The 72089-nt window shown below is 39.2% G+C and overlaps 4 protein-coding genes across 8 annotated transcripts; 2 read left to right on the top strand and 2 right to left on the bottom strand.

Moving 5' to 3' along the window:
* Positions 1–5248: 5248 nt before the first annotated feature.
* On the bottom strand, positions 5249–8820 carry LOC104414222 (root phototropism protein 2). 2 transcript variants are annotated; one of them, XM_039300925.1, is made up of 6 exons: positions 8616–8820; positions 7534–7655; positions 7363–7432; positions 6896–7273; positions 6081–6806; positions 5249–5914 (listed from the first exon to the last, which is right to left on the bottom strand). In XM_039300925.1, exons 2-6 carry the CDS (start codon positions 7593–7595, stop codon positions 5438–5440), a joined length of 1713 nt encoding a protein of 570 aa, XP_039156859.1. In that variant the 5' UTR covers positions 7596–7655; positions 8616–8820; the 3' UTR covers positions 5249–5437. The 2 variants fall into 2 exon arrangements, with proteins under 2 accessions (XP_039156859.1, XP_010023564.2); XM_010025262.3 differs by having other exon boundaries at positions 7534–7715.
* A 4280-nt stretch (positions 8821–13100) lies between these two features.
* LOC104414223 (2-methylene-furan-3-one reductase) lies at positions 13101–17072 on the bottom strand. The gene is made up of 4 exons (XM_010025263.3): positions 16635–17072; positions 14839–15162; positions 13971–14130; positions 13101–13528 (listed from the first exon to the last, which is right to left on the bottom strand). The coding sequence occupies exons 1-4, from the start codon at positions 17070–17072 to the stop codon at positions 13263–13265; spliced, it is 1188 nt and encodes a 395-aa protein (XP_010023565.2). The 3' UTR covers positions 13101–13262.
* Positions 17073–20449: 3377 nt separating this feature from the next.
* Positions 20450–26057, top strand: LOC104414224 (uncharacterized protein At4g28440). 4 transcript variants are annotated; one of them, XM_039300939.1, is made up of 3 exons: positions 20450–20668; positions 21098–21316; positions 25633–26057. In XM_039300939.1, exons 2-3 carry the CDS (start codon positions 21112–21114, stop codon positions 25818–25820), a joined length of 393 nt encoding a protein of 130 aa, XP_039156873.1. In that variant the 5' UTR covers positions 20450–20668; positions 21098–21111; the 3' UTR covers positions 25821–26057. The 4 variants fall into 4 exon arrangements, with proteins under 4 accessions (XP_039156873.1, XP_010023569.1, XP_010023568.1 ...); XM_010025267.3 differs by having other exon boundaries at positions 21101–21316; XM_010025266.3 differs by having other exon boundaries at positions 20450–20663; positions 21101–21316.
* Positions 26058–52871: 26814 nt separating this feature from the next.
* Positions 52872–56873, top strand: LOC104414226 (polygalacturonase 1 beta-like protein 3). Its single transcript, XM_039300384.1, has 3 exons — positions 52872–53932; positions 54227–54271; positions 54357–56873. Exons 1-3 carry the CDS (start codon positions 53924–53926, stop codon positions 56175–56177), a joined length of 1875 nt encoding a protein of 624 aa, XP_039156318.1. The 5' UTR covers positions 52872–53923; the 3' UTR covers positions 56178–56873.
* The last annotated feature ends 15216 nt before the right edge of the window (positions 56874–72089 follow it).

Here is a 72089-nt window from a genome sequence, read left to right on the forward strand (position 1 = left end):
CAAGCAATCACCCTTAGAAAAATATATTTTGAATCATTCATTTTTTTATGAAAGAAATGGAGATTATTTAACTGTTTTGAAGATTGTCCTTGTAAATTATGCAACACTTCTCCCATGTTATAAATGGCAAGGTGTGTGTGTTCATATTAATGTTTGCTTTCATCGAAACGAGGTGATAAGGAAAAAGGGTACATTGCAATTTGTCTATAATTTAATTGAGGATTAAATTACACGCCGCGTCGTACAAATTCTAGATTATGCAAATGATTAATAGTAGTTTCTGGCCGGAAGGGGGAGTTTTGTCGCAATGTATGTATTCGTCAAACTCTAAATTTCCTTGCCATTTCCTTGAAAACTCTAGGCGATTAGCTTGTTCCCACGTATTATCAACGGGTGAAGATCCCTAATCTCATACGGTGCTTCCTTCCGTGCCTCGATGGACGTCAGCTATTAGTAATGCCACAATAACATCATCGGTAGATCGATGGTCGACATTATTGAAGCGCCAAGAGAACTACCATGACGAGTAAAATATTTTTATCCTACATTAACACTATATGTCCCCAGGTAACTTGTGCAAGTCAAATCTATTTGAGGCGTTCCGAATTGATGGCGCTAAATACGATCAAGAGAACATCGAAAATGCTAAATTTTCTTTTGCTTTTTTATAACACTTGACATTGGAATATTGCAGCTCGACTAATCATGCGAATGCCTACAAATCGCATGGTCCACGTACATAGGATTGGATCCCACCTGTAAAGTGGCGAGAGTGATTCTTAAGGTTAATATAAATGGCGATGCTGTGATTTAAGCAAAAGATATATCGAGTTCAATTTAAACACTCACCCACTAAGTCAATTGCTTGGGGATTAAAAAATCAAGAAAGTCATCATTAAGATGGTATCATGCCACTTAAATCAAGGAAAATTTCACTTTACCCCCTAAACTGACAAGTTCTTTTACACATCAACTCAAAACTTCAAATCCCCTCACTTTTAAATTATCTTCCGAGAGATTGGGTGACTAACCCCCCGACAGCTTTATTTGACTTGTTATGCGCCGATGTTCTTGATGTATTTTCTCGAACTCTACTAAGTAAATAAATCTCGTATCTTTTGCTCTAAACCTCGTACTCTAAATCCTTCACTTTACCCTCTCGAATCTGCAAGTTATTTCATTTTCTTAATTCATCAATTTTCCGTTGTTTTCCTCCTTGAAACGTACCATATACGTGACTAAATTGAAAATGTTAGCAGATGCAAATAATCTGACTCATCTTTACATTTGAATGCCCTAAAGTTGACGTAGTTGATTTAGGCATCCATATTTCTAATTTGGGATGTAGAGGTCGTCCACTCATATCACACCAATCACACGTAAATTGATATGGACCAAGACCTCCTGCAATCTATTTATGAGACTTATAGAATGTTTTATGAGCATAAGATAACAGATTTAAAGGTTATATCCTCGTGTTATAAGATAAATTTTACAAATTGGAGTTTGTAAAAGAAAATGGCATATTGGAGGGAATTTCGGATTTTCAGAAAACTTAGTTTAGAAAATACATACCACGTACTTCTTAGAGGAAATTCATTTACAGATTACAACAAAATCTAGGTCGAATTCTGATGAAAAAAAGAAGAAGAAGGAAGTTTAGGTGGGAGTTGGTACCAACGTAAACGGCAAGTGACAACTTTCATTGACATCAAGACGAGATTCGAATCCATTACCCCAATTTCACTCCTCTACCTTTTTGAACTTTCCAGTACCAATAATTGCAATTTGAAGTTCAGCATTCGACAAAAAAATTCAGCAAAAAATAAAAAAAAAATAAAAATCATTTTCCAGGGGTGCACATGCTGTAAATAATTTTGTGGGACAAATGAAATTGGCGCCGTGAAGGTGGGGTTCACTTCAATAATTAAAATCTAGAGCCAGACCTTGTCGAGAAAGTCGGAAAAATTCGAGCGGACTTCAAATGTATTTGAAAAGACTTCAATTTAAAATTTATTGTTTTTAGCATCAGTTAAATTTTTATTTAGCGCGTGCTTGAAATATAATCAAAATATTAAAATATTAACATGTAAAATCATATAATTATTTTATAATTTTTTGGAAGTTGAATAGTTCCTTTCATTTTTAAATATGAAAAAAGAAAGTCATAGATTGAATTAGTAGTAAGGGAGTATTTAATAATGCTTTTGGGAACATGTATTTTTGTTATTTTGTTTTTCGAAACAGAAATAGAATAAAATAATGTTTGGTAATTTTTGTTCCTAGGAACAACTCAAGAAACAATAAACAAGTTTTTTTTTTTTTTTTATTTCTTTCTTTTCTTTCTTTCTCTTACTCTCTTCTTCCCCTAATCAGTCATCGGCCTCGCGTTGGCCAACAACTAACTAAACAAGGTTTGGCGACCTCGCCGATCGCCGCCGAGGCTCGGGAGCCTCGCTCGACCACGGTGTCCTCACGATGGCCGGGCGGCGAGGCTCGCCCAAGGCGGGCGACCTCGTTGGCCCTCATTTGGCCGATTGGTGGCCATGGCTAAGGTTCGGCGGCAAAGAAGGAAGAAAAAAGAAAAGAAAAGAAAAAATGCAATAAAATTATTAATAAATCAAAAGAAATTCTAAGTCACAAAGATATTTGAAATCGTGTCAAACATAATTCTGCTTTGGAAACAAAAAATTCATATAATTACCAAATACCCTAAAATACTTAGAAATTGTTTTCATGAATAGAAATAGAAAAAAGTATTTCTAAAAGGAAATTGTTCACGGAAATAGAAATATTACTAAGGGTGCGCATGGATTTATTTCGTGCTTTTTGTTCCCGGGAAAAACAAAAAAAGTATTTGTTAGGGAACAATTTTTGAACAAAAGAACGCGTTTGGTAACGTTTGGTCCGGAATAAAAAATGAACGAAACACGTTTGGTTAAATTTTATTATTTTTTTGTTTCTTTTAATTTTTTAAACATTTTTTATTATTTTTTATTTTTTCCTTTCTTTTTATTTTTTCTTTTTTCGGCCGGCCATAGGCCTCCGGCGACTCGGCCGACGGGGGGCGCGGCCTCGCCCGGCCACGGCGAGGCCGAGCCTGGCCGTGGTTGGGCGAGGCTCGGGCTCGCGGGACTGGCGAGCCCGAGCTCGCCTGACCAAGGCGAGGCTCGCCTCGGCGCGGCAACGCCGAGCCTCGCCTTGGTCGGGCGAGCTCGGGCTCGCCAGATCCGGCGAGCCCGAGCCTCGCCATGGTCGGGCGAGCTCGAGCTCGCCAGATCCGGCGAGCCCGAGCCTCGCCGGGGGCGGCGACGCCGAGCCTCGCCGGATCCGGGCGAGGCCGAGCCTCGACGGGCCTGGTCGCCGGCCATGGCGAGGCGGCGACCGGCCAAAGAAAAATAAGAAAAAAAAAAAAAAAGAAGAAGAGAAGAAGAAGAGAGAGAAGAGTCGTTTTTGTTCTTTTGTTCTTCCGAGAAGTGTTTTTTTCGGAGAAACAACTTTTTTTTGTTTCTTCGTTCCTATTTCGTTCAGAAACGAAAAAAAAAAAAGGAACAAAAACGCAACCAAACGCGTTTACGTTCGCTTTTTGTTCCCTGAAAGCACACTTTCCGTACAAAGTGTGCCGGAAACGTTTCTTAGAAACGTTTCCATGCACGCCCTAAATGTATCCTTAGACACATGGTTTATTCATCTAAAAGACCTCAATGGGGAAGCCAATCCAGAACAATACCGACCGTCCCGACGATTTCAAAGCAACAAAGCGGTCCTTGCATTGACGATAAAGAGATGACTCCAATTACCAAGGCTTGTAGATTAGTCCCAAACTGGATTGACATTGAGTTGAAAATACGAAATATTATAGTGTTAAAAAACAATGCACATGTAAAAATCCAAAATTTGGCTTAAATATTTCCCGCTGCTCGGTGAACCAGCTCGGCACTCCATTCGTTGTCGCATCCAGTGGGCGAGCCCAAAAAGATGTCGACGAAAAAGCATAGCTGTTGTCTCGGCCGGGCAGTCAGAACTTCAGACGGCAGGAGACGTGACCGAGACTGTCCTGTTGTTTCGAACTCGGGCACAAAGTGCACGGATCGAGTTATGAAACTACTTGAATGTCAGTGAGGGAAAAGTAAAGTGCATGAAAGTAAATTGGGCGGGCGATAGATTCGTGCAATGAACATATCTTTTGTTTAAAACAAGTGGGCTTCTACATGCAATGAAAATATAACTGGATTTCTTTTATCTTAGATCTTTACGTTGTCACGCTCCTAGCAGTTTAAACTTTTAGATCGATTGGTTGTGATCTAGCAAAAATTTACATACTCGGAACATATTTGCTGTACGTTCGTTCTCCACTCGGTAGCCTGTTCGAAAGTGTTATCCTGTGGCGTTTGAACAAGGCCTTGGATGCTAAGCCTGTTGTAGTGCTCACGGAGTTGTAGGCATGCAGATTTGAGCATATATTTGGAGAAGCGAATGGTACCGCAGATGCATCAGCGCGACTCGGTGAGGAGGAAGACGCTCGGTCTGCGATATATCCCTCTATTCCAGATGTTACTGAGCGTATTTTTGTACAATCTATCCGTCGAGAGCGCTTCTGTTTCAGACTATGTAATTTCGAACTTCTTGTTTAATGAATCTCTGCTGATTGCCAGGAAGGAAAAACCTTGTTCATCAAACATTTGACCGGAAGACAGAATAGTATGTCGATACGTTATGTGGGTACAATGATAGAGATCCTCTCCGATTCTGAGGGGCAAAATTTACCGTCCTGAAGAAGTGAAAACCAAACCTGTTCTTGTCAGGGCTGTCCTGGAAGCCCCAACCCCCCATGTTCTGCAATTAAGAGCGCGACGCAGGACCGCTCCCTAGTCTTTCGACCACGTTTTTTCGCTTCCTTAGTTCAAATTCGCAAAGTATAGGTCGTTCTCGGGGCCATCCGGCCCTCCTGGTCCTGCAGCATGTCTGACCATATCTGTCGAAATTTCGAGAGGTCGAGATTGGTCGGACTTTTCTTCGCATTAAGTCCCGTCCACATTATTGAGGTTGTCTCCGCCATGTGATTGTCGAACAAAAGGAGCGCTGTAACAGATGAGCCTGCCGATTTTTACTGCTAAAACAGCTCGTGTTTTCTGGCTGCTTTGTTTGACATTTCTGTGTGAAGTGAGGCGAGAAATATCACCCGACGGCTAGTTGCTACAATTTAATGAAGCTACGTTGAACAGAACGAGATAATGACAAGCCAAGATGCGAACTTCTCTCGAACGTAGTTCTTCGACGACTTAGTAGATCTGATCAAATGGTTCCAACATATTAACAAATCAACATTGTTCGACACAAATAAACAATGCCGTCGCAACCCGCAAAACAAAAGACTGAACACAACCTAAACAGATGAGTTTTGGCTTCAAACAGACTCAGCATTTAATCGAGAGTTTCAAGAGATAGAGAACCTCCTCTTCCTAGGCTTGGTGATATCAACAGCATCCTCTATGTTGGACGTGTCCTTGGACCCGTGCCTGAAGGGGTTCAACTTCCCCAGAGTCTTCGACATCGAAGAGAAGAAGGTGTGGCGCTTTGGGCCACCTTTTGCTGACGTTGTTCCATGATTGGTCTTCTGCAAGTCCGAAATGTACATCTTCATCTTCATCAGCTCGGACCGCAGATCCTCATTCTCCTTTATCAGGGATGAATCGGCTTGCAGCTGATGCCTTGTTGTTACGGCATCCGGCCCTTTATGGTCCTCCGTGCCACTCCTCAACTTCAGCTGATCGTAGTAGAGTGCGTGCAGGACGATCTGCACAGGCAGCCGCTTGTTCTGCGAAGCATGGAGCCGGGCTTCGGGAGATAGCTTCAGCGGGTCCAACGCGCTGCATGCCTTCTCTCGCTCAATCTCATCGAGGTTCGGGTGAGACTGCAAAGTTCTCTTGATTGTCATCTCTAACACTATACACAAAACATGTTCTATGACAATGACTAGGAAAGGATGTATGAATGTGATGAATAATGATGATCATTGTGAAGAGAAGATGCGGGTATTACAGTGAAGATCTCAGCTATACAAAGCTTATGATTCTCACCTTCAAGTAGATATCAATCGCACGATAAAGATCATCGTCAACCTTTCGGGCTCCTTTAGGCACGATAGTAGCAATCCCATTGAACTTTGCAATGCTGACCTCACTGTAGGTGGCGATCTCGCCGAGATAAGCATCCACTGTCTTAGCGACCCTCAGCATAGCAGTGGAACAGGTCTCCCTGAAGTCCCCACCATTGAAGATCGCCGTGCTCTTCTCCTTCTCCACAAACCCCGACATGATCCTCCTCACGCTGTCCAGATCGAAGAGCCTCTCGCCATCATAGGTGAATGAAAGCACTAGAAGGTCATCGACCGTCACGTGCTCAAGGATGACCGATATTCGCTTTTCAAGCTCGTTCTTGCAGCTGGTGGAGGCTTTGAGATAAATGGCCGAACGGAGGAGGCAACACAGGAAGTTGATCGGAAAAGCAGCTTTCTCTGAGGGCAAGAGGGAAACTATTGATTCAAGAATTTCTCTCTGTTGGGTCCTAACATCAGGGTCATCAAAATCCGTCGACTTAGTTCCATTGCCTGTGTGGTCTCGTACAAGATCCCGCAGTGCTCTTTCTGTGTATGTTATGATAGCACTAGCTAAAGTCAGAGATTTTGCGCCTCGTTGCTTCATCGCCATGATGATCTTTCCAAAGAAAGTAACGCTTAGTATTGATAACTCCTCGGTCCACCAGTTGGTCGGGGAGCGGCTTGGGAAATTGGCCTCATTACATGCCTGCACAAGCATATCCTTCCTCAGTTAATTCCATCCAACGAATGCATCTCAAAATGGGGGACAAATCAAGAGAAGGGAGTTAGGTTTACATTAAAACTGACTAAATCGACGCATCTCTGGACAATTTTAAGGTCTTCGGCCATTGGAAGAAGATCTTCACATGACTTGAGCACCACGATGGCACCAGACAGGCTCGACAAGGCCACTTGCGTGAGGAAATCATCGGTGCGCCCAGCGAGGTTGTTGTCGCAGTATTGATCCGTCATCTGGAGGTACTCCGCCGCACAGCGTAGAGCCGCCACGTTGTGGACAGTGATCTCGAAGTTGACGCCATAGCAAAACTTTGCTGCTTTCTCAAAGATCTCAGGGCCTCCGGGGATGTTGGACAAATCTATCCTCGCGAGGTCTGCTTCTTTAGTTTCTATTATCAGTTTCCTTATGTAGTTGCTCTTTGCCAATAGCATGAACTGCCATGAAAATTGAATGTTCAGCTTACGTATGTGATCAATTAGCTTGATCAGGCATGAACAAAATTGCAAAAAATGGTTCTTATTACCTTGTGAAGGGAGAAATTTGCTTCTCCTACTCGAACGACCACATCGGTTGGAATCTCCTGAGAGAAGACCCTGCCTCCAAATTTCATCACAATCAGTAAATAGAGACTGGTCATACATGAAACAAGAACAAGCCTGATAAGAATGACATATCCGATTAAACGGTACAGTACCACTGGCCGGTTCTCTCCATTGCAATAGAGAGCCTCTCATTGGCCCGGACAGGTGTTGCCATGGCTATGTCAATTCAGGATGAAGAGCAAGAATTGAGATTCTTGCGGCTCTTGGGCTTCAACTGGAGATCGGACAACCACAAGTCCGTTGGTGAGGTGGGTTTGAAGATTTTAGGTGGTTTCTGAGGTCAAGCACTCAAAAATGAAATTTAGAAAAGAAGACTCACTTTGATAGGAACATCTATAAAGCAATCTACACCATGGAAAGCAGGAGAGAAGCCCTTAAAGAAAATCAGTGATAACTTTTTACTTTGTCACAAGTACAGTCATAGTTTCCAACATCTCACGAGACATTAAGGTAAATGTCATAAGCAGCACGGATTAATGAGATCTACCATTGTACCAGTAATAGGACATCCTAACAGACTGTAGGACTACACAAACCAAACCCACAAGCGTAAGAAACTAGCGAATCGTTCCTACTACTTTCAACCCATACCGAATCTAATCAAAATGAAACAAAATTTCGTTCAAAAGATGAGTAAGCATCAGCTCTACCAAAATGTTATAGAAGATATGATCAAATTAATGGTCAGTTGTGCCACAGAAGCTTCTGTACATAGCCAGTACACTTATAGCCGAATTGAGCACAATTTCTTTACACAAGTACTACAATGAAGTCAAGCATTGGACGCGACAGATCACAACAGGTTCTTACAGCATCCGAATATTGTATTTTCAAAACTGCTAGATCACATCTGGGTTATCAAATGATCATTCCGTGAGACTAGGGAAAATGAGCACTCTTTCTCTCTCTCTCTCTCTCTCTCTCTTCAACCAGTAAAAGAGCTACGAATTCTTTTCCCCGCCTTTCTTTCTCGGTTTCTTTTGCTACCCACCGAAAAGATTGCATCACGTCCATATTTTCCCATGATCAAGAACCTTAAAACCCCAGAAATCCTCCACAAAACAGCACGAGAACTAGACTAAAGTCAAGCCAAGATCTCAGTCCGCAAGCAACGGCGGCTGAAAAGTCATTGCCGTCAAGAACACGTTAGCATGCAGATCCAGTAGAAGCTTACCGGCGCGAAGCTAGTGAGAGAAAGCTGAGTGAGCAGACGGACAGATGGATGGATAGATACACCTTTCTCCTTCGTATCTGCAGATCTCCGGAGCAGATAATTGGATTACAAAAAGTGCTGCTAGGTCCTGTCTTATAGCAACGGGATCATGAAAGAGAAATAGCGGAGAACAATTATTCTCATCAACGTCGAAAGGGGAGCTGGGACGGAGAAGTTGTGGACACGGCTCGTCCAGCTACCGAGGCCTGAAATTCTTGGATGGCGTAGTGCCATGTCATCTCCATGCGCGGTGGTGGGGGCCGCCGCACGACCCTGCCAGCCAATGGGCGGCTCCCACGGGGAGCCCGGGTCGAGACGCCTATACCTACCCGAATAAATGATGAAGTCGACGTTCATTCTATTATTTTTCTCAATTGGAAAAAGTTCCTTGGATTTGTGGACGGAAGAGAGCCGATCCGGAATAGGAAAAAGCAATTGGGGGAGCAGTTCCCCAAATTCCAATTTGCCCTCGTCTCCATCATTGATGTGATTTTGGGGGTTTTGATATTTTGAAGTAAATATGAATTATCATGCTGTAATATAAGCCAAAATTCAAAATATCATTTCGAAGTTAAAATTTATCAACAAATTGTATAATTTCACAATTTATTACTAGTAATTTTGGAAATTTTCATATTTTTCTATTTGAAAAGTCAGACTACAAGAGCGGCAAGAGAGAAGGGGTTAGAAGTAAATAATCATGAGCTATGAAGTAATGAATAATCGTGAGATATATTATATAAATTGGATTAGGGTCACTGCATAGGATAAAATCAATGCATGGAATTTATTGGATGCTTTAGGAATTTCCAAATGATAGGGGTATTTGCGCTTGTGTCCCTATATTATAAAAACAAATGATACGATAATTCTTAGATCGACCAAGGTCATCCAACATTTCAGGCGATGGTGCATGGACGAACGGCAGGTGAACATCGTGGCCTAGATTGTCAAAAAGGCTTTCCAAACTTGCATGGGTTGCACGGGTAAAGTTGGCGATTCACGTGTCTCTCCTGTTGCTATCAGTCAAAAAGCAAAATCCTAAACGAGATGCGGTTCATCTCCCTTTCCCTTTCCTTCTCAGAGCGGATTCCATTTATTTCACGAAAAAATGTGATATTTTATAAAAAATATTTCTTAAAAAAATGATAATATTTTACGATATTTAACTAAAATCTAAAAATGGATAAAAATATATTTTTCATCATTTAATAAGAAAATAGATCTACATAAATTAAGCGTTAGTAACTTGTGTATGGATAACTAATAAATTGGATACGATCACTAAAATTTAGGATCTTGCCTCAATGAAACCCTAATTAGGCCTCGGGGGCTTGGGCATGGGTACCTAGATCCCAAGTACGAGCAAGGGCATCCATCTTGAGTCCACAAAATCTAGGCCCAAGAACACGGTCCCCGTTCACGACTTCCTAGTGCCCGGCCTAGTCTACAAAGGCTAAGCCTAAGGCCCTAGTGCTTGAGCTTGTATCCCCAGCATACAAGCCCGAGTCCATCGAGGCTAGGCTTGGGTTCACAAAGGGCGAGTGTAGGACCTCAATGCCCAAGTTTGAGAACCCGACGCCCATGCACATTTCCTAGCCCTTGAGCTTGAGTCCCCAACACTTAGATCCTTGTTCCATTGACACTAGGCTAAAGACCCCAATGCTTGTGCCTAGGTCCCTAGTGAGCAGGTCTGGGTCCTCGGCAATTAGACTAGAGTTCATAGATGCCAGGTTCCCAGCACCTAGGCTCGAGACCCTAGTGCTCATGCTAGGATCTCTTGCGCTCGACCTTGGGTTTATCGAGGCCAAGGATTGGGACTTGGGGCCCCTACTTGGGTCCATTGAGGTTGGGCTGGAGACCTCAGTGCTTAGGCATGGGGCCTTGATGGATGCCGATACCAAGGACTTGAGTGTGAACACCAAGGTCCTAGGCTCGATCTAAATGGACCCAAGCATGGGTGCCAAGGGCTTGGGCCTGACCTCGTAAGGTGCCAAGGACTGGGGCATGTGCTTCAAGGTCCTAGGCCCAACCTCGATGGACCCAGGCATAGGCACCGGGTCTAAGCCCAACCTCAATGGATCTAAGCCTCGGCATCGATGTATGTAGGTGTGAGTGTCAGGGTTCTGAATTGAGCCTTAATGGATTTGGGCCTAGGCACCGAGGTCCTAGGCCCAACCTTAATGGACATAGGCATTGGCACCAAGGTTCGAGCGTAGCCTCTAAACACTCGGTCTTGACAGTGGGGACATTAACACAAGTGTTGGGCCTGAGCGCTAGGTTGTCTAGCCTGGCCTTGATGGACATGGGCATGGTCTCGATGGACATGGTCCTAATCATAGGGTCTTCGGCTTGGGTGCTGGGGATTTGGGCACAAGCATTGGGGTTTTGGGCACAAATGGCCTCTGTGGACTTGGGAAGGGCACTGGCCAAGCACACTAGAGTCCTAGGCCCAGCTTATTTGGACTTGAGCTCGGCCTTGATGAAACCTGGCGACCCTGGCCTTTAGACTCGAGTGCATTGCCAAGGGCCTGGGAACAAGTGTCAAGGTTTCGTGCCCAAACATAGAGTTTCTAATTCAAGCGTCAATATCTAATCATATTTTTGGAAAATGATTTCCAATTTTTAAAGAGTAATTCATTTTCTTGAGTTTAATCATAGATTTTTCATTAATTAGGAAAATATTTTTAGTTGACTCATTTTTCTAAGTGATCCAAACGTCGGAAAACAAGGACATGCGTGATAAAGGAGGCTTAAGGGGAGAAGGGACTCACAAGATACACACCACATGGACCGGGTCTATGATCGAAGGTCAATACAGACCTTTGGAAAAATGTGTAATCCACGTGAATCCTAAGATCGTCGAGCAATTGCTCGTGATCAGTCATTAAGTTTCTATAGTTTCACCGATGAATTCGGCGCCAAGAAGGCGCAAAAATCCTTATCAGAGCTCAAATTTACGACGCTCAATTGGACCGAGTCGAGATGTCGACAGCCGAAGGGTCGTTTTCAGATCAGAGTTCACATGAAGGAAGGAAGCCGATGAGCACGGATGACTCGTCGCTTCGGTGTGGGTCAGGCTCTAATGTGCAAGTACTTCAGGTATGTGGGCCGAGGCACGCAAGTCTGGTCCCGAGCTCTAGGCTGCCCCCACACACACCAAATATGTGGAAGCAAATCGTTCGGTCTTCAATGCAGAGTACCTTTCAATGATCGGTAGCTGGTGTGAGCTTGTCCTTGGCATGCACACTCTGCATTACCTTCAAGAACTTCCCATGTACATCGAGCCTGATTGGTGCAGCTACGACCGAATCGTCACTGTATCGTCCGGTGTGGCGATAGCTTGAGGCTGTGTGAGCAGCCGTGCCTTTGAAGGTGCCGTAGCTGTTGAGGAAACTGCTGCAGGAATGTTGTAACAAACAATTCTCGTGGTGGCGATCCATCTAGACCGGCCTAACGTTACCAGTAAAGTGCATTATCTGTGCGGAAAATAGTGCCATTTCCAAGGCAAAATGCAATTGAGCTTTGCTAGCTTTAGAAGTTTGTCCTTAATCTCGAAGGCAAGAATCTTAAACTGTACGGCTCGATTCATGTTTTCTCCATCGGAGTCGCCTACGAAGCACGTATCGCCAAACAGATTTGTTCTATTATTGAAGGGCCAAAGTTCTCAGTAGCGCTTACCACACTAGAGAGCGAGAGAGAGAGAGAGAGAGAGAGAGAGAGTGTAGGTAGCCAATGTGGAACACAAGTCTTTCAAAAGACTTGCAATTATTTCTCTCAAGTCTAGGTCGCCAATGTGGAACACAAGTCTTTCAAAAGACTTGCAATTATTTCTCTCAAGTTGTTTTGGTTAGAAACCGACTAGGACAAGCAGTCGTGAAACTATATTTAGAGCTACAAGAGATATTCGGACTGCCAAGAACAAGTTGCTGCTAAAGCATGAGGACATTTAGTCCAGTAGGTAGATGAGAAGTTAATACAATATCTAGATATTCTTTCTCGAGCTTTTAAAGCTCAGGAGGGTTTCCTCTTCCTCCAACTTGTACAGCAGAAAATCTCAGCAGCGGCGCGAAGTGAACTGGACGTTAAATTCAGTGGGGCTATAGAATATCATTTAATTGGGTGTCCTTCTCGGAGCCATGTCCGTGATCTTTCGTGGTGCAGTACCGAAATCCTGATCACTTCAGATATTCGGCATGCCAATATGATGTTCTGTTAGTGCTCCTATCTATCCAGAGGGTTTGATGTCTCTAACAACCGCTGAGTCTTGAGTTCCTACTTTTTCTACATGGTGTAATCTCATCAGAAGTGCTCTAAAAGGAGGAAGGAAACAAAAAGACTAGATTGATAAATTCTTTCCCCAATCCTTCTCGATCTTCTGGACTGTGCATCGACTTAAGATGATCTGCGACGGGCGTTTCGCTAGTAAAGTGATAGGTTTTGGTGTTGTGAAAGAAGCAGCTTCAAAGGGAAGTTCCCTGTATTCATATACAAAAGGACTTCACCCTATGGATGTTATATCTGTAGAGTGCATTGTCACAAATGACGTAGTCATTCAGTGGGATGATTAAGATACAAAATTTATCCCTTAGCTACATGTGCCCCTTCTCATGGAATGGGGTGTATCACTACCTTTCCGCTCGCTCGGTTCGTCTCGATGTAGGAGAAGGCCTCGGCAACCTGAGAAAAAGGGAAGGGTCCCTTGGGGTCGACTATTGGCTTCACCTTCCCGCTTTCGATGTATGGGTTCAGCTTCTTTAGGACCTCTCCTTTGGAAGTGACTACAAATCTGAAACCAGGTGGTACCACAGCGCCAGTTAGGGCTACCACGATCCCTCCCTCTTTTATGGCTTTGACTGCTCTGTCACATTGACCTGTCGAAAGGAAGGGCATTCATTAGGCCAATGTTAGCATAGGGATGGCGAAGGAATGCATGATTAAAATCGACTTAACAGTTGTAAGCAGGAGCTAGTTAATGTCTAACACTCTTGACTTCATCAAAGATGTAACCTATGAAAGCTTCTATTGTAATTTGGTATGCATCACTATATTTATTTCATTTATTGATGCTATTTTCTTTTAAAAGGACAATGAGGACACCTTATGTCCTTAATTAAGCACTTCTAAACATCAACTACTAACTAGGATAATGGCAACGTGAAAGAACCCCAATGTCAAGTAACATCTAGTTGAGACAGATTGAACCATCATGAGATAATCACCTCGATGCGCAGTAACAAAAGAATTTTGCTGAAGTGTGACATCCTGAATTTTTTGCTTCTAAGAACTAAAAGGGTATTGGATCATGTACATTACCAACAGCGTCATAGACTACATCAAACTTTTCTGGGAGGTCTTCGAAGTTTTCTTTTGTGTAATCAATAGCCAAATCAGCACCCAAGCTTTTCAAGAATTCCAACTTCCCAGTGCTTGAAGTGGCTGCTACTCTTGAAGCACCGAAAACATGCTTTGCTAGCTGCTCAAATCAATGTATAACGTTAGAGTTGCACATTTTTTCTGCAAACAGGAACTTTTGTGCATTTACTCATGGTGGGGTTTCAGGGTGGAGAGAGAGAGAGAGAGAGAGAGAGATCATGGATTGGTTCAGTTGATGCAGGCCAACTTGCAGAAAAATTAGACTTGTATTCATGTATCATATACCCCAACTACCACATCATCTAAATGAACAATTCAATGAGCACAATTTGAAATTAAGTCGATATACGATGGAAAGAAGGGCCTTGCTTGGTTCTTCCATTATTCATGTCCTGAACGACCGCAAGGAATAAAATGTAACAAATCAGAACTATCTGATGCTAGACAAGGATGAGGTGCAGAGTTCACAACCATGCCACTCTAACATCTGCATTAAAATGGTTGTTCAAAACTTGGGAATGGGATATCAAATCAGAACTATTTAATCCTTGTAGCTAGACGTAGGCCAAGTTACTAAATGCAAACATAAAGGTTGTTACCTCAACAAAGTGTGGCCATTTTGCCCCAGTATTTGCATGAATTTACCCAATCAATGGCGCTAAAGCAAGTGCGCAGATTCTAGTGTTCTCATCTTTTAGAGATAGATCTCTGTGCTATCTTCTACTTGAAACAAGTATCGGGTGTTTCTTATAAGAAACAAGTCAATCGCATGACTTAAAGGTGGAAATGATCATCTCCAAGAAAATACCTGAATGACGAGACTTCCAACTCCACCAGAACCACCTAAAACAAGAATTGATTTACCAGCGGAGAACCCAGTCCTCTCAAGGCCCTCATAGGCTGTACTGATGGCAAGAGGAAGCCCAGCAGCCTGAACAAAATTGATGTTCTTCGGTTTGAGAGCCAGTAATTTCTCCTCCACCGCGGTATACTCTGCTAATGAACCGAACTGCTTAGGCCCTTCCAAGGCCTTCTCATTTATGTCCCCATATACCTCGTCGCCTTCCTTCAGTTCCTTTACCTGGCTCCCAACTTTTACCACCACGCCAGCAACGTCATAGCCTGGAACAGTCTGCCAAAGGGAAAGAGAAAAGCACAGCGGAACAGAAAATGTCAAAACCATTTCGTATCATATGACTAAACCAGTTGATTGAAGGGGATAAAAATATCCTCATTCGTATAAAGTAAGAGAATATTAATGGAAGTCCCCGGGTGAAAGGTACAACAGAAGTTTTACCAAAACAATCTCCCACAGTAAGCTGGTGCTCTGTGTGGCAATTTATCCTACATTCCACATTATTAGATAAGCATAAGAACCGCATTCCCTGTCAAATTTACACATTTTCCTGTACTATTTAACATTTCCTATAGGTTTCTTTTAGGTAGTGGATGCTTGACTTCTGCTTTGTACCCATTGATAAGGACACACTGGAAACAAAAATACTTTCCATATAATCAGATTTTACCAGTTTGAAGAGAATGCTGATGGGAAATACAAATACATTCATAGAATTGCAATGTTCACAGTCCGGCATTTGAGACCATTCTGATTTCCTTAGTATTGAGGATGCAGAACATCAACAGAGTCTGTTACTATGACTAGCTGACTGGAATCTAGCCGAGGATGTGTTGGGGATGTACATAGTAAATGGCCTTCAAAGCAAGGTTCACATTGGTTCTCGTAGGAAATGACAGTCATATTGTAATGTGCTACTGTTACATTTTTCTACCATGTCAATATACTACCCTGCAAAACCTTTTCGTCACAAGAAATATACAGCGGCTCATGTATTACCTGGACTCTAATCCGCATAGACCTCATCAGAAATCACAAGCTAATAGTTCAAAGTGCAAGAAAGTTCTTTTAATTACAATGAGTACAAGAGAAACTATTTTTCTTCTTCCCTCTAGGAAGAGAAGACTAGCCATGATATATACGAGACAATGCCTAACCACCTTATTTAACATCTATCGACAACCACCGACAGACAACCAATTAGCTCATGCAACTGCAATATCCAGAATCATTCCTCTACATTGTCCACGAAAAGGAACACTAGAAGAGTTCACATTTCGACGGTTGAGTCTCAACTAAAGTATTGCTACTCGAATTCTCTCTCAGTTCCATTGATGACACTTAAACTCCCACACGCACATATCAACATTCCCCTATGCACGGCCTTCGCGGCAATAAGTGCTGCGACAGAGCCACATAAACAGGCCAGGTATGCGGGCGCTGGTCCTCCCAGCTCCGGGTGTGAAGCCTAAATTGTTCCAGCACCAGTTAAGCTCTCTTTTCGCCCACAAACTCGAACCAGTTTCTACAGTCTGTACATTCTGTTAGTAGTATACATCCACATAGTGTCACTATGTTGACTGGCTGTTCAATTCTCTTCTCAATCCCCATAACTGAAGAAGTTTCACCTCACACAGCTTCTCCACAACCCACCAAGTTTCTCTCCCCTCACCGGCTTTTCCCTCCAACCCACAAAACCCAAGCAGTCGAAAAAGGATTAGAAAAACCGAGGAAGAACAATTCATTACCGGGAGAGGAGAATCGGTGGCCTTGAACTTCCCCTGCCTCCTCTTGGCGTCGACCGGGTTGAGCGCGGCGGCAGCCACCTTGATCAGCACCTGGTCCTCCTTCACCTCCGGCACCGACACCTTCGGGTCGAACTTGAGCACGTCGACCCCTCCATACTCGCCGTACACCCACGCCTTCATCTCGCCGGGCACTCCGGCGGCCTTGGCGGCCTCGGCGGAGGCAGGGGCGGCTTGGGAGTTGGCCCGGACTCGGAGCGGGACGGCCGGGTTCGCGGGTCGCCGCCGGACGGGGGAGGCGGCGACCGCCTTCTTCCTGGTGTCCCGGAGAGTGGGAGCGATGGAGGAAGAGAATTTGAGAGGGAGCGAGGAAGAGGAGGAGGAGGAGGGAGAGCGGAAGGTGGTCAGTTGGCAAGTTGTGGATGTGAGGATGGTCTCCATTTCGCCAACTGTTTCTCAGTGGCCTATCTTCAAGGCCCTTTTATACTTACCGTTGCTCCCCTTTTATCTTTTTTTTTTTTTTTTTTTCAAATTCTTCTGACAAAATTTTCATTTTTTTTATTTGGGAAAATAAGATATAACATTTTGATAGTAGTATAATTTATCTAAGTTAGTCGCTAATCCAATCTAAATTGCAAAAATATTTGAACTTTGATTAATTTTTTTTCTTTCAATTAGAGGTCAAACATTCGAAGTTACTCTACATTATAATTGACATTTGCAATTTTTTGTTTTTAGTTTTTATGTCCAAATGATAAGAATTTCCCACCACGCACGTATTTTGACGTAGTTCAAGCTTTTTCACTCACGTAGTTATTATTGTTGAAATTAATGTGCTCAATGTCATATGAAAGCTTGCAAGATGGTCATCTAATTGATCTCGATGGTCATCTAAATGATAGTGACCATGTCTAGTTTGAAAATAGATACAAAATTATTTTATTTTTGGGAAAAGACCACCCAAAACCCCAAACTTTGCCAAAAATAACAAATTTACCCCAAACTTTTTTTTATGACATGAAAAATCCTAAACTTTGCAAACTATGACACAATTACCCCATCAAGGACATTTTCGTCTTTATTTTTTAAAATGTTTTTCCTCTCTTTTTTTTTTCTTCTTCTTCTTCTTTCTTCCCTTCGTCAGCCATGGTAGAGTCGGCGGAGGGAAGTCGACATCCGGCGAGGGTCATCCTCACTGGCCGGCGAGGACCGTCCTCGCTCAACATAGGCAAGGGCGACCCTCGTCGGCATTAGGTGAGGACCTCCCTCACCAGATCTGGCGAAGGCACTCCTCGCCCAACGCCGATGAGGGCGGCCCTAGCTAGCCTAGGCAAGGGCAGCCCTCACCAAACGCCGGCTTCCCTCCGTTGGCTCCGTCAAGGCCGGTGGAGGAAAGAGAGAATAAGAATAAAAAAAAGAAAAAAAAAAGAAAAAAGTAAAAAAACCAAAATGCCATATAGTTTAGAATAAATGAGTCACATTGATAGAAGTTTAGGGTTTTTTGTGTAACGAAAAAAAGTTTTGAGTAAATGTGTCGCGGTTAGCAAATTTCGGGATTTTTCATGTCACAAAAAAAATTGGGTATATTTGTCACTTTGAGCAAAATTTGGGGGTTCTTGGTGGTTTTTTCCCTTTATTTTTTGCCTTGCGAACTCTCAGTTGGTGTAGGACTTTCCGAATTATTGTAATATTATCTTGCATCTACCTATCTCTCATAAAGGCGCTCTATTTCACAACTTTCAGTCGAGGAATCCCGGGTTTCAACCTATTGGCCAAGATATCATTTTGCATGTAATTACACATGCTAATAGATTTGAACCTATAGGGTCCCTCGGGGTTTTGAACTTTTGGAACTAAAGAGATGTATGTTTTAGTGAAGTCTGGATTCAAGATTCCATGAAAGCCATCTGGACCAAGTGCCTTGACTGCTCCAAGCCAAAAGACTGTTGTTTTAGTGATCTCCTCTTCGAAATTATGAATTTGTTGATACGCATTCGAAAATTTTCTTTCTACTCCATTTCATTAATTTCACTACCACATATCTCAATTTTCTTGCCATCCTCACTTTCTAGATTTGGTGAGTGCCACGCTTTTCTGACAACTCTCATCTTCCTGCTAGAAAGCTTCGTATTCAAACTCAATTTTTTTCCCCACTTTCCTTACATTAGAACCGATTTATTGCTATATTGCCACGTTCTAATTTTTTAAAGAGATTTTAAGTTCATCATAATTTTTTCACTTTGGAATATCCGTAGATTTAGGATGCATTTGTTTGTACTTTATATCGTTATTTAGGATAAAGTATCCGATATATACATTCTATCACATTCTATCTAAATAGTCTAAACGCATAAATCTCAAATATATGCATTGGGAAAGTTACCCAATTAGTTGTAAATTATTATATGGATGCCAATTTGGTTCTAAACTTTTAAATTTAGTCAAATTAATTCTAAATCTTTATATGAAATATTAATGTAGTCATTTCAGTTAATTTCGCCGCAAATCACTAACATAGCTGTCCAGTCATCTATTCTATGTGGCATACCATCACGTTAGCAATTTTCAGGTGATTGTAAAGAAATATTATATTGGAATTTTTGCACAAAACTTTGGAATTAAATTGGCAAAATTAGAAAGTTCATGACTGAATTGGCATATATACAATGGGTTCAGAATTGATTTGACAATTTCCGCATATCCCAAATGTTAAAACTATCAAATCCATTATCTTTCTATCCCTAGTTAGAAGTTTCGGAAAATAGAGGATTTTCTATAGCTTTTCATATTTCACTTTTCATAACTTATATTTAAACTTCAATTTAAAGGAGATACAATTTTATGTTGACTATAATTAGTTTTCATGCTCGCGTAGGGCACATGCACTATTTATTTTTCTTTTGCAACCTGATAATGAATTACAGATATAATTGAATGGAGAAATATAATATTAGACATTATTTTTTAGAAATATACAATTTTTTTAATAATAATATTTGATATATATATTTTTACTAATAGGCAATTTCTTTTATAGAAAGCAAACATTGAATGAACATATTGTTATCATTTCAATAACTAATTATAACAAATTATTGAAAATTTTGAAAGAAAATGAGAGAAGGACGAGGTGGGTTGTTACTCTATAAGAACAATTAAGGAATTTCATCGACCGCAAGTTTAAGTGGAAAGTGGATATTGCATTATAATATAAATATGTAGATGATGGGTAAATGACAAGTTTAAAGAGAGACTAACTACATTTTTACTTTGATAATACATATATAGATAGACAATAGATAAGTAGGTAAAATTGCAATTTTTTCATATAATTTTGGAGGAATTTATTTTTCGTCATTTTACTTCATTGCTTAATTGCTTATATTTTCTGATGATGAATTTAATTTAATCCATCAAATTTCTGTTCAAGATATGCCGAAATTTGCGCAGTGAGCACCATCTACTGAACACGAGTTTTATGTGTACAGATCTCTTAGTAAAACTTACATTCTTTGTCCCTGGAGTTTTTACAATGTTCAAATTCTATCTACGTATTCTGTCTCTATAAACACAGAAGATTTCCCACAGAATTTATCAATAAAATTTTTCTTAAAAGCAATTTTTTCACATCCCATTTCAAATAGGATTGTCATGGAAAAATATAATTATGGAGCATTTTCTCTATTTATTATTTATTCAGCGTTCTACCCCTCTCATCGAGCTCCCAAAACGCACCGAGGCCGCAGGGGACACGCGCTGATCACGTGATCGGCGTAAGAACCTGTATAAAAGCTCGCTCCATCTCCCTCTTCCTTCTCTCTCTGCTCGATCTTGCGCATGCACGCGATTCCCCGTCTCTCTCTCGAATCGATCGGTGCTAGCAAGGAGGAACTCCAATCGAATCGATCGATCGATCGAGACAGGCGTCCGTCCATTCCTTCGTCGATCGCTTCGCAAGATCGCTCGTGTCGTTTTCTTCATCTGGATCGACGACTTCCGTCTCGCCCGAGCGCCGTCGATTCGCGACACCTGGTAAGGTCTCTCTGCCGACCGATCCTCCTTCCTCTCTTGATCTCGTCTCGGCTCGTTTCGCCGTGCGCGAGCGGCGTTGCGTGCGTGCGTTCTGAATTCGCTGAATGCGCTGATGTTTCGTATAGCTCGGCAGATGGATGCCGAAGGAAAATGACCGTGTGTCGAATGGATCGGATGGTTTGAGGTACCGGTGACGCGGGGGACCTGAAAAAGTTCGAATCTTGTTTCTGCGAAGAAAAACCCTTTTTCCGATTTTTTCGAAAAAGATCGACTTTATTTTGTGAATCGGGATCCTTATGCATGTAGATAAAAAGATTGGTACAATGGGAGAGCAAGAATTTCCAGAAACATCGGCACCCTGTTGTTTCTGTGATAAAGCATTCGGAAAATAGCACGAGCGTTGGCCATAAAGCTTGCATTGTTTGTTTTTCCAGTAGATCTGCTGAAAATGGCTGAAGCGTCCAAACCGGAGATGAAGAAGGCTGTGTTCAAGAAGGTTTGTGAGCTCCGTCCACTTGATACTGGGTTAAACCTCACGGTGAAGGTCGTTAATACGAAGGTGGTCGCACCGAGAGGTCGACAGATGCGAGCTGCTGAAGCCTTGGTGGGCGACGATACGGCCATGATAATTTTCGTCGCAAGAAATGATCAAGGTACATTAATTGTAACGAGAACTTTTGGTTCGCTGATGATGCTGTGTTATTCTGTATTCTTTTTCTGTTGCTAATCATGAAAAGCCCGTGACCCTATCTTGTGGTTGTGAATAGATAGATAATTCTTTCTCTAGTAAGTTCTTTGATCGATGATGCATGAATAGAATGTGTTTCTCATTTCTATGCTTATGATTGGATGAAGCAAATTTGTAACTAAACCCATTATATTATTTTGAGAGAAGCGACCATCATCGCTCATGAGATTTTAGTGGAAAGAAAGGACTATAATCTAAGCTGATTAATATATTCTGATAAATGTTCACATTGAAGGCAATGGAAAAGGAGCATGCTTGACATTGACATGGTCAATGCTGCTTCATGTTGTTAATTGGCAGCCTGTCAGCTTCATTATGTGGATTATTTTATGAAATGCTTTTATTGTTAACCAATTATGCTTGCGTGAAAGAACTCATTGTGTCCCATTTGTTGAAAATTTAGATACAATTTTTGTTTTCCATACATTCATATTTTTCCTACCTTCTTCTTCTCACATAAATAACAAGAGGACTAGAAAAATAGTTCTGTTTCACTTATCCTTGTTTGGTTCTTGTTCCATACTTAGGAATTGAACTGTATGCTTGCGCACTTGTTGCTTGTAGGATTTGGCTCTCACTTCTGAGTTGACCGTCTGCTTGTTGGCCCTTTTCAAGTTCTTCTGCAATGTGGACTGGACATTTAGATCGTTGATTGAGTCAATCTCTACCTTATCTTTCAATTTGTATTATGTTGCCTTTAGTGTTGTTTGAAAAGCATATATACTTGGTTTTTTCTTTTTCTTTTGGTGGAGGAAGGTGAATCATGCTTATTCTATAAGTCTTGATTAAAGGTTCACCTCAGGAATTGAATCCCTGATTGAAACAGGATAATTAGAAATTTTGGTTACTTCTCATTAGTGTAATTGCTAATGGCCGAAATACAAGCAAATAGATACTACTAAATTGCATAATGACATTTTATAGATATATATAAGCAAAGCTTAGATTAAGAAGCATGGGATGCCTCTGTCTTGTAGTGACTGTGTTCCATGTCAGGCCGCTGTGTGCGGTGCTGCTTGTAGAGGCGTGTAGAGATCAGGGAATTTGAAACCCTAGGGCTTAGGAGGAGGATCACATGTGGGAAAAAAGTAATCACGTGCACGCTTAAGCAATCAGGATTGCTTTCAAAAGTTTAACTAATTGGCTGGGTTGTAAATCTAAGACTTATAAATGGATTATCCATTTAAAAACTCTTGGCATAAAGAAGGCAAGTCAGGCACCAAAATAGAAAAAATATGGGCTACCTTTTCTGGAGACACAATTGACTAGGCCCAAATGGCTTAAATTTTTGCATCTTTTGAAAGCAATTAATAGAAAATATAGGCTCTTTGAGCACTCAATATGTATGTATCATAAGCTAGACGAAGTCTCCACATACTGTTGTCTATGATATGGATACTTATTAGATAGATACCCGTGTCCTAGGATTTTTCAGAAAGCCAAATCAGACACACAGATCTGCACCCACGCCCGATCCTTGCACCCAAGGCCAGGTAGCTTGGATATGGAGTAATGTATTCAAGTAATCGTACAGAGTGTTGCAAATGATTGCACTGTTGTTAGATTGTCAATATGTTGCCTTCATCCACAACACGATCTTTTCTCTCTCCAAGACTGGCATTGGAAATAATGTCTGATACATTTAAAGAAAAGCTATGAGGTTAAACCTGATTATATATGTTGGATCCTACAGGATATTCTAGGTTTGGATAGGCTAAGTGCTGGATTGAATAGTTTGATACCTTCAACTCGAATTGTTCTTGGTCCTTTTGGTCTTGTCTGGCAAAACAGAAAACTGGGCGTGCTGTTTTGAATAGGGTTTTACGTAGCCTGTCAATAATATTAGGCTTGTCAAGTGTTTGTCAATGGTAGACCATATCTATTCTATTTCAGTCCCTGATTTGAATTGTTTGGGCTCAAAGTCTTTAAGGTAGATGATCCAATTATAAGTACTAGATTAAAGCCCAGCCTAATCACTTAGAATCTTAAAACCAAGCCTCATATCTTAAGTGTGCATGTGATTACTTTTTCCCCCGCTTGATCTTCTTCCTGAGTCCTAGGTGTTTTGAACTCTCTGCTCTCTCCGCCTTTCACTGTCTGCTTATTTGAAGAACTATCACACTTGCAGTGGGAAAAATATAGCCAGGAAGGCCCCCCTTAGTCTAGGAGCTGTCCCATGTTTTTCCAGAATTGCATAGGGGGTTTCCAAGAAACATGCTGATAAACCTACGTTTGGGACTAAATAGGAAATAGTACTAAAATTTAGCCTTTTGCCTTTTCCACATGGGGTATGTGATTGTAGGAACTTTTTATAACCAACATTTCTGGGTTGGTGGTTGCATATTATAATTCACCCATAGAAGACTAATCTCTCTCTCTCTCTCTCTCTCTCTTTTCCTTCCCCACCCCCTCCCCCCCAAAAAAAAAAAAAAAAAATTGACCACCTCGTACACCATGGCCACCATCAACTCCTCTGAGCACCATTTCTTTGTGAACAAGTCATAAGCTGCTGGTGGAAGGCCCATGGATGACTGACACATATATATTGATTAGAGTGCTGCATAACCCGTTCCATATTTATGCATAGGCTCTGTGTAATATCCCCAATTTGGTGCTGGGAGGGGCCATTTCTGTGTAAACTTATTCGTTGCTGTCAGTTTGTTATTTCTCTTATGACACTGGAATGGTAGCGTAAATGAAATGTGATGTTAACTTATTGTTGTACTAGCATATGTTATCAAGTAAGGAGCATGTTATTTAGTGGTTCTTGAAGACTGGAATTTTAGTTTGGAAAAGTGTGAGGACTTAAAATTTCAAGTTCTTAGCGGTTCAAAGGCATACTTCCTGAACTTGCATTAGTATCCCTAGGTTCTCAGACAACTTTGGAAAAGAGAACTGGAATATTTTCTCTCACAATGCATTTATGCACTGTTTTGAATTGTTTAACACAAGCATAATTGGAGTCTTTTCTACTCAAATAGCTGCTTCTTGAATCCATATCTGCACTGTCCACTTTTCTAAAGGAACCTTATATTGGGGTGACATTGTCTTTTTTTTTTTTTTTTTGTTATGCCATTATCTATCATTGAGGAGGCTTGGACAATTTGATGTGGATTGTTTCTACTGTGGACTTGGAAATTTAGTGCTCAACTAGTGTTTAACTCATTGGCTACTAATTTTATTGTCAATGAGGGAGTGAGAATATAGTTCTGTTGAGACATTGGTTTAGAATGCTGAGTGAGTCTAAAACCTAGGGGGTACACAGTTTTCAGGTTAACATAGGGAAATTTAGTGTAAAAGTCAAATGAAATTCAAAAGTGCTTTTCCTTTTCCTTTTTCTGTTTACTTCAATTCAAATACCATTGCAAGACCATGACTATTTAGATTGTCGCAAAATAAGAAGTTCGTGATAATTATTAAACAGGATGTTCTCCAATACTTACTTTCTATTTAGGTTTTTAATAACTCATTATAAATTCTTACTGAACTTATTAGAATAAGACAAATGGGTGCCGTGGAAACACATTATAACTGTAACATGCCTGATTGCAAACTCTTAAATAGATATGAAACAAAATAAATTACTTGTGTTGTACACTGGAGCATGAGGTATTATTCGGTGCAAAAGAGCTCACTCTGCATGGTAAAGTATATTTTCCAAGTAAGATGAAAGATGAGCTTGTAGAAGTCAAATAAAAGTTTTCTGAGACACTAAACATGATCGAGTAAGCTGCAGAAATTACTTTCTTGTTGTTAGGGTTAATGTTGGGTCCAAAATGCCTGTTTTAATATGAAAAAGTGTCCTAATATATTTTGGTTATATAAATTCCATGTTTTACTTTTGAATCTTCTTTTGCTACAAAATCTTCTCTCAGGAAACAGGATGGTTTCTTCAGGGAAAATAGACATATATTGTTGCAAATATTTTTATGGAAATGCCGCATTTATTTTGGGACAATATTGTTTCTTTTGTTCTGATTGTCCTTTCTAACATACAAGAATTCCTTTCATGGTTTCATCACTTTTAACTCTAGAGGTCGAAACACAAATATTAGGTTCTTGAACTGAGATGAATTAATTTGCACTTGCAATCGTATGTTTTGATTTTGACTTATATGACTGGCCAATGACTAAGCATTATGCTGTCGTTCTCTAGCTGTGAAGCATGTTGTCCGTCTTGCTTTTATTAATCTTTTTTTCTCTCTGTTGTTTGATGTCCAGTTGACTTGATGGTAGAAGGCAGCACCTTGACCTTGCGAAATGCAAAGATCGAAATGTTCAAAGGGTCGATGAGGCTTGCAGTAGACAGATGGGGCCGAATTGAAGTTGATGAACCTGCCAGTTTTACTGTGAAGACCGACAACAATATCTCGCTGGTTGAATTTGAAATGGTGAATGTTGTTGAATAGGGAGTTTTTTACTTGTTTATCTTGATAGGTACTTCTCCCTTCAACATATCCAATACATTCAGAACTGATGGAATTTTCACCCAAGTGGATCTAGTGGCTATTTGCATCTGAATTTGATGTGACGTGCCTGTTTTGGGCCGACCTTTTGCTAACTTCTTAGCCTAGATGTGAGGCTTTTTGAATTCATTATACATTAATATCTCATTAAATTACGAGGTCCTTGAAAATCTTAATATGTTCCAAATAGCCCATATTGCTGCTGTGGATGTTTGTTTATGATTTTTAATAGGTTGCTGGCCTGTCTTTGTGTTCCAAATAGCCCTCGAGGGATGTATTTTGAATGGCGAACTGATCGATGTTGTAGTATATCCACAAAGGTACATTATGGTCAGTAGTGTGGAGTTCATTGGCTTATTAGGAGTTTGTCTAACAGAAAGTGTACTTACTTCGGTTTGAGTAGTTTGTAAGGGCCAGAACTGAATGCTTAAGCCATGTACTTACCATTATGTGATTAGGCTGCTTTGTTGATAGATATTGTGCTTGAAGCTCGAACCCAGATTGGTTATCTAGTCTCGCTCGATATGGTCAAAGCTAGTTAGGTCGCGATTGGCAACTTGCCAAATAGTAACGAATTTTCTTCTTAGAAATAGAAATCCAGTTGGTAAATTTTTATTCTTGAATATATATATTGAAAATAAGATACGAAACATAATCAAGGTGTAAAAAAAAAATTTACTTTTTTGTTCCTAAAAATAATTCCAAAATCAAGTAAACTTAAATTTCTTGTTTGTCTTTTCTCTTCTTGTTCTTCTTCCTTCTCTCTTCTTCTTCCACCACCATCGTTGCTGTCCACCATCGACCGCTACCAATCATCAACGTCTGGTTGAGCGAGGTCTAACGAGCTCATCGGGAGCTTGTTAGGTCAGAGTGAGGGCTGGCGAGCTCACTGGAGGGTTGCTCAACCACTGGTGAGTCTTGTTCAAGCCTCCCTCCGCCATTGACGAGGCTTGCTTGGCTCGCCCAACCATCGATGAGCCTTGGCCGGGCGAGTTGAGTGAGGTTGAGCCTCACTTGGACTAAAGGCTCGACCAAGCCTTGCCTAGTCGTTTGGCCACTAGCGAGGCTCGGTTTATGAGATGCGGTAGGTTGCTGGCTCTCATCTAGTCGGTTACTGATCATCCCGAGGTTGGCAATTGGCCAAAGCTTGAAGAAAGAGAGAAGAAAAAAAGAAGTAAAAAAGTAATAAAATTATTTAAAAATTAAAAAAGATGATTTGAATTAAGAATTTCGAAGACGTTAGCAAACGCAAATTCTATTTCAGAAGTAGATATTTTGGACAATTATTTAATGTATTTAAATGCTCAGAAATTATTTTTGGGAATAAAATAATTATCAAACGTCCCCTTAACTTCTAGTAAGTGCCAATAGGGCCCTTAAGTTTAGATATCCAAAGTTGTAGGTTCTATTTCTCTCACGGTTTAGTCTCATTTGGGTTTTCCAATGTTCTTGGTAAATCCTTGTTGAAATGGAATGTGCAAATGCCTTAGCCTTGAACAAAGCAGGTGATGCTGTGGCAAGGCCACTTTGTTCCTATGGAGGGAAAGGACAAGAAGACGGCAGACCCATCGAAGTCTATGCTGATGCTGAAAAGGAGTCACCTTTTTCAAGAACCATTTACAATAACATGTCATTCACTTCCTGACATGTGAGGACAAGATTTGTCTCACTTTTGGGTATTTGGTGAAAAAGATTCCTTGGATGTCTTAGCTTTATTTATACAGACAAATTAGTTCAAGTACACAACTGACGGATGGCATGTTAGAAGTATTTACTTTGAAACACCCATCCCTGGTACTGTAGATTCTCCAGATCTATCGTCCGGTGCCACAACATTATCTTTGTTTCGGATTTATTGCAAAACCTTATCAAATATATAAATTATTAGTTAATTTATTATTTGGCCTTTTGGGGGTGGGAAGAGTTTGGATACCGAAAATTTAAAAGGGATAAAAAAAAAAAGAAAAAATAGAAACGACGGTGTTGTTCTGGCCATGTTTGCGCCCTAAAGTTCAATAAAGAATCACAACCATAACTACGCTTTCCTAGTTAACCATTGTACAATAGTAACAATTCTCATGGAATCACCCTACGCCTCAGAGACACACACTCTCTTGTTCTTGATCGAACTTATGGTGAATCTTGCTCTACAATCCTTCATAATGGTCGTTGGCGACCCATGAGGTGGTTGCAACTCCCAGGTGATGGTGAAGAGACATCCCGGTCACAATGGCAGTTCTAACACAAGAGTGCTTCAGATTTGATCTGTTGTAAATATAATACGTGGAAATGATAGAATCTTATAATTTACGTCAATGCGAAAATTTCAAAGAAATAAACGATAAATAATAAAGGCATCAGAGATTTACGTAATTCGGTAAGAGTATTGGTAGTTACGTCTACAAAGAAAGCTAACGGCAAATAATCTTTTATAATCGGAGAATCAAAGTTTACAATTGCTCCTATGCTCGAATGTTTCCTGCACTTAAATTAAACCCAAACCCAAAGTGTTTATAAATCAATAACTCATTTGGACGTAAACTCACGTTACAAAACCACTGTGTGTTCAAGCTCAAAATAAAATGCTCTATCTACACCGAAAACAAGAACTTTAGCGTCTGTATTTTTTTTTCTCCACGTAGATATTGCTTCGCGTTCTCCTTTTCTTGATTGTGTGGCTTGTGCAGTGGCTCCTCTCTCAAGCAGCCTTTCTGGACGTGCTGCTCCTTCTACTTCATAGGGTTTCATGTCTTTTTTTTTTTCTTTTTCTAGCTAAAAGTACATACCTTTTGTATATTGTGTGTCCAAAGTCAAAACTCTGACTTTGGCCCCCATCGTGGATAACCTTTAAGGATTCGGCTCCTATAGATAAAAGAAGAAACCTTTTGCTCCTTTATTTTATTTTATTTTATTACCTCCTTTGTGCAGCTATAAGGAGTCCAACAAAAGAAGAACCTCATCCGATTTGTAATCTACTTGGGAAATCTTTATTAACAAGTTCGGCTAACAAATCGTTATTCGAATTCAAACTCGAGACATTAATTTAACAATTCTCTACCTTGGCTCGATGTTTGAAGTCAAGTTATAGTGCTTATCGTCTATGCTGCTCTCCTAATGCCCTAATGGACACTCACTCTCCATAGACGTCAATAGAGCTCAAAGCAGAGCTTGAGCTTTGCCAAAGGAACAGACTTAGTTATCATGTCTCTTGGGTTATTTGTTATAATGATATTTTTGACAATAACATTACCCTTAACTAAGACATCTCGAATGAAGTGGTACCTAATATTGATATGCTTTGTTCGCTCATGATATTTGTATTTTATACTAAATATATCGCATATTGGTAATCACAATGTATGTCAACACTTTTCTGTTCTAATCCAAAGTTCGAGAGCAAATTTCGTAACCATATCGCCTCTTTCGCTACAATTAGTGCGATGTACTTTGTCTTAGATGAAAATAAGACAACGTAATCCTATAAGGACGCTTTCCAACTATTGCACAATCTGCTAGTATAAATACGTACCTTGCTAAAGACTTATAATCATCCAAGTCACCAGCGTGATTCGAATCCACAATATCAGTGGTCTCACTACCATTACTATCCCTCTGGTACACTATACCTACATATGTTGTCTCCTTCAAATATCTGAGAATTCACTTTACAACTTTCGAATAAGTTTTACTAGGACGCTTCATATAACAACTAATTACGCCTATAACTTGTGAAATAAGGAACACGAGACATATGCTTCTCCTTCTTCTCAGTTTGCGGTGATAATTTATTTAAAAATTTAAAGTGTTTTGCTAAAGGTATACTTACTAATTTTGCTAACTGCATATTAAAATATGTTACAATCTTCTTAATATATTTCTTCTGAGATAGACGTAAAACTCCTACAGCCCCGTCATGCAAAATTCCATACCCAATATTTTCTTTATAGCACATAAATCTTTAATCTCAAATTCATCATTTAACTGCTTCACCAGCACATTAATATCGGACATATTTTTAGTTACTATTGGCATATTATCAACATAGAGTAATAGATAAATCAAAGAACTATAAACTAATCTCCTAAAGTAAGCATAGCTATCCGTTTGACTTTTCGTCTTGACTAGTCATGAAAACATCAAAACGCTTATATCACTGTCTAAGAGATTGTTTCAACCCATAATCAAATTTCTTTAATAAACAAACGTGATCTTCCTTACTCAAAATGACAAATCCCTTAGGTTGCCTCATGTAAATTCGCTTCTCCAACTCACCATGAAGAAACATTGTTTTCACATCTAGTTACTCTAACTCGAGATCTTACGAAGCAACTAAGGCAAGTAAAACACGAATATAAGTATGTCTTACCACATGAGAGAACACCTCATTGTAGTCAATGCCTTCATGCTATATATATCCCTTCACCACAAATCTCGCCTTATACCTTGTTGCCTCGACATCAAGAATGCCCTCTTTCCATTTAAAGACCCATTGACTTCCGACAATCTTCTGGCTCTTGGGTACTTTGACTAGCTCCCATATCTAATTTCGATGGAGTAATTCCATCTCTTCACTCATAGCCCCTAGCCACTATGACGACTCTGAACTAGCCATTACTTCAGAATAAGACGAAGGCTCATCTGTCTCAATCTCATCATTTATAATCAATGCATAAGTAATATCTGTATAACTGTAACGTATTGGTGATCTAATTTGCCTCCTTTATTTGTCTACAACTATAGTATGCTGCGACTTTGTTGGTTGTTCACTATTAATGACTTTAGAAATTGCGGCCTCATCTATAATTTTAACTTCTATTACTTTCAAGGTTTCTAGAGACTCCATCTGAAACTCCACCTCACTAATGACACCATGATCTGTCTGCTCAATGATGGTTATGTTACGGAGCTCCTCTGTTGAAGTATTGCAGTCTCGTCAAAGATCACATTTCCGCTGATTAGAAAACCAAGTGATCTAGGATCAGTGCACCACAGCCTGTAGCCTTTCACCCCATATGCATAACCTAGAAATATGCACTTTTCCGCTTTCAGCTCAAGCTTACCATCACTCACATGAGCATACAATATACACAATCGAGAGTAATCAATAGGTTTCCCCAACCATACTTCCTCAGGAGTCTTTTACTCGATACTAGATGATGGAGATCAATTAACCAAGTAACATGCCATGTTAACTGCTTTAGCCCAAAATTCCTTGCCAAGTCCTGCACACGAAAGTATGTATTGAGCTCGCTCAAGCAAAGTTCTGTTCTTCCATTCTACAATGCCATTCTGCTGTGATGTCTAAAGTATTACGTGGTGTCTCACAATCTATTCTTTTTCGTAAAACTCATTAAAATCTTTACCATATAACTCCATGCCATTATTGGCCCTCGGGCACTTAATTTGTTTATCTAACTACTTTTTAATCAATGCCTTAAATTTCTTGAATGACCGAACATATCATATTTGTGCTTCAGAAAGTATATTCATACATTCCTTAAATAATCATCGATAAATGTCGACATATATCATGCACCTCATTGCGAAGGAACTGAAGACGACCCCCAGATGTCTGAATAAATGTATTCAACTGGTTGCCTAATCGAATGGACAATTGTAGTAAACTTAACTCGGTGTTACTTCTCAAAGATGTAGTACTCACATAAGTTTAGTTTCCCTGTCTTTTGACCCTTCAACAATCCCGTTCACTCAACATCGTCATACTTGCTTCACTCATATGCCATAAACGCATACACCATAACTAAGTCAAATTAGAGTTTGACTCACCTGATAAAACTGCAGTGGTTCCAATCACAGTTTCTCCTAGTAGATGATAAATGGTATTCACTTTCTTCCCCTTTATCACTGTCATGGCACCTCGAGATATCTTCAATACTCCACCTTCAGCGGTGTACTTATACCCGATGTCGTCGAGTATCCCGAGAGAAATAAGATTCTTCTTGAGCTCCGGTACATGCCTCACATCTATCAATGTGCGCATCACCTCATCGTGCATCCGAATTCGAATTGTCCTTATCTCCACAGCCTTGTAGATTGCATTATTCCCCAAAAGAACTCTACCTCCATCTGTAGCCTGGTAAGTAGTAAGTCAGTTCTTATGAGGTGTCATATGATAAGAATACCCCGAATCTAACACCCATTCGTCTCCTGACGAACTAGTAGTTACACATAAAATAGCTTTTGCATCACTAGTGCTCCCCTCGATAATATTCGCCACATTAATTGTGGCATTTTGCTTATCACTTTTATTCCTCCGCTTCAAACAATTTCTCTTGATGTGTCCCTTCTCATGACACTCAAAGCACTTCACACGTCTTTTGGACTTTCTATTGCGTGATTTCAATCTGTTTTTATCTCTGCTATTAATAGGCCCTCGATGTTGTTCTGTACCCCGAATCGTCAATGCTTCCACTACTCCTTGTGCTAGACCATCATCTCGCAACTTTCCCTACTACTCTTTAAAGAACAAGATGGACTTTACCTCTTCCAAGGTAATTGTAGGATGCCATTGCAACAGTGAATCAGTAAAGTATTCCCATGACTCTGGCAAAGAAGCTACCAATATCATGCCTTGTTCTTCATTATCAAGTATCTTATCGATATTCTTCAGATCCATGATGAGTTTATTAAATTCATCTAGTTGAGTTCTAATAGACGTACCTTAAGTATATCTAAATTGAAATCTTCAATATGTATAGACGATTGTTCAAACCTTTCTTTATATAGAGTGAAGCTTTGCCCATAATGTTGTGGCATCCTTCTCCTCGGCCACCTCTATTAAAACCTCATCCGATAAATTCAACATGATTGTGCTCTTCACTCTTTTCATTAGCTCTTTCCATTAGCTCCATAACCTTATCCTCTCAAAGGCTTTCATTATAATCGGCAATTCATCTTCACCATCCAGTGCCTTTGGCCAAACCTTGGGTTGCCAATAACGCCCACATCTTGATGCTCCATAACCTAAAGTTGTTCTCTCATTAAACTTTTCAATTTCAGATTTCCTCTTAAACATAATTGCAATAATATAATTTCTAAATAATAATTAGACAAGCAAAAGCTTCAAATCACAATAAAAAAAAAAACTAATCCCAAGCTCTAATACCAATTGTTGTAAATATAATACCCGGAAATGACAAGATTTTATAATTTACGTTAATGCGAAAACTCTAGAGAAATAAACGAGAAATAATAAAGACACTAGAAATTTACGTGGTTTGGTCCAGTACTAGAGAAATAAACGAGAAATAATAAAGATACTAGAGATTTACGTGGTTCGGTCCGAGTACTAAAGAAATAAACGAGAAATAATAAAGATACTAGAGATTTACGTGGTTCGGTCCGAGTATTGATACTTACATTCATGGGAGAGCCAGCAGTAAATAATTTTACTATAATCTTAGAATCAAACCCAAAGTTTATAATCCTTCATACACTTGAGTGTTTCTCACACTTAGAATAAACCAAAACCCAAATTGTTTATAAATAAAAAATTCACTTGGACGTAAACTCACGTCACAAAATTACCACGGGTTGAAGCTCAAAACAAAACGCTCTATGTACGCCGAAAACAAGAACTTCAGCGTCTATATATTTTTTCTCCACACACGTACTGCTTCGCGTTCTCCTTTTCTTGATCACGTGGCTTGTGTAGTGGCTCCTCTCTCAAGTGACTCTCTTTGGACGTGCGGCTCCTTCTACATCGTCGGGCTTCACATCTTTTTTTCGGCTAAAAGTACACGCTTTTTATATATCGTGTGCCCAAAGTCAAAACTTTGACTTTGGGCCCCACCGTGGATAACTTTTAGGATTTGGTTCCTGCATATAAAAAAAGAAACCTTTGCTCCTTATTTTAATTTATTTTATTTTATCTCCTCATTTGTGTAGTTATAAAGAGTCCAACAAAAGAAGAACCTCATCTGATTTATAATCTATTTAGAAAATCTTTATCAACAAATTTGACTAATAAATCGTTATTTAAATTTAAATTCGAAACATTAATTTAACATGATCTCTACATGTAGATTGCATCAGACCTATCCCGGTGGAAATTGCCACGATAGAGGAAACCACCACCGTTTATTAGCATAAAATCATGTACGTGGCTGTCATTGGTAGACCTGATCTTAGGCCTGATGGCTAGTGTGTTTGCCTAGGTTCAGCTTGCGCCACAAGGTTTTTTGGGTGGGCTTGGGCAAGGCATTTAGTGAGAAACCTGCCTCGCCATAAAGGAGCCCAAGCCAAGCTCAGCTATGTCTGCAGATTGTTATACAAATTTTATTATGGACCATCTCGAGAAAAATTTTAGGCTTGACCTTAATTGGTAGCTCCCCAAATAGATGACTAAACACCAAGAAATTTGGATGATTTCTTATCACATTTTATCGGACCTGTAGTGAAGTAATGCGTAAGCAAACATATCTTAATATTAGAGTCAAACAAGAAAAGAAGAAACTGCCAGTAAAACTCAACAAGAAACAATAAAGAATACAATAAATAAAAATAATTCGATCCGACTATCGGTACCTATTATAGTGAGAAATTTAATCACAAAGAATCACTATTCAATCAAAGACAATTATAATTCGATCCGACTATCGGTACCTATTATAGTGAGAAATTTAATCACAAAGAATCACTATTCAATCAAAGACAATTTTAATTGCTCAACCACTCAAGTATTTCCCAACCCTAAATTACACATAAACCAACAATATTTAGACTCACGCAATTATTCGACATAATGAGTTATGAAAAGTTACCTAGCGGCTTAAAGCACTCATGTCTTCACCAATAAAACAAACTATATTGGATTTAAGATCCTCTGCACAAATCAACGAGTTCAGCAAACTTCTCTTGTGGCCTTCGAAAAGAATTTGAATCCATACAGAAAAAGTAACCGAGTCAGTGAAGAATTCGGACCAACTCGAGGGACTTCTTCTAGTAAATGCCACACTTCCAGAATTGTTCATATATCACATATCGGTCTACATCTTTTAATTCGTGTCGAGTTTCACACATGAACTTAAACTCAAGATAATCTAACAATATGCTATCCTAATCTTTTGTCCTGAGGATCAAACACAATATACATGATTTGAGATAGATTGGATTTAATTACGGATAAAGTAGTCAATCCGTGGGCTCAATGTGGTTTCTAGATAGGGCCTAACTTGTTGCCTTGGCTCACCCACAGTGAAAAATTTATGTATGAACTTTGTCGGCGGCGGCTTGGTTCCGGTCGGACGAGCCGGGCTTTTCAATTGTATATTTTAGCTTGTGCTCGTCTAAAAATGCTTCTTTCTTGTCCTCATCGTCTTTTTGAATCAGGTGGATAGTTCATTCACGGCAGCGAGCACCTCTCTTCCACTGCACCTACTTTTCAGCCATGGCAGAGCGCACCTCCTTTCAGTTTTCCTTCCAGTTTCTTTTTTGTTTCCCTAGAATGGCTGACGTAGTTGCCACGCTAGCACCTCTCATTTCGAGAAATTATATAAAAAACCAGGCTAGTTTTTTCTTTTAACCAAATCAAGCAAAATTAACAAAAGACTTTATTGCAATCATTTGATAAGTTTTAAAACTCGATTGTACTTCCGGGATAAGTTTTAGATTTTTAGTATAGTTATACCAAAGATTAATATTTCTATTAGCACCTCCATTTATGCACAATATTGAGCAACTAATTTGACATTTATTTTATGAAAATAAATAATTTGGAAATTGTTTTTCTAAAAATAATTATTTGTATCGCTTGGAATAATTAATAAACTAAAAATACTTTCATCATCCACAAAAATTTCTGGATATAAATTATTATCAATAATGAAAATATTCCTCATTGATTAATTATTATTGCAATACAGACAATTATCTTTTACAAAAAAAAATATTTTAAAATCATTCATTTCTTGCAAAATAAACCAAATCTAAAAACCAACACCACTTGATTTTTGCATACTACTCAGTCAGAATAGGTTGTGAACTCTATTTAAGAACCATCTTGGGTTTGGACACGAGGGTATGTTCGGACCGAGACCGGCATCTAGACAAGATCGATTAATAGCGCGAACCCATGCGACTGCCATTTCTTAGAATCAGACATGGGTATGTTGCCATTGAATGTTTCAATACCTGCTCTCGGAAGGAAGATATCGGTCATCAAGGTGGCGGTTAGGAGCCATCAATGCATTGCTCCACAAGTGATTCGATGTCTTGCTAAGGTCCTTCATGTTTCCCGCTAAATGAACTGATAAGAGTACATAAAAAAGTCCTGACCCTCGGGAGCAAAGCACTTTTTTACTTTGCGAAAGAGTTAGTGTCGCAAAGAAATAAGATCAAAACCCGATAATAAAGTTAGGATTTGGTAACCCTTTAGTTGGCTCCAACTGACCCTCGATAACAAAAAAATTTATTACTATGCGAAAGAGTTAGTGTTGTGTAGAAGTAAGATCAGAATCCGATAATAGAGTTAGGATTTGGTCACCCTTTAGTCTGCCCCCAATCAACCCTCGACAACAAAGCACTTTATTGCTTTGCGAAAGAGTTAGTGTCTTGTAGAAGTAAGATCAGAACCTGGTAACAAAGTTAGGATTTAGTCCCCTTTAGTTGGCCCCAAGCAAATGTCTTAGAATTTATGCCTTTGGTCGACTATAAAGCAACAAGCCATTGAATTTTTTTATTTAGTTTATTCTAAAGCAACAAATTTTTTTTTTTTGTCTATATTGATTGCAATTGAAGAGGGGAAACGGTCCAAAAATTCCTAAATCTATTGTACTTTTCACAATTGAGTCATAAACCATTCAATTTCACCAGCGTTAAATCTTTTCACATTTTGTTAATTGAGTCTATTTTGATTGGAAATTATTGATATGGATGTTGGTCATCTTACGTGATGTAGCCAATCGACACAAATACTTTTTAGTAATATTTTGAATTATTTATTCTTTTCTTTTTCTTTTCTATTTTTTCATTCCCTTCTTTCTCTAGCCAATCGCTAGCCTTGGGCGAGCTTCACCAAGATGTGGTGAGGACTGACCTCACCAGGGGTGGGCGAGGCTCACCCTTGCCAGTGGTTGGCGGGGTAAGCTTCTCCAGAGGTCTCACTAGCCAAAGGAGGAAGAAGGGAAGGGGAAAGAAAAGAAAGAAAAGGAAAAAAAACTTTAATTTTTTTAAAATATTAAAATATTATTAAAAATTATCCACGTTAGCATCGGCCGCACCACGTAGGACAATCAATGTCATCGTTAGCGATTTCTAATCAAAATTGACCGAATATACTCAAATGGCAAAACGTGAAAATTTTTAAAATCAATTATTAAAATTAAAAGGTTTATGATTGAATTGGCAAAAATGCGATAGGATTAAGAATTTTTGGACAAATTTCCACAATTTAAGGCAACAAACTCATTATTTGGGACAAAATAGTAATTTTCGTCATCATTGGTGTACCTTAAGGCAATAAAAATGTTCTATGAACAAGGCCAACTATAGTATTCAGTTCTTAATTTGTAGTTAATGTATCTAGTAATGAATTGTATTTATCATCACAAACATATATCTAATGCTAATATATAGATTGTAAATTAAAATTGATGACTTTTATGTTTCTTTTGTGAAATGAAAATATTTTGGAATAATTTTACGAATGATCATTGAACTTTGGTTCAATGTGCAATGTGGTCCTTAATTTTTTTTTTTTTTTTTTTTTTTGTGTAGTCCATGAACTTTAGTCTAATGTGTAATGTGGTCTTTAAGCTTTCAATTTATTCAATGTAGTCTTTGAATTTTTAGTATATGTTTAATTTAGTTTTAGACAATACAAAAATGATCAATATTCCATGATCTTAAATAATGGAAAGACTACATTGACTACTTTTATATAAGTTAGGGACTAAATTGAACTTATACCGAAAATTCAACAACCACATTGCATTTTAGGTTAAAATTCAAGGATTACATCGAAAAAATTAAAAGTTCATGGACCACATTAGAAATTGGACCAAAGTTTATAGACCACTTATGTCATTGTCTAAAATATTTTATAGTACGATCGGATATATTACAAGTGTAATAATAAGATATAGTTTAAAATATTGTACAGATAAATAAGTAAAGCTGGAATAACTATCTTAGGTAACGCTATTATATTTTTAATCATTAGAAGTGAGAAAAATAGTAATTTTAAGGTTATTTTGAAATATATGCAATCATTTGCATAAACCTTTTGTTTATTGATTTGAAAAAGCTCTCTTCACTATACTTGCAAATCATGAGCTTCAAACATTTCTCTGCACTAGCTAAAAGGTTAGGTATCATGCTCCTATTTTCGAAAATATATACCTCTTATTAATAAATTAATTAACATTATTCTTGTAACTAAATTAATCGTGCCTGTCATTAATTATGGAGAAACATCGCAATGCTAACATAGGTTACATAGCAATTGAACATTTATTTCAATTTTGTAAACTAATACCACACATGTGCTACATATCAAAAAATGCATTTGAGTATTTTGTACTATAGTTGATGGCAAATATAAGGTTTTTACGATTGCAAAAATAGCATTCTAATTATTACGAATTTTCTAGTCTTTGATGTCGTCAACTAGGAGTGTAAAAAAAGAAAAAGAAAAAAAAGATCCTTAACACCGAACTTATACGAATTCTTATGTTTGGATTTGACTAGGTTGATTGTCAAATAAAATCATCTACATAAAATCCAGACCTCTTACCTTTGAGATCTCAATTAATATTTTTCCTTAATTTTCCTAGATCGCTTTCTTCGTATTATATATTTTACCAACTATTCTCTTTCATTATTTAATAATTCAAATATTCCGTAAGGTAATTTTTCTTATAACATAATAATATAAAATTGGATTCGCAGCATGGTCATAGTGTACTTTCTATACATGCATGAGGTGTTTATCGATATTTTAAAATTGGATTGAGATTGCAATTACCATTGGATTTGCTTCATCGATTGCAATATAACAATATTACTAAATTAGTTGAAAAAAAAAAAAAAAAAAAAAACCCAAGGAGACCAACATTGGCCAAAATATAAGAAACACACAATCTCTATATCTCTTGGTCGCTTGCCTCCTGTTGTGCCGCCCGTCATCTCCGTTGCCAGTCATCACCGTTGCCCCTCGATGAGATTTTCTAGCCAATAATTGGGCTTCTATAGTCATGGCCCCAGCTGCGTAGATGAGATAGTGACTGTAATCTAACCAATCAACCTAATCTAGCATCGTAGTCTTGCCATGCATTTGACTTTGAATATTGGTTATTTACATGTTAATTTGGTTCAATATGTAAGTGTACATAATTAATAATGATAAATTGTAAAATTTAAGTTTATATCTTTTGTTGCAACAGGAGTTTATACTGGTTTGGGTGAACGCGTGTAGAAAAGAGCACACCGAGAGGACTTTCGCTTGGTTTAATTACATTGATTTTTTTTTTTTTACTTTGTAATTATATTATTAAATGTATTTTTGATTTGATGTACTGAAATGTTCTGTTGAGCTTATTCATATTTGACATAATGAAGTTATTTTATTTTTAAAACTTTATGTGTGATTTTCGAATATCCAAAGAATAAAAATATATTATAATTGAATTTCTTTTAGAAACAAGTGAACGATGTCTAAAGTGGCGAAAATTGAGCGAAGACGACAAGTGTTTGCTGCCATAGACTCAAATGCGACTAATTTTCATCGCCTTTGAGCAAGATGATCTTCTTTTGTGGCCTTTAACTTCCAAAATTGAAAGTCATTTATAATTTTGTGCAAAATAATAAGAAAAAAAATTGTTGTCTTAAGCAAATGTGTTTAAGCAAATGGACAAACGGTTCACCAAAAAAAAAGAAAGTATATAGATATATATATATATATATATATATATATATATATATATATATATATATAAAAAAAAAAAAAAAAATATGTCGCCTTTGCCTAAGACGACAAAATTTGGACCTAAGGTCTGCAGTGAAAGTTGCGAGGGCTTGAGGAGAACCAAAAGATTTTGCAGAATCGAATGTTAGGTGAGAGGGTGTTGAGTTAGTTGTGGAGAGCTCTCAATAGTTCAACATTGAATCCTTGAAAATCTAAAAATGCCAAAGTTGAAGATATCATATGTCATGATGGATCGACTTCTAAAGTGCCGAAGCACCATCCAAATCAATGACTTACTGAGGTACTTATATGAAAATGACTAGAATAGTTGACAAACGAGGACATGCCATCTGACGATCCTCATTTAGGAAATTAGCAGTGGATAGATCGTAACATATCAGCGGGTGGTTCGCCAGGTCCCAAGGACACAAACCAACGATGGGTTGACACGCATGTGAGGAGGATACGTGCCGAGATCAAGCCCGATGAAAAGGATTAGGGCTAGACCAAACCCAATGAGCTCACTCCAATTCAACCAAGCCACAACTTTCTAAAGCATCCCTAATCGGACTGTGTTAAAACTCAGGATCCGCTACTAATCCTGGTTTAAATTTCCCCCTATCAATCAATGCTCCATGAAACAAACCAACAACAAATCCACCTAAGAGGGTATTTACGATCACGGTTTCAAATAATTCTTAGAATCGACATGAGAAGATGAACAAGATCCATAAATTTATGTCGTTTTGAGAATTATGTCAAGGCAACAGAATCGAGATCTGCATGGGCGAGTCCTTCAGGTACCAGAAAAGCAACATAGCAACAGACATTTAGGTGAAGAGAATCTGATCTTCGCGACGTCCTCCGGATCCATCTCTTCTATTCTTCGTTTTTGCCCTAAGTTTGTGTATAGAACTGAGTCATCTTTTGAGGGGCTTGTCCTCTTATTTGCCATTTTCACACAAACTAATACCAATGCCACAATTGGAGAGATTCCTTCGAACAAAAGAAGAGTAAGAGAAAAGATCGATGTATTGCAAGCTCAACTCGCTAACTCCCCGTCTCTTTCGAGTTACTACAAGCTACCATCAACCCAAGACACAAGTTGACAAGGAACTAAGTATTACATATTGAATGGAATTAAAGTAATTTTACACTCTATGGTGTATAATGTTGCAAGCGATGAAGCCAATTTTTCTTTTCATATTATTCTAGGATATAGAGGAAAATTTTTTCTGAAAATATATCACATTAGATATCATGCATGATAGAGTTAATTTTGTGGAACTGTAGATATAATTACTTTCTCATTCTAGTAGAGTTAATTTTAGTACTTAGTACTTTGGATATTATTAGTAAGTTGATCTAATATTCATGGCTATGTTGATATCTAAAAATAAAATAAAATTGATTTTCCTCTGTACTTTCGCTTTTTTCTTGAAAGTGCTTTTAGGTTTTTGTTTGGAAAAGAAATGACTCCATTCATTAAAATTTAATGCATGTCATGTGCAAAAGTCACTGTTAGGTATATTTTACTGCTTATAACTTTAGATATTTTGACTAAATAGATGGAATATCTATAAATAAAAATAATGTATTAAAAATTGTGGGAAATCCGTTATGAGACAACAACATAAGCTCAAAATCAACCAAAAAGTCAAATAATAACGTTGCATCTGTTCTAGACAAAAGTCAAAAATTTACGTTGGATTTGCTTTGGTCAGTCGGTATTGACCGTGACACAACCTATGTAAAAGCAAGTTATGAAACCCATGAATCAATGACTATCCTTTTTTTTTTTTTTTTAAATAATGAAATAGAGCCGCTTTGAGTTTCCCACAAAATATCCTTTCACTATTTTCTCGAAAATATTTTTTAAGTTTTCATTCATTAAAATTTATTGCATTGCATTTACTGTGCCAAAGTCAGTTTTAGGTATATTTTACTGCTTCTTACTTTAGATATTTTGACTAAGTAGATGTAGTATCTTTAACTATATCAATATTTCGAAAAAGTACTTCTTTTTCTTTTAAAAACATTTTCCCATTCTTATAGGTCAATCTTACTAACCTACTGTCAAGAGATTTTTCTCTAAACCTTCACTTTTCTTTGAAAAGCTCTACCCTTTTCCATTCGGAACAAAAACAACTCCCCATTCATTGAAATTGAATACTTTCGATGGCAAAAGTCACTTTTAGTTTAATATATTAGATTAAATTAGATCAGATTAGATGTTTTCCATACGAGTGTGTGTAAACACCCACAAACACAATCATGCTTCATACATATATTGGCCGCGTCTTTTTAAAATAAGATTTCTTTATAGTATGGTCCAATCTCTTTTAACGCAAAAGGTGTCCAAGCAATATGTTCAAGCAACATAGAAAATTGGTATAATACATGACGACCAGATGACCTAGGCTTTGCATCATCAGTTTCGTAGGTGTGGGGGAAAAGACGTGCCATCATTCAGAAAGCCCTCATGGCATGGTGCTTTTATCGTGCTCTAGTGGTGTACAACCTTATCTTTGGCATTCCTGCCTAAAGTAAGATCATTAACAATAGAAAATAACGTTGAAATATTGTGGTTTGCGGCAACATCATTAGGTTGGATGGCCCTCCTCAGTCTCTACCGAAGCGATTGCAATTACCGGCTGCTGTATAGAAAAAAAGAAGCAATGGCTAATTCAAACATTGTGTCGGCAATTACCCAGTGAATATGGGCAAAGGAAGATCAATTGCGGCGGTAATTCTACCTATTGCTTCGATCTTACCTATACAATTTTTGGTGAATGTGCTGTGAAACTCAAATGTGTGTTCACACCAAAAAATTTAAAAAAAAGGATCTAAAACTCCATCTTCACATTGAGATCTTCCTCTCTGCCAAGTGAACGCACGTTCCAGGAAAAAAAAGGGATAAGTGCTGCAACTTTAGATCGTGCAGATGTTCCCACCACTTTTCCAACTATTGAGTTTGAAACCTGACCGCGATCGCTCTTCCTCCTTACACTAGATGGACGCTTTTTCTTGTCAAGGCGATGAATCCATCGGCCATCTTGGCATACCGGAGAACATGGCACGTTCAGAAGCTGGGGCCAACGAATTGCACTGATTAACATTGTCAGCGCTTCGTCAATCATTGCCGAATAAATAATTCGGGCCATTGCAACGATTTGCAGACGAACAGACTTTTCGAGGACGTCCGAATTTCTGGTGTGCATCACATGGGAATCGATGATAAGTTAGATGCCATTGTTGTTCCTAAAGCTTAGGACAGAAGTTAGAAATGCTTTAGAAATGAGGTCATGGATTTTTCGACGTGGGACTCCGTTGGACTTATTCATATAAGAAAACCTTTGCAGTGACTTCTAATCTTTTCTTTCTTCAAACTTTGCAGCACATGCACTTTGATTCTTTATAAGAGAATATATATATAAAATTCATCCAAAATATTTTATAGTTCTAGTAAATTTTTAGTGAACTGTGAAAGAGTAACTTCTTACTATTTGGAAGTTGCGACAAATGAATCCTCAAACAATGCGAGTCAAAATCAATGTTAAATAGACATCATGGACCTATTTCACATCAATTCTCAGTGGATATGGTCATTTGACTCATCAAAACGCACGTGAAGAGCCCGAATCGTGACGCACTCTCTTGTTGGTGTTTTGCCAATTGCGCTAAGTATTGTAATAATTATCTTATTGACGTTGTTGTGTTTGTATACCGTGTTTGGAAACCGGCTTATTTCAGCTAAGCGACTAAGAGGAAAACAAACAAAAATCCAAACATAAATGCATAAGCAGTACTTATGTTTGCTTAACATTTTCGGAAAGTGATGCATGCATTATGCCCAAACACAGATGCATGTATACAGACATAATCTCATGCATTTTTGCATGTTTGCTTTGTTGGAAATTTCCTATAGTATGGGCTTATATTAATTAATTGATTTTCTATTTTAAATAATTGGGTTGATGGATATTCCAATATTTATTAAATTCTTAAGTCATCTTATTGAATTGAGCTTTGAAATCCATTAGTAACGGGCCTAGCTGAGTAACAAAGTGTAGACAATTGTGTTTAACTGAAATCCGTAATGGAAGATGCCCATTTGATACCATATTGATTAAAGTTTGCTAGGTCCTATCTCTAGTCTATTAAATGGTAGGTTATGTTTATCAGTTGCTTAATCTCATAAAAACTGCTATACCGAAATAAATCATAGAGAGGAAGATCTGGCATTTCAATAGATTTTTTATTAAACAAACTCATATATTTTTCTTCAAGTGAAGTAATGGCTCAAATATGTATGTTTTAATTCCACAGTACTTATTGATTTTTGTGTTTTATAGTCATATATAGATATGATTGTTCTAGGTTAATTCGTTGGTCTTGTGGATAATTTTCTACATGCTTTGCATTTTCGGAAATTGACTACGCATCTAAAAGCTATGCAAGCTTTACGCGTCTCTCTCTACCCATAGCTCTCCTTTGATACCCTTTTTCTTTTTTCAAAAGAAAGCGAGAGGCTTCACTGAGATACTCTGCGATCTCCGGACGAACATCCTTTTCCTTTGCTTTGTTCTTTTTTTTTTTTTTTTAAATAAAAAAAAATTGGGAAAGAAGCACGAGCTCGTAATAATTAGGAAAATGGTCTGCAAAACCCAGTGAGGTTTGGTAGAATCTTTCTGGATGTAGCTATTAACTAAACCTGAAACGGTTTGTCCTTTCCCCGATAGATGGCTGTTCCTGTCATGTGATCAAGAAGGTGACCATTTGCTTTAAAAATCATATATTCACAGAATCACATCTAATCTAAGAACTCTACCCCAAACAGAAAAGTTATCTAAGAGGCTTATTATATATACGTACGCGCACACAGTTTCTTCAAGAAAGTAGTTTCTCAGGTTAAACTAAGCAGATGAATATATTGTACTCCGCAAATGTAGAGCCAAATGCTGAACTTTAGGGGTGAAATGTGTCGAGAATGTAAGATCCCATGATTAATAGCTTCACTTTTCGAAAGGTGTAAGTCATGTCAGAATGGGTTGACGGGAAGTCTACTCGTGCTGTCCAACCATATAACTTGATCCGAAACGTTTTAAAGAACAGGATGAGATAATCATTTCGTGATCGGTTACGAGACATGGTTCAGAAATCCAGCTTGTTTTAGGTGGTTTTGCAACTTAAAATAGAACGCAAGGGTCAACCTTCTGGCACTGTATGTCTGTCAATACATGTGATCCATGTAATGTTTGCTACAAGAGGGATTGGATTAGGTTTGTTTCTCAGTTTGACTGCAGATTTTCTTCTCCAATCAATTCAAGGGAAAGACTCCCCAACCATGTGAGTTTTGCTACAACTAAGATTTACAGATTTGAGTGCTAATTTTTGCGAGAGAGACATATGGACTCGCGAGCTCATCGTCCAATGCATGACAGTGAACCTAGCAATTTGTCTTGGCTGCTTCTTTTTTTATTTCCGTGTGCCTAACCGGGAAAGGTTTTATCTATGCATACAGCTAGAGGAAAGATGAATATTTTATTACGTGCAACACGGAGCACAAGGGCAGGAAATAGGGGGGTCCAGTTGCTTGAGAAAACCAGGGTTCACGGCCAATCCTGACGCGGGGTTTTATCCTCCCTAAAGGTTGACCGGCCTAGCTCGTGGGAACGCTCGAGAGAGAAACGAAGGTCAATGCAGGGAGTGGAGGCATAGCGTACAAGTGGCAGTGATCAAGATAGACCGATAGAGATGAACAGAGAGAGAGAGAGAGAGAGTAGATACAGAGATTCAACACGGTTTGAAGATCTCCTGAGCAGTGGGAAGAGGACTAGCATTGATTGTTCATATTTTATATTTATTTACTCATTTGTTTATGTTTTATTGTTCATTTATGTATGTATTTTATGGATGGAAGTGCAGAACGGCTGGGAGGTAGGTTCTCAGCTACTGCAAGCCAGGGTGTCTTGCTTGCCCCACTACTGTTGTACACATTGCGCAAGTTGCAACATCAAGCTCCTCCATTCTCGCCTCGACTTTCCACTCGTCCTCGTTTCCTTATTTTTATATTTTCCTGAACTTTTTAGCTATTCCTTTCAGGCTATGCTGGCTAGTTGCTATCACACAGAACGCTCACAAAAAATCACGCAATGAGAAACTCCATGAGCTCTTTTTACTTGGGATCACGGTGATGATCCGGGAAAGAGAAGTGGCAAAATGCGCATCGCTCGCATTAAGTACATGGTTCGCGATACCTTTAGATTAGATGAGACAAAGTTGATGGATCGTTGCTGAGAATAAGGTGATGTCGTTTGTCTTATCGCAAGACATGGGAGTTAGTAAAACTAAGGACGTTGGAATGAGACAAAATGACCATTTGGAGCGGCGTGCGTGGAGCTTCCCTTCCGCTAGAAAGCTTGCACACGTCCCAACCCAACTTCTTCTCGCCAGCATTTCAGATTTCCCTCTTGAAATCTGCAAGTCGAATTGCCTTTTTGAATGGAATTAGAAGCTTAAAGGAGGGTCATCTCATGTAGGCAAAGTCGTTGAAGAGAAAGTGCAAGGAATGTGAATGGAGTCAATGTGAATGCAGGGAAAAAAGGGATAGTCATCATTATATAGGTTGTACAGCAGTCAATACATGTGATAATGCTTTTGAGAATGAATCGACTTTTTACCTAGAAAAAGGACTTGCGTACCACTAGGAAAAAAGAAAAAACTTAAAAACAGATTAAATGATCACATAATCAATGTGTAGACTAAGGTGCCATGTGCAATGCTGCCACATGTCCCTAGCAAAAAGAAAAGTTAAGTATTGCCGAGTGTGGTAGCCTAATGGTAAAGATATCGTGTTGTTTTTACAATGCTGCTACATGTCCCTAGCAAAAAAGAAAAGTTAAGTATTGCCGAGTGTGATAGCTTAATGATAAAGATATCGTGTTATCTTTATCGAGATCATGAGTTCGAATCTTATTGTGAGTAGGCGTCTGCTATGTGACATTTATTTCTACTCAAAGAATAGTCATGCCCGTTGCTCCTCTCCTATCATTTTAGATATTCAAATAGAAAAAAAGAAAGAGAATTGGGTCAACTTTGCAATGTTGGCACCAAACTTTTGATTCACTATCACACTAAACTCTCAAATTCTTAGACAATAAACTTTAGTGGGAGTCAGTCGATTGCTTGGTGAACTGGGACGACTAACAAGCATTCGCCAAGTGTGAAGCAAACGTTTCCAGATTCAAATGCAAAAGTTGGATGCAATGCATGTCGCACGTATAATATTATCAGTTGGGAGCGCACGTCACTGAGCATTTACTAGCGTATCATCCCAACAGGCTAAGAAATCGTAGCTCGATCCCGTTAAATTGGAGTAAATGGGCTCGTCGTGACTCGGTACATCGCCTGACCTTTCCCATGATCCGCCTGCCTCATCGGTAGGAGAGCTGTAAAAATCGAACCAACCACGCATCGGACCACAGAAAAAGCAAACGTACGCGACAAGCATTCAAGAGCGACCCCATCGTCGCTGCTCTCCTGCTGCCGTTTCAATGCTCTGTTATTCCCCCCTCGAGCTCGACGATCGGGATCGCCGAACATTCAATCGGTCCCCGTCCGTTAGGCACCGCGTGCGATGATTGCGTATGGACCGTCGGTGCGTTCGTTCCCTCTCTTCTCTTTTTTTCCCAAGGTCCATCGCGCATCATTGCTTTTCGATGCGCACATGCTAGCCTTGGATGGAACGGAAGGGGAGGACCGAGGGTGGCGTGGTTTCAAAGGTGGGGCGGTAGGATTCGTTCGCCATGTCGTTGAATTTAGCCGGGGGGGTTTACATGCCATGTGGTGCGCGGAGACCTCGAGGAATGCCCGATTGGCTAAAAGCAGATCCAACGTAAATGTTTGACGTCTGCCTAGAATGGATGCAACGTTATTATTTGACTCCTGGGTTTGCTTTCGAACTTATGTTGTTGTCTCATAACGGAACTCCCCTCGATTTTTTTAAAGATAAAGGGGTCGGCCGCGCTGTTTTCGTGAGGTTTTATTTCCGGAAATGCCAGCAAAAACGGTTCATTTTGAAAAGGATTAGACGAGTAGAAAAAGAGTGCCCCTGGCCTCCTTTTCATCAACCCCAACTTTGTTTCACTATTACTAGTTTTAAAATTATATTTTTTGACACATTTTTTTTGTACCCTGTGATACATAAATTTGCATAATTTATGAATACATCCAATCGTTGTTATTTCTTTGTTATCAGTCATTTATTATCATTTAATGAATCTAGGTGATTTCTGACTTTTTACTGTTATAATATGTACGTAATACATTATGTATGAGTTCCATATCAATCCAAGTACTTGTTTCCGTGGTGATATTTTCTATTAGTTACATTGTACTCTTATCTTAAGTGCATATTTTTAAGCTTTGTGAAATTTTATCAAAAAATAGGTAGTAGTGAAATAACATTACATATGCGTACTAATCATTATGGCACATTAGTATTCACTATTTATGTAAGCTTTAAGAGCATAAGTAAAGTAACTAATGTATGGGAACAATGCATTTGTCTTTCGATATTTATGTTGTAACTTAGAGATTGAACGAAATCCTGTCGTCTTTAATTTTTTTTTTTAAATGATTAAGTGAAAGCTCTTCTCTCTTATCGTTGACCTTAAAAGTAATGATAAAGTAGATATTTTCAACTTGATATCATGCAAACGCAGTACCCAACTTAAACAAAGATGGATTATAAAAAGTGAGACGGTGAATTAGCAAGAGGCAGTTCCTTTGGTCGACATTTAGAATAATAAAGATGAGAGGTTTTTGGACCACAAAGTTATAGGTGAGTGGAAAAATTACATTTTTACTGAAAAAATCAAGTATGAATTTGTAGTATTGAAAACATAATAAGTGTTGGAGCGTTGAAAATCGAAGTAAAATTTTGCTTGATAATAGTAAAAAATCAAAAGTAAAATGCTATTAGTCTGTTGCCACACATAAAATGGTGGATATCATTGATAGGTTTTAGCTATATAGTTATCATTTAGCAACATTCCTAACATTTATTGAATATTTTTCCATTAACTAAAAATCCGAAATCTCGTCCTCACTTTACATCTAGTAAATTTTTGGAGAAGACACTCAAAAAAAGAAAAAAGAAAAAAAGAAGAGGACCCTTTCACTATCGCTTGAGGGTGTGTAAAGGAATTGGAAACTGCTTGGATCGGATGGAATTGGATCGAAACTGATAGTTCCCAAGAAAACTGATCTGAATCTGAATTCCAATTTAGTGCAACCGATGGGTAGCAATCTGATTTCTAGTTCCAAGTATGGAATCACCTACTCGCCCACCTTGACCAGACTAGTAATATGCAGACGTATTTAATTTTCAAGAAAAATTTCCGACAAAAGAATTAAGAAAATTGAAAATCCTAAAATCCATAATATGAAGCTCAACACTTGTTGACTAAGTGCTCGTCCCATCTCACTTCACCTCATTTGAGTCGTCTCTCTATCTCTTATTCACGGTCTCAACTCTCAACTTTCAATGTAAGCCCAATCTTTTTATTGATCTTGCAATTAAGAATAGGGAAGTTCTTTGCCTTTTGTTTTACTTTGCCTTGCTAGAAAATGTTACACTAAGTACATGAGAGAAAATATTAGGTGCCCAAGTGATAGACACACCACCTTCATACTAGTCCATTCAATAGTCGACAAGTATTATTTTTGGGGGCCGTCTGTCAGAAACCTTGCATCCTTTCTCTTCAATTAATGTTTTTACTCATTCTTTTCCTCTTTTTCTTTTTTCATTTTCGTCTTCTTCCTCCTCCTCCTCTCACTTCGCTAGGACAATGAACTCAACTCAGAGACTCTAGCGGATCGTCTCCCACCATGACATCACCGTCATCTCAGCCCACCACCTCATCGCCATCTCAATCCTTCGTCGTCGTGCTCAAGCTCTATTGGCAAACTTGAGCCTCGAAGTTGGATCTAAGCCTGAATGAGCCCTAGATTTGTGATCTAGAGCTTAGGTTGACCTCAAATTTGTTGATTCAAGGTGAAGGCATAAGCAATGGACGAGGTGAAGGTGAAGCTGTAGGCAAGCGGTAGCATGATTTGCCGACATGGTGGAGGGCCTTGAGCTGTTGGCCGATGCGGGCATTGACACAAAGGGTGCAAGAGGAGTTGGATAAGAGGTGGCGGCGCTAGAGGTTGGAGAAGAAGCGGGTGGAGAGGTAGGCGACAAGGCGGCATACTGAAGGTGGCGGGGTCTGTGAAAGCCTCAAGACATTTTGAAAAACAAGAGAAACCTTTGTTCTTTTTTAGAAAAAGGCAGAAGATACGGGAGAGAAAGTGTTGATTAATTGAAGAGAGAGAGGGGCGATTTAAAGGACTTTGATAGGTGTACCCACAAAAATAACAAGTGTTGGCCATTGAATGGACTAGTACAAAGCTAATGTGTCTATCACTGAGGAACATAATATTCTCTTAGAGCATGAAACTTGGTGGGACCAGTTTTATGGACTCACCCGAACCAAATATACGGTTCGGTTTCCAAGTGGATTCATGAAATAATGGACAATTCCCAATTCTAATTTTTCGAAACAAATCTTTAGTGAGTGGTTCTCAATTCCAAGGTGGAAACCACCCATCCAAACTATGATCACCCCTAATTGCTCATGTTCAATTTTGTTCCCTATGTTTAATTAGAAAACAAATTCGATCCCCAAACTAATCTTTGGTCCCAATTTTAAAGCCAGATCTCATATATGTTTCCGTCTAAATGCAAATGGAAAATTTAGATTAAATGATAAAGATTACATATGGTCAATGTCTCTCACATAGCTGTTTTCCCTAAATGGTCTCCCCTTTGAGTACCGTCCTCGGAGGATACGAGCCAAGGCTGGGTGGTCACAACTCCAAATCCAGGCTGTCAATTCTATATCGCGGCGCCCCCAAATCGATCTCCCAACTCATTTGACGATTTCTGCTGGTATTTCGATGGAAAATACGGAATTTTCCTTCAAATCGTGATTGGATATTGTGGTTGGAAATTAATGCGGGGACCCAATCGGTCCCGAAATAAAAGCACGGGGAACTCAAAAGTCGAACATGGGCACTTGGCACTTGGCACTTGGACCATCTTTCGTTTTCGAATTCCTCATCGATTCAGAATTTCGTCAGCCCAAAAACTCCGCACCCAGAACTTCTGTTCCCGTTATATGCCCAATAGTCCATCAATCATTGGCCGGAGATCGGAAGAGAAATTTTTTCACGGTCGAGAATTCCACGTGATTCGCCAAATTTGGTTTTCTCGGTCACAGTAATTCGCCAAATTGGCCGCGGCAGTTTCCTGGGTAAATTGCCGAAATTGCCACGGTCACGAGCTCGTCACTGTCGCATGAGGGAGGCGGGGGATGTGGTGTGCGGCTTGTGTCGAGATATTCTTAACAACGCACGCTGGAAAGAATGAATGAATGGATGGATCACGAAAAGGCTCTGACCCCTCCCCCAGCGACATAAATATATAACTTTTTTTTTTTTTGTCAGAAAAAAGAAGTACCAGTCGGCGACTCTTAACTTACGTGAGAGTAACGATATATATTCTGAATTATAAAAAATTAAATAAAAATATTTATAAATTATTTTGAGGTCTATTAATTTGGGAATTTGTGACTTATAATGAGTTGTTCAGAGACTGTTATACTAGGGAAGCCAATAAAATATATTAAATAGGAGGAAAGGAAATAAAATAAAATAATAAATAGCAATTGAGAAGGAACATGGAGAAATTTGGAAGGGTCTAAAACCAAATTAGGGAGTTGGGTGGCGCGTCAAAATCCGTGGCGAGGGCGACGGGCAGGCCAATGGGAGGGCGCCACCTCAGCAAAACGCGGCATCAAGAAAGGCACGGGTCTGCCGAGTCGAGTCGACTCTTACTCCAGTCCAGCAGCCCCACTTCAATGCTCTCTCTCTCTCTCTCTCTCTCGATTTTTTATTTTCCTCATTTTATTATTTCTTTATTTTTGGGGAAACTGCGTTTTTTTTGCGCGATCTTCGGCTTCTTCTCTACACACGGTTCATTCAGTCCTTGAAAATTGTCCGGAAAGGGATTCCTTAACGAGCATCTCGAAGGCATGCCTCAAAAATTCAAGATCGACCTCATCTTCTTCTTTTTCTTTCTTTTTTTTTTAGAGTTTTGTAACATTAGCGGGGAAATTTCCGATTTTCGAACTTAGCAATTTTTGGTAATGCCGTGTGCTGTCGACGTTTAGCCATTTTCGAACTTGGTTAATTTCGAAAGCCATGACTCGGACGAAGAGTTATCCTGAGTTGTAATGTTCATTTTATTTCTCTTTGGGATCAAGAGCCTCTTCCAATGATGGGAATGGACACGGAATATTAATCCATCGACGGGTCCCATCCCTTAATAATATTTCTCCACTTTAATAGTAGTACACACGGTGTGTGGAAAATTCTTAACACGTCGATGACTAAGAACACCGGGCTTTTGACCTATATCAACCATCCTCGACATAAAAAAGTGATTACCAGCTTGCTTAGTATATCAATTTCGTAAGTCGGGCATAATTTAGAATATTATTTTGAAGCCCATTTACAAAAAATAATTTTTTAAAAAAAATACAGTCCTTTCAAATTCGCAAATTCACGTTCCCCGAATCTTCGAGATAATCAAAGGGTGCAATTTTCGATGCGGACTTGGACCCTAGTTTCAAGCGGGGATGGTTTCCTTCTTTTCAAGAACACTAGTCGGTGGGTGTTTAACCACAACTTTCAACTGCTCTACTTAATTAATATATATATATATATATATATATATATATATATATCCCACTAAACGCTCCTCTGAAAATCCTCTCTTTCTTTTTTTCCTTTTTCCTGAAGTTTCAGCCTATCTCTCATTATTTAAGCGAGAAAATAATGTCTGAAGCTTTGAGGCCAACTCAGCAAAAATTAAGTCCATTTATTTTGCGACACGTGTCGTAAAAGGCCCCACTTTCTCTTTCCCTCACCCTCACCCTCACCCTCTCCTCTCCTCTCCTCTCTCTGCAAGTCTTCCTCTTTCTCTCTCCTCCGCCTGACCTCCTTTCTCCTCTGTTTTCTTTTTTCTTTTTATTATTATTTTCTTCTTCCTTCGACTCCGGTGGGGGCGAGCACCGTGGCCACCACCTCCTCACCGCCATCTCAGTCCACCACCCCATCGCCGTCTCAGTCTTCTGTCGTCGAGCTCGAGCTTGGCCGGCGAACTTGAGCCTCAGATTTTGGATCTGAGGTCGAGCGAGCCATAGATTTGTGATCTAGAGCTCAGTCGACCTCAAATCTAGGTTGGTTTAAGGTCGGCTTAGGCAACAGGGAGGTGAAGGCATTTTCTTCTTCCTTTCACTCCGATGGGAGCGAGCACAGTGACCACCACCACCTCATCGCCGTCTCAGTCCTCTGGCGTCGAGCTCGAGCTTAGCCGGCGAACTTGAGCCTCAGATTTTGGACCTGAGGTCGAGCGAGCCATAGATTTGTGATCTAGAGCTCAGGTCGACCTCAAATCTGGGTTGGTTCAAGGTCGGCTTAGGCAACAGGGAGGTGAAGGCATTTTCTTCTTCCTTTCACTCCGATGGGAGCGAGCACAGTGACCACCACCACCTCATCGCCGTCTCAGTCCTCTGGCGTCGAGCTCGAGCTTGGCCGGCGAACTTGGGCCTCAGATTTTGGATCTGAGGTCGAGCGAGCCATAGATTTGTGATCTAGAGCTCAGGTCGACCTTAAATCTGGGTTGGTTCAAGGTCGGCTTAGGCAACAGGGAGGTGAAGGCAACGGCGTGGTTCATCAACGCGCGTAGGACCTCGACCTCCTGGCCGACACGGGTGCGAACGCAGAGGACGCGGGAGGAGTTGAGCACGAGGCGGTGGCGCTGGAGGTCGGAGAAGAAGCGGGCGAAGATGGAGGCATAGACGGGGGCAACGTGCCGGAAGCAACGGTTAAGGTCGGAGAAGGGAAAATGGGTTATGGCGGAGGAGAGAGAGAGAAAGAAGAAGATGTGCAGAGGAGAAGAGAGGGTGAGGGAGGGAGAAGGAGAGACAGAGACTGACTTGTGGGGCCTCTTATGACACGTGTATGTACTCGTTTTTGGCTGAGTTGGCCTCAGAGTTCGGCTAACATTTTCTATTTAAGCTGCCTTGCCTAGAACACTTGTAATCAGCGGCCCTCGCGCACGACACAATTCACTGTGATTCCATGGGAGTTTTCGACGTTTCACATTCCCTGCATTCTTTACCAAAAAACCTGTTGCACTTCCTCCCTCTCTCTCTCTCTCCTCCCTCTGCCTCCGTTCTGAAGAATAGCTATGTAAATCTCAGTACAACCCATTTCTCACTCTCTGTCTAACTCTCTCACGAAGAAAATGCAGGTCCAAATCAATTTCATTGAACGTCTCTGCCTCCTCATCTTCTCCGTAAGTGACGCTGCTCTCTTATCCGCGATTGCATTCTCTTTCTGCCCACCGATCTGACCGCCGTCGTCTTTCTTGGTCAATGCAGGTGTGTCTGGCCGGGGCCGGCGCCGGCCAAGCCCCCGCCGGCCCCTTCACCCCGCGGGCATCCCTCCTCCGGTACTGGGACCAGCACATCGCCAACTCCCTCCCCAAGCCCGCGTTCCTCCTCTCCAAGGCCTCCCCGCTCGGCGCCGTCGACGCCGCCGCCTTCGCCAAACTCGCCGCCCGGGGCGCCCTCCCCGACCACCTCCCGGCCTTCTGCGCCGCCGCGGGCCTCCTCTGCTTCCCGGACCTCGCCCCCAGCCTGGAGAAGCACCCGGCCGACTCCGACTTCGCGTCCTACAGCAACAAGAACTTCACCAACTACGGCACCGACCGGCTCGGCGGGCTCGACTCGTTCAAGAACTACTCCGACGGGCTGAACGTCATCGTCGACACGTTCCGGCGGTACAGCCGCGACTCGTCCGGCCACGATGACCGGTTCGCGAACTACGGCTCCGACGGCAATTTGGTCGACCAGAGCTTCCAGAGCTACGCCGGCGGCGCCGCCGGAGGGACGGGCGAGTTCAAGAACTACAACCCGGGCGTGAACGTGCCCAACCTCAACTTCAACAATTACGGCTCCGGCGCCACCGGCCGGCCCCAGAACTTCGCCGCCTACACCGACGAGACCAACGCCGGCGCCGAGAGCTTCAGCAACTACGGCAAGAGCGGGGACGGGTCTCCGAACAAGTTCACCGAGTACGCCTCCGACTCCAACGTCATCAACTCGGGGTTTAACGGCTACAGCCAGGCCGGCAACGGCGCGAACGACACCTTCACGAACTACGGCAAGGAAGGGAACGTCCCGGAGAACAACTTCAGGAACTACGGCGACGGCGGGAACGGGATCAGCGACGGCTTCGCGAATTACAGGGACCAGTCGAATGTGGGCGACGATTCGTTCCAGTCGTACGCGAAGAACTCGAACTCGGCGAAGGTCAACTTCGCCAATTACGGTAAGTCCTTCAACGTAGGCACTGACAAATTCACAGGGTATGGCCAGGGCGCGAAGGGGCAGAAGATCGGGTTCAAGGGCTACGGCGTCAACAACACCTTCAAGGAATACGGCAAGAGCGGCGTCACCTTCGCGCTGTACGCGAACGCCACCGGCGTGGCGGCGTCGGCGATGGCGGTCAGTGGCAGAGCCGTGAATAGGTGGGTGGAGCCGGGTAAGTTCTTTAGAGAATCGATGCTGAAGAAAGGGACGGTGATGCCGATGCCAGACATTGGGGATAAAATGCCCAAAAGGTCGTTTTTGCCCCGCACGATCCTGTCCAAATTACCCTTCTCGACCTCGAAGCTACCGGAGCTGAAGCGGATCTTCCACGCCGGCGATAACTCGTCGATGGAGTCGATGATGGCGAACGCATTGGCCGAGTGCGAGCGGGCGCCCAGCGCCGGGGAGACCAAGCGGTGCGTCGGGTCCATGGAGGACATGATCGACTTTGCCACGTCGATCCTGGGCCGCGACGTCGAGGCCCGGTCCACGGAGAGCACAGCCGGGTCGAAGCAGGAGGTCATGGTTGGAACGGTCAAGGGGATCAACGGTGGGATGGTGACCAAGTCGGTGTCGTGCCACCAGAGCCTCTTCCCTTACCTCCTCTACTATTGCCATTCGGTCCCGAAGGTTCGGGTCTACGAGGCGGACCTGCTCGATCCCAAGACCAAGGTCAAGATCAATCACGGCGTGGCCGTTTGCCACATCGACACGTCGGCGTGGAGCGCCACCCATGGGGCGTTCCTGGCCCTCGGGTCACGGCCGGGCCAGATCGAGGTCTGCCATTGGATATTCGAGAGCGATATGACCTGGACAATCGCAGATTGAAGATTTCCAAATCACCGGGGGGCGATTGTGGGGTTTGGCTTTCATAATTAGGGTCCGGGACATTGGCCAACGAAGACAAATAAGGGCCATTGGCTGGCTCGAACCCTTTTTTTGGTTACCCTCAAGTTTTTTTTTTTTTTTTAATGATGAAATTATTACCTAAATTGCTACTGTTACAGGCATTAATTCTACAATTAAAATTGTGGGTTCTCTTTCTTTTCATCCATTTTGATGAATTCTTTTTCTTTCCTCTCTTCTGGTGGATTCCTCAATCATTGGAGGAGAAGGGGTTGAATGATATATGAGCAGACAAGATTTTGAACTTTTCCGAGCCTCTGAATGCTCTCTCAGCCTCTTGCTCTGGATCATTCCCTTACCATTCCGTGAAATGTCCCCCTCTTGCTTTTGGCTGAGAATGCGTGCCATGAAGGATGGTTCTGCTAGAAAACAAGAGGAAGGCAGGCAGGAGAGGAGAGGATCAGAGATGCAAATTGTTTTGAAGCAGCAGCAGCAGCACGGAGAGAGAGAGAGAGAGAGAGATGAGACGAGAGTGGCCAATCAAGGAAGATGTACAAAGAACTTGTGGCTGAAAGATGGGGCTGGTCCAGGATAGAGCAAGCCAAGGCTCTTTTTGCGCTGGCGCTGTAATATTGTAATGCTATGAAAAGAGTCACGAGACTTTTGTTGTTTGGAGCAGCCGATTTGCCCTCTTTTGTTTTCATCTGCGCGAAGAAAACATGTGAATTTTTGTCTCTTTTTTTTTTTTAAGGCCTCCGTTTGAGTTGCGTTCAATTTCATCATTCGTTTCTTTTTTTCATCTCTGCCAGCCGAACGAAAGGGAGGGGATGAATGAGATTTCGAGATGGATGGTGGCATCGTGTTCCGATTCGAAAGTAAAAAATATATGAAGTGAGGTGGTGAAACCTTGCTTTATTCTTACCCCCATGCTTTTGAGACAATGAAAAGGAGAGAAAAAGGTGAAAAAAGAGGAGGAAGGGAGGACTCTGCCTGCAGCGGCTTTGACCACAGGGCCACAATGGAAAGAAAAGTCATGGAAGGAGATGCAAAATGTCTGAAATCTTGCTTTGCTTTTTCAGGAGCAAACATATATTCCACAAACATAAGTGAGGGAGAAGGGAGAGAAGAATAAAGCCTCGGTAATTCTTCAAGCAAATGTCTACTTTTTCGTTTAGGATCCTCAACACGTCACCCCGCTAATTATCGGTCTTGGTATCGGGAAATTCCCCGATTAGAAAGTCGGAAGATCCGTACCCAAGCCCCCACCAATCGCGTGCGGACCAATTTAGATCATGATTACCTATACAGGTCCGGACTCGATCAGTTCACGAGGTTGCGTTTTGCAATGTAATTGTGCCGTTGTGCCTGGGCTATTAAATAGGAAAAGCTTCCCCTGAGTTTTTACACGACAACCTTTGATTGATGCAATCACCCCTTTTCTCCCTCTTGGGGTTTTGGTCAACCTTTTCCTGGAAGCAGGTGAGCAGCAATTTCTCCCCCCTCTTGAGGGGCGTCCCAATGTGGGGCCAAGTTTTAATGGGGTCCAACTTGGATCAAACGCATAATAAACACACACAACAAAAAATTAATGTGCAATTATACCCCCTCTGATCCTCATCCGGTTCTGCACTGCACTGTGCTTTACATGTCGCGATTCCTCATGTGATCGATTTGTTGTTCTTATTATAATCTTCGATACTTTCCAAGGAATTTGGTAGGGGGTCAATTCGCGCATTCCTTTAGGTTCCAACGCCCGTTCTTCGTTCGTTAGAAAATCCAGTGGGTTAGTGCATGAACCGAATCCCAGAATCTTTTAGGTTACGTGTGATTGAGAAAGAAATTTGGAAAGGAAGGGGAAGGGAATCCCAAGACACAATCGCACGTCGAGAGGATATCTTCCTCGAACGTTGATTGCATTGACTAATCCCTCCTGCTGGTTAAATTAAGCTGAGGGTCGTTGAGGGAATTATGCTATCGAGATTCAAGATTAAGGGTCTATTTGTTTGAAAGAAAACGAATTCTCAAGGACATTGTTTTTTATTTTTTTATTTTTAGTTTTCAGATATTTGAATAATAGAAAACTAATTGATTTATGAAACCCGTTTTCCATGGACTGGAAACGACAAACTTAAATTGAAGGAAAATAAATTTCCCTTATCTTAAAAAGGAAACCTTTTCTCCTAAATTGCACAATAAATGAAAATTAATCATTTTCCAAAAAAATGATTTTCATAAAAAACATTTTCTTTTTATCGCGAAGTTTTTAGTGAAACAAACACACACTATAAGATTTCGTTCATTACACGAAAAATAAACGATTTAAAAAATATCACTTGTATACTTTATAAAAACAAATGAACGAAAAATATTTTCATTTCCATTTAATTATTTTTAGTGTTACGAAACATGTGATCACTTTTAAGAAAATATTTTTAAATTATTCATTTTTCGCAAAACAGATGCAACCCAAAAATATGATTTCAATTATCACAGGTAATTAATAATTATAATTGTACATTGCTTATAGTACTAGACTTATTATGAAGAAATGAAGAACTGATAGTGATGGTCATCTCTTTTTGCCCATTGAATGTTTATATAATTTGCAATAGCCAAATAAGTCCTCCTAGCCATCAAACTCTTCGGATTAGTCCCTTTCATTTTTTATTTTCATAATTTCACGACACCTTAATTGTCTCAACAAGAAATCTTAAAAGCCACCGATTCGAATCATCCCGTTGTTTCTTGATACTAAAATACCCCGATTCATTGGCGTAGATTCTGCTCATGTACCCCTAGTGAGGATTTACTCCAACTTGCATCTGGTGGTGCGATGGTGACAGGTTCGTTCAAAGAAAAGTAAATTAAAAATAAGAAAGTAACCACCGCCAAGTGTAATTTTGGATAATGTGATTGCCCATCCGACAATTGAAGCAAAGCAGATGGTGGAAATATTTTTTAATGATTTAAGTTGTACTTTTTTTTTTTTTAGCAAAGATTTAAGTTGTACTTTAGAAGATGAAAACATAGGAAGAGACGCACTGACAAAAGACACGCATCCACACGGCGGCTTATTATATCATCACGGGATTTCTTTTAAGGGACATTGATTTGAAATAATTTAATTTTCGACGTACATTTTTTATACATAAAAGAATATCAATATATTAATAATTGCATCATTTGAACAATCATTTTAGAGCACTTAAAAAACAAAACCTTGATATACCGTTTTGCGCAATGTGGTATGAATTTGTGCAGAAGTAGGCGAATTTATCAGTATTTAAATTTTAAAGGGGAAATGAGATAGAGTGCATGTCTTGCACACATTATTATTGGTATTCGTTACACAATGTCCTCCTGTTGTAATTTGTAAAGAGGATTTTACCAAGAAAATAAATATTAGATATATTCATTTTCCGATGATATAATGAACAGAATCAATGAAAAATTTAATAAATCTGGTACACCTCTTTTCACTTGTTATTAGAATCAATGAAAAATTTGATAAGTTCATTGCACTTCTTTTCACGTGATATTGATAGCGAGTCTTGCAATATTTTCTTGGACTAAGGTTAATTTCATTTTATTAGGATGCACCAAAATAACGCTAATTTATGTGTAATTTTGGACTTCTCGTAAACCAAGATTATAGTTGTGATTGGACATTGGGAAAAGAAAGTAACCAAGGTTCCGGATCTGCACATGGTAGAATCATCATGGAAAAGGGCGTTGAGAGAGATATAGGGCACGTTTAGTAACATTATGTTCCTATAAACCAAGATTATAGTTGTGATTGGACATTGGGAAAAGAAAGTAACCAAGGATCTGAATCTACTCATGGTAGAATCATCACGGAAAAAGGTGTTCAGAGAGATATAGGGCGCGTTTAGTAATTATTCTGTTCCTATGAACAATTTTTACTCACAAATGATTATTTTATTTTATTTTATTCTTGAGAACAAGTTTTTCTATTTCTTAATTCTGTTCCAAATCTATTTCTAAAAACAAAGAAAAAATTGTTCTCAAAAACAAAAAGATTCACTAAATGAATTTTATTATTTTTTTTTTAGAACAAAAGAATATAATTAGTTACAAATATTACCAAATAGGCCCGTAGAATATACAAAAAATCAATATTTTCAATAGACGAAATTACTTTCTTGTGAAATTTTGAATTACTAATTAATAAAATTATTGACCTAATATAACCAAATGCTATAAATATATGCTAAAGAAACAAACTTCAAGATCTTAAGCTCTTTGCTACAAGATTTTACAAGATGGATTAGATTCAAATTTTAAACTGAAACACTCAAGAGACAAATAGAGTTATTGATTTGCACGATTGTCCAATGATAGAATACTTATGCAATAACCAATTGAGGATATTTTGAGAAAGGAAAAAAAAATTGAAAAAGAAAAAAAAAAAAAAAAAGGACCCGATAGAAATAAGTACCATATATTTTATACAACTAGTATACATTATTATTATTATATCCACTTATTTTACTAAAAAAGCTATGCTTTTCAGTCAGACGAATTCTTATTGGTTATGATTTGTTTTTTTTTTTTTTTTGGGTCCAATAGTGGTTATGATTAGTATAACTTTATATTATTTGTATTCTTGTTTGCGTCATTGGTGTTATTATTTCAATAATAAACATCTTATAAAAAAATTAGTTATTCCGAAAAATAAAGGGTAATGATGAGGAGTTTCGGCCTTTATACACTTTGCCAATAATCAATGTTATCTTTTCTCAATTTTTTAAATGGGAGAGAGCGCCAAAGCACACAAGGTCAAGAATACAGCCTACACTTGAGGCCAGAATACAACCTAAGCACCCGCACTCAATTTGGTGGATTCCAATCATGTATCCAAGCAGAGAAGCAACTACATCATTAACTAAAAAATGTAAAAGGCACTCCTTTACTTTCCCATCAAAATCTAATTTTCTTTTCCGAATTTCAGAAAGTTATAAAAATATTACGTCTATGTATTGATATTAGAGTATTGTGAAAGTATCAGAAATTTCATTTTTTTTTTAAAGACAGAGTGAGAGGTGCAAAATTTGAATTAAGGAAACAGAAGAAAATAAAAGCCTTTAGCACTATCTACTTTTTGTGGATATACATTATGCACCGTTTGAAGTTTCATTTATATGTTGCACTCCAAAGTTTCAGAAAGCTTGCCATTTTATATTCTAGATTGCAATTAATTAGATTGTAGGATATGTAAAAAAAAAAAGGTGGGTTTCCTTTTCTTTTTGAACCACGTGAAATTGATTTAATAGTTAAGAGGCGAATATGTGTACAAATTAGGTACACTGAAGTAATCCCAGTTAGAAGAAAGAAGGCTTTCACATTCAAAGCCTTTTGGCTATAGGATAAGGAGTGTCGCACGGTCATTGCAGACTCTTGGGCATCCTTATAGGTGAATGAATCAACACTACCCCAAAAGTTAAAGGCTGTCTCTTTGGCCCTTGTGAGCTGGAGTCGATCAAAATTCTCTAAGGGCCATCATCAAATCAGTGCCTTGACGCAGCAAATTCAAAGTTATATAAATCAACCCAGTGGCCACTATGATAAAGCGCAGGTTAATCGACTGAAAGATGAAATACAACACTTATGGCAACGGGAGGAACAATATTGGGCGCTGAGATCAAGGATTAATTGGCTTGGATGGGGGGATAAGAACACCAAATTTTTCCATGCAACCACTATCCAAAGGAGGCAAAGAAATGGAATTAGTATGCTACATGATGAAAATCAAGGGTGGATTCGAGATCCAAAGTGACTGAAGGAGATGACGATGGACTTCTTTGAAAACTTGTATCGATCAGTTGGACATTGTGAATATGGGCCTATTCTGGCACAGTGTCCACAAGTTGTAACAGAGGAAATGAATACACTTCTAACAACTGTGGTCACTTTGGAGGAAGTCCAGCAAGCAACATTCCAACTAGGGGCTACTAAAGCTCTTGGGCCAGATTGATTGAATGGACTTTTTTACTAGAATCACTGGGATATTCTACAGGAAGACATTTTCATCTCAGTGCAAGACTTCTTTATCTCAGGAGTGCTGCCCTCAGATTTTAACAGGACAATCATTTCCTTGATTCCAAAGATACCACACCCAGAAAGGTTGGATCAATATTGTCCAATTAGCCTATGTATTTTTGTCTACAAAATCATATCCAAAGTTCTAGCAAACTGTCTGAAACCATGGTTACCTGAGTTGATTTCCACGGAACAAAGTGCATTTGTGAGTGGATGACAAATACAAGATAACATACTAGTGGTCCAAGAGGTGCTCCATTAGCTCAAGATTAGAAAAAGAAAGAGAACATTTCAGGCAGTATTAAAGTTGGATATGCAAAAGGCTTATGATCGGGTGGAATGGGACTTCCCAGAGGACTACCTACTCAAAATGGGATTCCATGGTAAATGGGTACAGTGGGTGATGCAATGCATTACAACGGTTTCCCTCAATGTCAAATTTAATAGCAAACCCTTAAGCTACTTCCATCCAACAAGAGGGCTTTGACAAGGAGATCCTCTCTCTCCGTATCGTTCATTCTGTTGGCGAACGTCTTATCCACCCTTATCAAGCAAGCCATAGACATGAGAAATATCAAGGGAATCAAATTAAACAGGTGGTGTCATATCCTATCTCATCTATTTTTTTTTTTTTGTGGATGATGCTGTCTTTTTCTTAGATGGACGACTCAAGGAATGTCAAAACTTAGCAAATGTACTAAATCAATACTATTTAGCAACGGTTTAAGCTGTGATATGAAATAAATCAGGGATCTTCTTTAGTAAAGCTTGTCCTATAAGGTTATAGGAAAACATGGTGAGAGAATTTAGAGTACCTGTGCTTGCAAAGACTGGTAAATACCTGGGTATACCATCTAATTAAGGGGGATCCAAAAAGGAGATGTTTTTGCCTGGATTCTGGGTAGAGTAAATGCAAAGTTGGAAGGGTGGAAAGAGAATCTAATTTTCAAGGGTGGCAAAGAAATCATGATCAAGACAGTAGAACAAGCACTCCCGCATTATGCCATGTTGATATTTAAAATTCCCGTCTCTATTTGTAAATCCATTGAACATAAAATAGCAAGGTTCTGGTGGCAAAATAATTGCAGCAAGTTGAGAATTCACTAGAAGAACTGGGACCTACTCAGAGGCAGAAAGGACACTAGGGGGCTTGGCTTTCGAGACTTGCTCACTTTCAACAAAGCTTTGCTGGGCAAACAAGCGTGGCAACTTATCCATCACCCATCCTCCTTGTGGAGCAGAATCTTCAAAGGACTATATTTCCATTCTAAGGAATTCTGGCATGCGGAAAAAGGAGCTAGACCATCCCGGGGTTGGCAAAGTTTATTAGGAAAATCCCTTATGATGTTTTGAAGATGATAAAATAAATCAATGGCTACTAACATGTTTAATTGTTGAGTAACAGATTATGCAGATGATAGAATATGTAAAGGATATTGTCCAAAGTCTATTTTGAAGATTTCCATACTTCTGTGTCAAAGTTTAAAGATTACTAGACTTTAGTGTCAAAGTTTGTTCCACATCAAAAGTCTGCCCACTCTAACAAATTCCAAATTAAACGTGAATTAAAAATTAGAAGACAGATTTTATGCTGAAGCTAAACTTATTCAGACTATGTCCAGACCTTAAGGTTAAATATATTCAGAAGTAGAATATGTTTAGACTTACGTCTAGATTGTAAAGTCTACTTCAGTCTGCAGACTCTTAGACTTTACATCCGGAATGTAGCAGATTCAGAACGAAATAACTTGACATAACGTAACACAAGCTCCAAACATATAATGGCTAGTGATTTAGTTTGGATTCTACATCAAGATTGATTTGATTGACTCAATTTAATTGATTGACAATTAAATCTTGAAGACAATAACTTTCTATACGAAAAAGCTCTACTTATGGAAACCAATATTCTGTTTGTATGGGTGATCATAATCAATTTGAGATTCTATTTTTGTCACTCAACGGCTATCAAATTTTCTAGATACAGATCTGTCCAATGGGTAGATTGGAAGACGATCCTCAAGATATTGTCCAACGGCTAGTTTGGAAGTAGAGGAGTATTTAAGGAGATCAAGGACCGATGAGCAAGTAAGAGACGGAGCGTAGAATTTATAATTCCAAAGTTTGAGCGAACTTCGATCACACACTTGTCTTTGGTGAGCTTAAACGTTTGTGATCGTGAGAGAAATACCAAAAAAAGTGACTTAGTGAAATAGTATGATCTACTACTAAGTGTTTGCACTCAAAGTTGTAATCTCTTGTCGATTACGTAGTGGAATCCAACTAGAAGGATGTTAGCGTGAGAGAGTGGGTGTAGACTTGATCTAAGCCGAACCACTATAAAATATGTGTTCTTATTTTCTTTCCTGAACTCTTTATTTTGTTCGTAATTCTATTTAACTGCTAAAGTCTGAATTCGCTCAAAGTCTGGTGTACTTGAGACTTAGTTTCAAAAGTTTGTTATTCTTTAGACTCAGTTTCGGAAGAAAAATATTTTTACTGTTTTTTGCGAAAAATTTTCTTCACACCTATTCATCCCCCTATAGGTGTTCATATTAGCACTTTTAAAGTTTACTGCTAGGCAGGAATTTAATTTCGAATCAATTCTAGTGGTCAGTCTGCAATGGGTAAAGGATCATAGTCGGAGAAGATAAATGGCTATCAAAATGTATTATAAGCGGGCCTGCACCTAGAGGAGAACCTGTGAAGGTGGTGGATTTCATTATTCCGGAACAGAGTATATAGAATGTTCCCCTACTTTGCAATAGTTTTGATGACTAGACCGTAGAGGAAATTCTTACCCTACAATTATGAACCAACTCATCTGGAAAGGGACGCAATCTGGAATGTATATCATGAAGAGTGGGTACAATTATATCAGATATACAGAACACAGCAACAATCACAGCGAGCCTCCTCATCCTATCAAACCCCATGAAAACTATGGAGAAAGATATGGACCATGAAGACAACCCCTAAACTTTGCATATTCATGTGGTCTTTATGCCATAATGCGCTGTCTACAAAGGAAAACCTCTACCACAGATGAATCATCCTAGATTCGGTATGTAAGTTATGCCAAGATCAACTCTTTGAAACAACAAAACATATTTTTCTCTTGTGCCCATGGTTGCAGGGCATTTGGTCACACCCCCAAGTCAAAATCACGATACCAGCACATGGAACAAACAGAATAGATGCCTTGCTTGCAGATCTGATCAAGAATAGAAACATGGCGAGACACCACAAGTCGTAGCTTGACGCAAGGACACTTAAGTCTTATAACTTCAAAACGGTACACTTAAGTCACTTTTTTTTTTTCGAGTGGGACACTTAAGTGCCACCTCGGCGACCCTTGCCGGAAATCCACGTGTGCAATATTTTATTATTATTTTTGCCTACGTGGCCTGGAACTCCAAATCGGCATAAAAATTTTAAAAAAAAATTTTAAAAATTTTAAAAAAGTAAATTTTAAAAATTAAAAAAAAAAAGAAAATTAAAAAATTTTAATTTTAAAAAATTTAAAAAAAATTAAAAAAATAAGAAAATTTTAAAAATTTTAATTTAAAAATTTAAAAAATTTAAAAATTTTAAAAAATTTAAAAAATTTTAAAAAATTTTAAAAATTTTAAAAATTTTTAAAAATTTTTAAAAATTTTAAAAATTTTAAAAAATTTAAAAAATTTAATTTTTTTTTAAATTTTAAAAATTTAAAAAAAATTATAAAATAAGAAAATTTTAAAATTTTAATTTTAAAAAATTTTAAAAATTAAAAAAAAAAGAAAATTTTAAAAAATTAAAAAAAAAAAAGGGGGGTGGGGAGGCGACAGCGCGGAGGTGGCGGCGGTGAGGGAGCCGGCGGCGGCGGCAAGGGAGCCGTCCGTTCGGCCTCCCACCCCCTCCCCCTTTTACAATTTTTTTAATTTTTTCTTAATTTTTAAAAAATTTTAAAATTTTCTTAATTTTTAAAAAATTTTAAAATTTTCTTAATTTAAAAAAAAAATTTAAATTTTCTTAATTTTTTAAAATTTTTGAAAATTTTCTTAATTTTTAAAATTTTTTAAAATTTTTAAAATTTTTAAAATTTTTAAAATTTTCTTAATTTTTTAATTTTTTTTTTAATTTTCTTATTTTTTAAAATTTTTCTTAATTTTTAAAATTTTTAAAATTTTCTTAATTTTTAAAATTTTTCTTAATTTTTTAAAATTTTTGAATATTTTAAATCTAATTTAATTAATTTATATACTATTATTTACACGTGGACGTGAAACGGCGTCGTTTTGCATTTTCTCCGCCACGTCGGCGTGCAAAACGACGCCGTTTTGGACCGAGCTCGCCGGAAAGTCGCCACGTCAGCCATTTGGCGGATTTTTCGCCGGAGTGGCACTTAAGTGTCCCATTTTACTCCGATGATGGCACTTAAGTGTACCATTTTAAAGTTATGGCACTTAAGTGTCGGCGTGCCAAGTTATGGCATTGACCAGGGTGTCCCGCAGAATAGAAACATCTTACCTGATTTGGCGACTATTGCATCCATACGGTGGCAGATTTGGAAGGCGTGCAACCATTTTATCTTCCGATAGTTGTGCCCATATCCAAAACAGGTGGTGAGGATCGCCCATTTCTATCTTCAAATGGCTTCAAAACAAGGATGAAGCTTCCAAACCCTAATATGGTGTGGTGCCCATTGAAGCTTGGCATAGTGAAAATCAACATTGATGGGGCTTATCCAACGGCAATCAATGAGGGCGCCATGGTGTGTGTGTGCCGTGATCATTTTGGAACATTGGTCAACGGCTTCATGAGTAGCATCCAAGCTTCTTCGGCACTGCGGGAAGAGGTACAAGCACTAATCCTCACTCTCAAACATCTGTTGCAAAAAAGGAAAGAGCATGAAAACCTACTGCTGGAATCCGATTGTCTAATACTCATGGATACTGTGCATAACCCTAGTTTGACACCGTGGGAGAGTCGTGCTTTGTTTGCTGAATGTGCAGCACTGATCCCCCATTTCTCCAACCTTCGGATACAACATTATAGGAGAGAGGCCAATTATATTGCTAACTGGGCCACTAAAGCCCATGGTCGCCGAATCCTTCCCTCGACTTGGGCTGTTACACCTCCCTAACCCCTCTTGGATCTTGTATGCTCTGAAGCCCTGGCTAAGGGTTGTTCTATTTTGCCTACTTGAATGAAATGCTCTATTTTTAGACCTATATATATATATAAACACACACACACACACAATTTTTGAATTGCTAATAGGGGCATTTGTACATACTTTACCTTACTCATGGGGTTGGTGGGACATTTAGGGACCTAAGGTTTGCCTACGAAAATAAGTGCTTCATCATGATATATTATGTAAAAACTTTTTGAAATCTTTAATATTATGTACTATAGGATTTTGAAATTATAGGCATAAAATATAGGTTTTAAAATTAGATAATGCAAAGTTTAACAAAGCGTGAAATTGAGACGGTTATTGTGATTAAGAACAGTTTTGAATGAGCGTTGATAGTTTTCACTCCTCCATCCTCCTCTTGTATAGAAAAAGAAGTAAGAGGGAATTCTTTTTTGGAGTAGGCTGCCAATATCTCACAGACTTTGTAATGGTTTTATTTTCATTTCCTCATACCGAATGTATAGTTTCTCTCTACCATATATAGCCTTGACCTCTTCTTCCCCAATTCCACATCCTAAACCCTAATCCAAAGCCCATCATTGGCTCTTTAAACACTTCTCTAGTATGCCTTTGTGTGCCTAGCTCCGTTTGATGCCTTTGTTGCCCTTCTTTTTTGGGTATTCCAGTCCATGATGAAACCCTAGCTTCTTCCCCAATGATATCCTCTATCCTTACTCCATATTATAGCTCGCGTATTCCAGTCCATGATGAAACCCATCCAAAGTAAAGGATCATCCTTACACTAGATTGCCTCTACTTTTTTGCTATTGCTCTCTAAATAACTTCTTTATAGCCCTCCTACGCTCGATCTATCCTGCGTCTCCAACTAGTTTAATGTCCCAACTTCTGCAAATCTAGGTGGAATACTTAACGCAGGGGTTTGAACCCATCGACAAAGAACATGGAGCTTCAAAGCATCTGGAAAATCTTTGTAATAGACCAAGTATGTTGTTACACTAACAAGATACAACTATTTGGGATGATGAGATCCTAGAGGAAAAAAAAATACTAGAACGTCAATATACACTTGTGGTGAAACTTTTTCAAAACCCCAAAACATCAACTTCCAAGCTTTTTAGACAGCCATGAAAAAAGCGAGGAGAAATGAGAATGTTGGAGTGAAATCTTTGGAGAATGGCTTACACTACTTTACTTTCAGCAATGAAGAGGAGAAAAAAAGGTGTGTTGGATGGGAGGCCGTGGTCTTTCTCTAATAACTTACTGATGTTGAAGGCTCGCAACCTAATATACCACCCAACTGTTATGAGTTTAACACGTGCTATTTGTGTTATAATTCAAGCCTCCCTCTTGAATGGAAATTGTAGAATTTGTGACGAAATTGCTAGTATAATAGGAAAAATGTTAGAAGTGAAAATTGAGGATTAAGGCCTAACTATCCAATTTATTGTAAAGGCAAGTGTAGAGATGGATGTGCATGTTGAGCTAAGAGTAGGACATGTACATAAAGGTAAGAAGATTCGATTAGACTTCAAATATGAAAGGCCCCCATTTTTTTTTCTATTCTTGTGGAATGGTGGATCACTATGTGAGTTACTGCAAAGATGTCCCTTATGATGAAGAAAAGCTCACAATGAGGATAGGGAGTTGTTTTGGGAACTGACTGAAAGTAGAAATTCAAGATCATAGCTCTTTTTGGGACGTATTCTATGAGGAAAAAAAAACAAAAGAAGATGAAGGAGAAGTTGAAGAGGTCATCCCTGAAAACAAGAGCAACAAAAACTAATTGTACCGCTAGAGAAGGCATGGCCAAGCAAATCCTATTTTTCTCGAAACTGCACAGGCAAAGGGGTCTAAATTTTTGCTAGCTGAGTTTACAAGTAGAAACTCAAAGGAAAAAGAATCGGGAATTAGGGAAGGATAAGAGATGCAAGGAGTCAAAGACCCCTTAAAAAAAAAAAAGTAATTTAGTTATAGTCCTTATAACCTTGATTCTACGACTTTTATGTGGTTGGATGAGATCCAACTTTTGGACACACTAGTCCATATAATTGAAGACACTACTCGATGGGCTCTGGTGGCTAACTCTAATAAGCCACCAAAGGAAATACAAATCTTCTATGATGGAATTGTCAATGGTTGGGCACACAGTTGATAATCCAAGATCTGAGAGCTCTTGTGGGTTAGCTTAGGTCTATTGTGGTTTTCTTGATGGAAACTAAAAATTGAGAATTGGTTCTTCAAAGAATAAGAAGGCGGTTACAATTTCAAAATCATAGGGTGGTTAATCCTATCGGAACTACTAGTAATTTAGCTATCTTGTGAGATCATAAAGTTGAGCTCAAATTCGATACACAATCAAAGAGTTATGTAAATTTTAGATGCAAATACTTAATGAGTGGTAAGAGGATGAGAGTCGCTTTATTCATGCTTCTGATAATTTTTAGTAAAGAATTGAGCTTCGAAAGGAAGTCTAAGCAATAAACTCTTTGAATTTGCTGCCCTAGGTCAGTTTATGGGACTTGAATGAGCTGTTGTTTTGTTAGGAAAAAGTGGGAAAGCATACAGTTGAGAATTCTATAATAACAACATTTCAAGATTTTCTAGATGCTTGCTCTTTTAATGGATATGGAAAGCAAATGATGTGTCTTCACTTGGCCTAAAAACAAAGATGGAGATGAAAACATAAAAGAACTTCTAGATAGGGTTTTGGACATTATAGAATGGAGGGTCTTATTTCCTAAAGCAAAAGCCTTTACACTCCCAACTGTAAGGATCCAACCATAACTCTGTCCTTTTTTTCCCCTTATGGCAAATCATGTCAAGTGGCAAAAGGAATTTAAGTTTGAAGCATTTTGGCTTCAAAATGATCAATGCAGGCAACTTATCAAGGAGTTTTGGCCACCCTCATTCATGCCGATAAGAGCTTAGCAGGAAACTACGGGCTATGGCTACTGCACTAACTAATTGGGAAAAGCAAACATTTGGGAATAGGTAGAGAAGAATCTGTTTGTTGAAATAAAAACTCTAACAATACATGAATACTTGTGACGTTTTTTGATAAAGAGAGTTTATAAATTGTTGAGAGAAATCGAGACTTTGTGGAGGTAGGAAGAGATGCATTGGAGATTGAGTTGATAGGTAAATTGGCTAAAATTGGGTGATATAAATACTATTTTTTTTTATCATGCGACAACAATTCAGCGAAGGCAAAAAAACATAATGTTGATTATTAAAGCTTTAGATAATGCTTGGATTTCAGAACAAGATCTGATCAAGAGAGTTTTATCAGTCTGAGGGAATGAACCTTCCTTTGCTAACTACTGTAAATATGGAGGAAGTTAAAACTGCTACATTTCAACTTGGGGTTGCAAAAGCATCGAGATCAAATGGATTTAATGAAGAGTTACAGATACATATTTTTATGAAGGTAAAAGAATTTTCCAGAATTACAATCACTCAACATGAGCTTAACAAACCTTGATTTCCCTAATACAAAAGGTCTCAAACCCCAAGAAACTTGATTAATATCACTCCATTAGCAAATTTGGCTATATGATTATCGTTAAAGTGTTGCCAAACATGCTCAAACCACTGTTGCTAGAAATCATAGCTACAAAACGAAGTGCTTTTATGGGAGGAAGACAAAGTTAGGATAACATTTTTATGGTGTTAGAGGTGTTGTATTAAATTAGACTTCAAAAGAGAAGGAAAAGATTCCAAGCAATCTTTAAACTAGATACGAAAAAAAAAGCTAATGATTTTGTGGAATGTAATTTCTTGGAGGTATACCTGATTGACATAAGATTTGATGAGAGATAGGTGGAATAAATAGTGCATTGTATCACCATTGTCTCATTCAGAGTTAAAGTGAATGGAGAGCGTCTTCCTTATTTCCAACCTTCTCAAGGAATTAGGCAAGGGGACCCTCTATCCCCTATCTATCCGTCCTAATGGCCAATGTGTTAACATTGCTCTTGAGGAAGGCTGTGGATGATGACAACATTAAGGGAATCAAACGTAATAGATGGTGCCCAACACTTCTAAATATATATGTTTTTATTTTCTTTTGGATAGGAAAATTTTGAATTGTTAGAACTTAGCATCAATTTTACATCAATATGGCATCTGGACAAGAGATCAATTTGAACAAAACAGGGGTTTTCTTTAGTAGGGATTGCCCCTAAGCTTTTAAATACAACATAGCAAGGGAATATAGAATACATATTATAGAAAAGACAGGGAAATATCTTGGAATTTTTTAATTGGGGAACATAAAAAAGACAAATGTTTGCATAGATTATCAAGTAAGTCAATACTAAGTTGGAAGGTTGGTAGGAAAAATTAATGTCCAACGTAGGTAAAGAAATCCTAATTAAAATGGTGATGCAAGTGCTTCCATAATGTGTCATGTCTATTTTCAAAGTCCTAGTTTCAATATGCAAGGCAATTGATAAGGAAAAAAGAAGAAGGTGGGAGTTGTTAAAGATGAGATAGGATAAAAAGGTTTTAGTGGAAAACCAAAAAAAAAAGGTAGGAGTTGCTGAAGATGAGATACGATAAAGAGGTTTTGGGATTTCGAGACTTGTTAGATTAAGCAACCTTGGCCAAACAAGCTTGGTAATTAAGCAACAATCCAAATTCCTCATTAGGTCAGCTTTTTAAAGGTTTCTACTTTCCACATAAAGACT

This window comes from Eucalyptus grandis, chromosome 8 (assembly GCF_016545825.1).
Source record: "Eucalyptus grandis isolate ANBG69807.140 chromosome 8, ASM1654582v1, whole genome shotgun sequence".
Lineage (NCBI taxonomy): Eukaryota > Viridiplantae > Streptophyta > Magnoliopsida > Myrtales > Myrtaceae > Eucalyptus > Eucalyptus grandis.

Bases quoted from the DNA above. Each gene is read 5' to 3' on its own strand.
- LOC104414226 (XM_039300384.1), top strand. The intron at 54,272-54,356 runs GTAAGTGACGCT...TGGTCAATGCAG, and splicing joins TCTGCCTCCTCATCTTCTCC to GTGTGTCTGGCCGGGGCCGG.
- LOC104414223 (XM_010025263.3), bottom strand. From the start codon at position 17,072: ATGGAGACCATCCTCACATCCACAACTTGCCAACTGACCACCTTCCGC. The intron at 15,163-16,634 runs GTAATGAATTGT...TCCCTTTGGCAG, and splicing joins CCACCGATTCTCCTCTCCCG to ACTGTTCCAGGCTATGACGT. The intron at 13,529-13,970 runs GTAATGTACATG...TCCTTTCGACAG, and splicing joins TGTAGTCTATGACGCTGTTG to GTCAATGTGACAGAGCAGTC.
- LOC104414222 (XM_039300925.1), bottom strand. From the start codon at position 7,595: ATGGCAACACCTGTCCGGGCCAATGAGAGGCTCTCTATTGCAATGGAG. The intron at 7,274-7,362 runs GTAATAAGAACC...TTTTCATGGCAG, and splicing joins CAAATTTCTCCCTTCACAAG to TTCATGCTATTGGCAAAGAG. The intron at 5,915-6,080 runs GTGAGAATCATA...AGAACTTTGCAG, and splicing joins CGATTGATATCTACTTGAAG to TCTCACCCGAACCTCGATGA.
- LOC104414224 (XM_039300939.1), top strand. From the start codon at position 21,112: ATGGCTGAAGCGTCCAAACCGGAGATGAAGAAGGCTGTGTTCAAGAAG. The intron at 21,317-25,632 runs GTACATTAATTG...TTTGATGTCCAG, and splicing joins CGTCGCAAGAAATGATCAAG to TTGACTTGATGGTAGAAGGC.